Raw genomic sequence first — 72,089 nt, forward strand, 5'->3', positions numbered from 1 at the left:
TGAAAAACAAAGAATCAGATCTGGACAGTGTGACTTACACGGCAGTCGACACACAACCACAGAGTTAACGACCAACACAAGGTAGCACTTTATTTCTTTTCTTTTTTATATCTCTTTTCTTTAGAGATGAACTTTGGCATTTTTTACATGGTATAAAAGTTGTTTTTTTCACCATCTTCTCCTCTCCTTTCCTCTCTCAGATGGTCTGCTCTGATCTCGTCATGGATTTCAGATCATCTTAAACTTCACCCCTGAGCCACTGAGCTGATGTTCATCTCTGGAGCTTCATCACCATGTCAGGATCTTCTGATTTACTGCAGAACTCTCAGATCACACATCATGGACCATCAGTTACTCTTCTATCTAACCTGACTTGGTCTTGGTCATGTGATGTTACACTAAATAATGAACTGTGAACAGCAGGAATTTTTACATTTATATTTTTATTTGTTGTTTATTTTGATGTAGTTTGTTGTGTTTACATTGCAGCAGTAAACACAGTATGTACAATGGCTGAAGTCATGTGTAGGAACTTTATAGTTGTGGAGGAATCTGGGTTCAGTTCCTCAGTAATATCATGTACTGCTACTGAAGTTTTATTACAGGGGTGTTTCTTTACTAAATCTTTACTTTTTTAAAATATAATAATAAATAATTGTGTGCAAGAGTGTGTCTGTGTACTGCATAGGAGATATGTGCTAGTGGCTAACAGATTCATAAGATGAAGCTTTTATTTTTGTCACATCTACATTACAGGGAAATTATTTCTTCATATATTTTATTTTGTCCCATAACTTTGTTTGAGGTCAGCCAATATCATGGCATTCCCTATGTGGCGGTGTGTGTTAAGGGTTCTAGAACAATTATTACTAAAATACAAATTAGATATTAGTTTTGACTACGCCACTTTGGGAATTTCACCCAAAGAATTAGAGGGGGACACCTACAACTGGCATACACAAGTTTGTATCACCAATTAAAGTCAGAGACATAGGTAACAATACACAATTCTCTTTATTGACATCTTCATTAAAATAATATTAAAATAAATAAAGAAGCATTCTTCAACCAAACAAGCTACAGATCTCTTTCTTGAACAAGTTGAGGAACAGGGACTAGAGCTTACCAATACAGGAAGCAGATAAATCAGACCACACTCATTATAGGTGAATCACTGTACTTCACTGAGTACACCCACACACGCGCACACACACCCACACACGCGCACACACACAATGAGTGAGATGGTCACTGCACACTTGTGAGGAAATACCACCACCAAAAACCAGTCCTTCACCCCTGGTGCTCAGGCCCTACCAAGAAAAAGACGACACATCAACTACAGTCACCTGAGACTGAGTCAACTTAAAAAAACAAACAAAAAAAAAACAAGTAAATAATTAAATTCACAACTAATAAATAGTTGCTACAATAAATCAATTTCCACAAAATACAAGTTAAAATGTAAAAGAAAAAAAAGAATAGACTTTGTCAAATTATATAGATCAAAACTAAATCAAATACAATTGAAAAGAAAGGAAATTAAATAAGAAATCCAAAATCCAATTAACCATTCAAACCCCAGAAGCAATCGAAACCAAATGCAACTGAAGAATCAAAGCAAACTAAAGAATCAAATCAAAATTGCAAATAAATACTTCAAAAGTAAAAAGAACAAAACCATAAAAACAGCCACAAAAGAAGGAAAATAAACAAAAGGTGAACTTGAACACAGGTTTGGAAACCGGTATGGAAACAGGTCTGGAAACCGATTTAGGACCACATTTGGAAACAGGACAGCACTGCAGCCACACACAAACACGGAGAACGCCGACTGGAAAAATTACGGGCCGTCACAACACCTATAAACAAAGCGAGACTATTACTCTGTTAGATATATTCTCCCATTCTAATGCGTGTGTGTGCATAAATACCTACCAATCGCAGATATTAACGTTCTATAGAGAGCAAACGGAATCTTTTACCGCAAACGCCGGTACAAAACAGTGATCCAGCACTGTGTCAGGTTCTCACAGCTGCTTCAATATCTATGCCCAATTTATGTGACGATACTAAACAGACATTGCATCGCAACTCGTAGGGTCAAGGCAGAAGTGCTCTTCAAACAAATCGCCGTCTCTAAAACACATTAAAACAGTTCACCTCTTGTCATCAAACACATACAATAACAACCAACAGCACGTTGGTAAAAACAACCAACAGCACGTTCCCCTTACCGTCTCAAGCACTCATCCAGTTCCGGGAAGTGACAGAAACGTGTTAGCGACGCGGCCAGTAAATGTGCATGCTCCTGTTTTTATAGCTCCGTGGAGCTGCCAATAAGCTAATGCTGCACCTGCACGTAATCAAAATCGCTCCTCCTGTCACACCTAGACAAACTACTTATAGAGAGATGCCTCACTGCCACAGACTACTGAATCATTCTGGCAGACCAACACCACTTTGAGGCGTTTTACAGGAGCAGGTCAGGAAACTGCCACAAAAATAACTTGGCCACTGTTCTGATGGAGAAATGGCTCAAAATCCCTCTGGCTACTGTGCAGGACTTGTATCTGTCATTCACTGTTGTGAATTAGACTTGTTTTTTTAGACTTCTTGTGCACTCTTCCATGTGTGTTTGAATCCTTTCCATAAGATGAGTTATGTAAGTTTTCTATTGTACAGTATAGTTTTCTTGAATCCAATGGGTTGTATACTTGTCATTAGTAGGTTTACAGATACTATGTTTGACGTTGTATGACTTCCAGCTTTATTATTATTATTATTATTATTATTATTTGTGAGAGTGATTTCTCTGTTGTATTGTTTGTAGTGACCAGAACACCATCTTTACCATCCTGTGTATCCTAAGCTTCCCTTTCGATACTCCACTCATACTGCGTATGGGGAAAAGCTCCTTTTTTCCTCAATACTGAAGCCTTTTTCAATAACGCAGTGCAACTGCACTGCCATTGGTTTAATCTGTAAACTTTTTTAAAACCAATGACGGCGCTGCGTAGCTGCGCGAGCCTGTGGCGATACAGCGCGCCAAAGCCCGCTAAAAAGGGGAGGGGCGCATAGCTATATAAGCAGGCAAATCGCCAGAGGAAATCAGATCTTACTCCTTCAGTGACGACTTCACTTCGCTGAATTTCCTCTGAACGCCTTCGCTGGATTTTCGCCGTTGAATAGGCACCGCAGCGGACCAGCTGAGACCAGCTGAGCTTCTTGCGCCGTTCTCGGGCTGCCGGCTTCCTGCTTGCAGCCGCTTCTCAGCGATCTCCTGCCGCCATCCGGCGATCACAAAAAGAGCTTCCAGCGGTTTTCACCGCTCTAAAAGAGCATTTCCAAAAAAAGCGCCGCTTTAACGGCGGCAGCCATGCCGCATCACAACTGTGGCACATGCAGAGTCCCTCTGCATGACAATGACGGCCATGAGGAGTGTGTTTCCTGCCTGGGTAAATCCCACGCTGAAACTGCACTCACTGAGTCCTCATGCTGCTTCTGTGAGAGCATGAGTCTCGCCTCTCTGCGCTCGCGGATCGCTTTCTTTAATGGAAGTGACCCCGCTCCTCACGCCCCCCCGTCTTTTTCCTCCCGTGAGCCGACGCTCGCCCTCTCGCTCCTTCCTTCCTGAGGAGCCGACGCGCAGCAGGCTGGACGAGTGGTTCCTGCCGGGAAGCCGCCAGGCTCCCCGCCAGCGTTCTGCCCCGTTCTTCCCTGAGGTGTACGATGAGCTCACAAAGTCGTGGCGCGCCCCCTACTCGGCCCGCCTACGCACTTCCTCTGCAGCTCTCGGCGCAGTAGATGGCTCTCAGGAGAAGGGCTATGAGCAATTGCCGCCCCTGGACAAGGCCGTGGCTGCTCATCTCTGCCCCCCCGTGGCTGTGGGGTGGAAAAGCAAGAGAGCCCTTCCTTCAAAGCCCTGCAGGATGACATCTGCCATGGCTGGCAGAGCCTACACTTCTGCGGGCCAAGCCGCTTCAGCACTACACACCATGGCCATTCTACAGGTGTTCCAGGCAAAGCTTCTCCGTTCACTGGATGAGTCGAGCCCTAGTGAACCTGCTTTTTGCGACCTCCGCAGCGCCACAGATCTGGCCCTGCGCGCCACAAAAACCACGGCCCAAGCCATTGGACGATCCATGGCCAACCTGGTCGTGCTGGAGCGCCACCTCTGGCTTAACCTCACCGAGATTAAGGAGAGCGACAAGGTGGCCTTTCTAGATGCCTCAGTCTCTCCATCCGGTCTCTTCGGGCCGGCCGTAGAAGGGTTTACGGAGCGCTTCACCGCAGCACAGAAGTCGTCCCAGGCTATGCGGCACTTCCTGCCCAAGCGCTCCACCTCTGCCCCGAGTCGCCCCAGGACTGCGCCGACTCAGCGCCAGAGCAAACCTGTCCCTTCTGCCCCCCAGGTGGCGCCCCCTAAGGAGCAGCTCCCAGCTCGCCCCACTAAGCGCGCTAAACCGCCTGGACGTCAGGGCCCCCGGCAGAGGATTGTGCTGGACCCGACGCCCTCTAAATCCTCCTGATCGTTGGGGAAGGAAGAGGAAAGAGCAAAGTCCCGCCACGGCCGGACCACCCCAGAAGCTCTCTCGCCTGCCGGCTATGCGACCTGGGCCCACCGTCGTTGCGTCCACGCAAAGCGCTGTTGTTATGGCAAACACAATAAAGATTTCACATTTTCTTTTTTTTTTTTTTTTTTTTTTTTTTTTTTTTTTTTTTTTTTTTTTTTTATTATGCAAACAGACAATTACAATATTTACAGAAGAGAAATTAGATGCAAAATACGAATACAAAATACAATATACAAAATGTGTGTGTGTGTGTGTGTGACTGTAAGTGTAACTGGGTGTGGGAGTGGAGATATATGAATGAAGGAGCATGTAGGGAAGTACAACAGATATAAAATGTGACAGTATCAACAGTAATAGCAATAATAATAATAATAATAATAATAATGAAAAAACCCAATTAATAAGAAATAATAATATAGTATTAGCAGTAGTAGTAATGATAAACATATTTACAAATATACTCATGAAGGGGAGGTTAAAGGATCAGGAAGAGGACAAATAGAAATAGTAGTAGTAATAGCAATAATAATGCTGATACAGCCATTAATAGTAATGATAATAGTAGTACTTATAATAGCAACGATAATAATAATAATAATAATAATGGTAATATTGATACAGCTATTAATAATAAGGTATTATAAAGCTGCTTCTGATACCCCTCATGGCCCTGGCATAGTATAGACCCCCGCCAGCATCATATTACAATGGGCTATCAAGGTGAGGTGCTGCCGGGTCCAGGGTCCCAAAATCCATCCCCATCCCCAGCCGTCCCACACATGCCACGCTTACCCTGTTTGTGTGTTGTTTTTTTTTGTTGTTGTTGTTTTTTTTTTTTTGTTTGTTTTTTTTTTTTGTTTGTTTTTTTTTTTTTGTTTTTGGCTTTCATTGTTATAATCATGATATGTTTATGTCAACTAGTGTATAATGCATTAAAAAAGCATGGCGTGTAGCATGGAACCAGCCCAGTGCAAAGCCCAGGCCGCCATGCCCGCGCCACACTTACCCTATGTGTGTGCTTTTATATATAGATATTAGCTATTTATAAATATATAAAATACACACACATATATATATATATATTTTTTTTTGTGCTCCAAATGAATGTGTTCACACCTCATCTAATATGTGATGCATTAAAACAGCGAGACAAGTGATGGGCCAACCGGAGATAAGAAATCTCAGGCATAAGTACAAGCTGGAGGGCGAAAGCCCAATGCCCCCGGCCCCACATCACACCCACCCACAACTAATCAGAACTGCACATGGCATGGTATGCCACATAGTATGCCACATCCAACCAGGGTCCAGAAGCAGCGAAAAAGAGAGAGAGAGAGAGAGAGAGAGAGAGAGAGATTTAAATATAATCTTATAAGTATTTTATTTATATTTGATATTAGTCTGTGTAGCTGCCTCTTCCTGACCCCCCTCCTCCCAATCATGTGTGATTATTGATGGGATTATTGATGGTGTTTCATTGAGGATGGCTTCAGACAAAGAAGGTCAGTGGATTCATGACTGTTTGAAGTTAAAGAGAGATGACCAAGAAGGGTGTAATTCTGATGTACTATTTTGAATGGAGGTGGACAACTTTTCCATGGAGATGTACTCTATTAATAAATTTTTCCAAGTTATAATGTGTATGGTGTTCCTTGATTTCCAGTTCATGAGTATAGTTTTCTTGGCGATAGTTAGAGCCACTAGGAGTAATTGACTGTTTGTACTGTTTAAATTGATTATGGATACGTCACCTAATATACAGAGGGAGGGAGATAGCGGGATGCGACACCCCATAAGGTTGGATAGTGAGTCAATAACATTTTCCCAGAATTTTTTAACTGAGGTGCAAAGCCAAATAGCGTGTAAATAGGTGTCTGGGGTGTTTTGTGTGCAATGTGAGCATGTTTCTGAAGTAAAACCCATTTTAAATAATTTCTGTCCAGTTAGGTGAAATCTATGAAGTACTTTATACTGTATAAGTTGTAAGTTGGCATTTTTTGTCATGAAGTAGATATTTTTGCAGATTTGTGTCCAGAAAGCGGCATTGGGAGCAATGGATAAGTCTGATTCCCATTTAGCATTGGGTAGGCTTAATGTGTTGTCTGATTTGGATATTATTTTATATATTTGAGAGAGTAGTTTTTTTGGTGAGGTTATATTAATTAGTTCTGAAATTGGAGGCGAAAGGTCTAGATTAATTGTCTGAGTGTCGATTTTTGATTGAATAGATGATTTGATTTGTAAATATTCCAAAAAACAATTATTCCCAATGCCGTATTTCTGGACCAAGTGGGAAAATGGTGCCAAGTTGTTATTAAGGAGGATGTGTTGAAGTTGTGTGATGCCCTTATCTACCCATGTGCATAAGTTTAGTGGCTTCTTATTAACTATAAAATCTGGGTTATTCCAGATCGGGGTGTATTTAGATGGTGCAAGAGGGGTGTTTGTGATTTGATGAAATTTCCACCAGGCTGTCAGAGCTGTGGCTATTGTTGGTGATTTAAAACAGTGATGCTTTTTGATTGTCTGACTATAGAAAGGTAATTCTGAAATGTTCATCTCTTTGCAAATTGACTGTTCAACATCTTTCCATGTGCTTTCTCATGGGTTAGGATGAATCCATTTGTATATGTTTTGGAGCTGATTGGCCAAAAAGTAGTGGTAGAAATGTGGTGCTTCCAGTCCTCCTTGTGTTTTTGGTTTCTGTAGTGTAGTCAGTTTAATTCTTGGAGTCTTATTTTTCCAATAGAATTTAGTGACGATTGAATCTAGTGATTTAAACCAGGTGAGGGTGGGTAGTGCTGGAGTCATTGTAAATAAATAGTTTAATTTAGGAAGTATAGTCATTTTAATTACTGATATTCTGCCCATAATGGATAGTGGTAAATTCATCCAGCGATGAAGGTCATCATTTATTGTTTTAAGTAATGGAGTAAAGTTGAGTCCAAACAGCTCTGACAGCCTGGGGGAAACATTAATGCCCAAGTATGTGATATAGTTAGTGCACAAAGGAATAGGTGATGTCTGGGATGTCACATCCAAGCTGTTGAAATGTAATGAAAGTATGGCTGATTTACTCCAGTTGATCGAGTATTCAGAGATATTTGAGAATGAATCAATGAGTTTAATCGTTTCTTGTAATGAAGATGAGGGGTCTTGTAAATATAGTAATATATCATCAGCGTAAAGACTAATTTTGTGGTGCATGTTTAGTGTTTGAATTCCTTTAATGTAGCTATTTTGACGGATAGCTGCTGCTAGTGGCTCAATGAAAATGGTAAATAATGAAGGAGAGAGTGGGCATCCTTGTCTAGTCCCCCGTTGCAGTGTGAAGATATGTGATGTTAGTCCATTGGTGATGACAGTGGCTAAAGGTGATGTATACAGAATTTTGATCCAATTAATGAATGACTCCCCAAAACGAAACCTCTCTAATGTGGAAAACAGGAATTTCCAATTGACCCTATCAAAAGCTTTTTCTGCGTCAAGAGTAACTATGATGGTTTTGTTTTTTTGAGTTGATGAATAATGCATCAAGTTAAAAAGTCTGCGTGTGTTGTTGGATGAAAGTCTACCTTTGATGAAACCGGTTTGATCTGGATGGATTATAGATGGTGTGACTTTTTCTATTCTATGAGCTAGTGCTTTGGCGATGATTTTAACGTCTACATTGATTAGGGAAATCGGGCGATAACTTGATGGTAATGTTGGGTCTTTATTTGGTTTAAGAAGGAGTGAAATTGTGGCTGTGTTCATAGTATCTGGAAGTTTTGATTTTTGTTTTGATTCAGTAATCATACAGATAAAAAGTGGTGATAAAATGGACCAAAAGTGTTTGTAGAACTCAGCAGGGAATCCATCGGGGCCTGGTGCTTTGTTGTTTGGCATGAGTTTGAGGGCATTAAAAAGTTCATATTCTGATAAGGGAGATTCAAGAGTATGTATTTCATGTTTACTGAGTTGAGGCAGGTTGATATTGTTGAGGAATGAGTCAATGTCTTTCTGATCTGGGTCTTTATTGGAGGAATATAATTTACTATAAAAATTTTGAAAGATTTGATTTATTTCTTCTGGTGAGTTGGTGGATTTCCCTGATGTGTCTACAATCACTGGTATTGTAGCTTTTTCCTTATTTTGTTTGATTTGATTTGCCAAATATTTACCAGATTTGTTATTATGATGGAAGTTTTCTTGTCGTAGTCTATGAATTAGGAATTGTGTATGTTTATTGATTAATTCGTTCAATTTGAGTTTATATTTTCTTAATGAATCCTGTGTTTCTTCTGTTGGGTTATTTATGTTAATGTCTTCTAGTTGTTTAATTTTTTGTTCCAATTCTACTTGTTCATCCCTTTCTTTCCTTTTTTTGTAAACTGAGAATGAAATTATTTTTCCTCTTAGTACTGCTTTTCCTGTTTCCCACAGAAGAGATGGAGATGTTTCCGGGGAGTCATTCATCTCTAGAAAGCATGCCCACTCTCTTTTGAAATAGCTGTCAAAATCATGATCTTTCAGAAGGGATATGTTAAATCGCCATCTGGTGCTGGGTTTATGTTGACTGGTTGTGTTCCATTTTAATGTTACCGGGGCATGATCACTGATGGCTATTGGATGAATCTTTGATTCAGAAATATTTGATATGATAGAGTTACTGGTAAGAAAGAAGTCAATGCGGGAATATGAGTGGTGTACTGGTGAGAAAAATGAGTATTCTTTACTGTTAGGATGCTGTAGACGCCAAGACCAAAATCACTCATGAACTGTTTTATGGTTTCTGCAGATTTCCAAATGTGTTTATTGCCTAAACTATTACATCTATCTATTGTTGGATCTAGAAATGCAATTATAACTGGACAATTAGAACGATTTGAAATTGAAGAGAAAAAGGTCTGGAAAAAGGATGGGTCATGTGTGTTTGGGCCATACAAGTTGCCAATTGTGACCGGGCTATTATTAATGGAGATGTTTATAATAATGAAACGTCCTTCAGGGTCTGTAATAGTGGTGTTATGAACAAAAGAGATTTTTTTATTTATTAGAATGCATACTCCTCTTTGTTTTGTGTTGTAGTGAGCCGAGAATAAATGACTGTAATTTGATGATTTAATTTTGTTATAATCTGATTCTGATAGATGTGTTTCTTGCAGGAGACATATGTCGGCTTGTAATTTATTTAAATGATTAAAAACTTTGACCTTCTTTGTCTGAGAACCAAATCCACGAACGTTCCAGGTTACAAAAGTGATAGATGACATGTTTTAGTGATTATGGCAGTTATTGACTCAGGAATGAAAGTGACGTGTTCAGAAAAGCCAGGGAGTAATGTCCTTATCACGATATAGTTGTCCATCTATGTATAATTTGTCCACTGTAATGACTGCCTTTTTTCCTTCATTTATTTTTTGTCTTCATGTATTTTTTGTTTTCACATTTTCTAAAAGAGAGCAATTTTCCTCTTCCACACTCGTCAGTGTTCAGGCCCCTAATCAGTGGCCTGCCATCCGACACTATCCAGCCCCTTGTCACGCGGGCCGAGGCCTGGCAGGCCATCCCCGGAGTGTCCAAGTGGGTGTTGGGGATAATAAAATACGACTACTCACTGCAGTTCGCCCGGAGACCCCTGCGTTTTCGCGGGGTGATTCCCACTTTAGTAGAGCCAGACGACGCCCAGGTCCTCCGCACCGAAGTGCTGATGCTGTTGAGGAAGGGAGCCATAGAGATGGTTCCTCCCTCAGAAAGCGGGTCGGGGTTCTACAGCCGTTATTTCCTTGTCCCCAAGAAAGATGCCGGTCTCAGACCCATCTTAGACCTCAGACTCCTGAACCTCTCCCTCATGAAACGGAAGTTCAGTATGTTGACACTGAAGCAGATCCTCACGCAGATTTACCCCAGGGACTGGTTCTTCTCGCTGGATCTGAAAAACGCTTACTTTCACATCCAGATAGCCCCATATCACAGACGATTCTTGAGATTCGCGTTCGAGGGTGTGGCTTACCAATATGCAGTCCTTCCCTTTGGGCTGTCTCTAGCTCCACGCACTTTCACGAAGTGCATGAATGAGGCACTTTCCCCTCTGAGACAGATGGGAATCCGCATTCTGAACTATCTCGACGATTGGCTCATTCTAGCCCAGTCGCGAACCGAGCTAGACCACCACAGATCCCTGCTCCTGAGCCACTTAGAGTGCCTAGGACTCAGGGTCAATTTTGCCAAGAGCTCACTGCTCCCCAGCCAACGTATTATGTTCCTGAGAGTGGTTTTCGACTCAGTCCGCATGAGGGCGGTCATATCACGAGAGTGCGCTCTGGTACTTCAGCAGCTCGCGGCTTCTGTCAGGAACAAAGCCTGTTTCCCTCTGAAGTTCTTTCAGAGGATGCTAGGGCTGATGGCTTCCGCCTCTCCAGTTTTACAGCTTGGCCTCCTACGAATGCGGCCCCTGCAATACTGGCTGAAACTCCGGGTCCCACCTCACGCTTGGCGGCACGGCCACTTTCCCTGGAGCCTTGGATGAACCCTGTTTGGTTCAGCCGTGGAGTACCCCTACAGGCGGTTTCCAGAAGGACGGTGGTCTCAACAGATGCGTCCAACCTGGGTTGGGGCGCTCTGTGCGAGGGCAGACCAGCCTTCGGCTCGTGGTCGCACGAGGACAGCCATCTCCATATCAACTGCCTTGAGATGCTGGCGGTAGAACGAGCCCTTCGATCTTTTCAGGCGATCCTGGAAGGGCGCCATGTCCTAGTCCAGTCGGACAGCATGACAGTGGTGTCCTACATAAATCACCAAGGTGGCCTTTCGTCCAGCCGCCTCTACATGCTGGCAAAGCGCCTCTTGGAATGGGCATTACCCAGGTTGCAAACGCTCAGGGCGACACACATACCTGGCAAGTCGAATCTGGGAGCAGACATGCTTTCGCGGAGCAACGTCCCCTCGGACGAGTGGATGCTCCATCCCCAGACGGTTCTCAAAATCTGGGAGATTTTCGGGAAGGCAGAGGTCGACCTCTTCACCTCAGAAAGCAACTTTCATTGCCCAACTTATTTTTCAAAGGACACAGATGCGCTGGCCCACGACTGGCCCAGCCTCCTTCTTTATGCTTTTCCCCCGATCGCTCTGGTCCCTCAGGTCATCAGACGAGTCAGGGAAGACAGGCACAGAGTCCTCCTGGTGGCCCCACTCTGGAGGAGCCAAGTTTGGTCCTCGGAGCTATTCAGGCTTTCCATGAAAGCCCCATGGCCGATCCCCCTGGGGCGGTACCTTTTCTCTCAGGTGAACAGGACAATCTAGCACCCGCAGCCAGAACTCTGGGCTCTGCACGTATGGTTCCTCGATGGGAGCCTCTGAGCCTCCCCGAGGACGTGCTGCATACCATTGCTCAGGCGAGGGCCCCGTCTACGAGACGCCTCTACGCCCAGAAATGGTCAGTCTTCGTTGACTGGTCACTGGACACGGAACAAAGACCCTGTTGAGTGTGACGTATCTCTGATACTGTCATTTCTCCAAGAGCGTCTGGACAAAGGTCTCACCCCTTCCACGCTCAAGGTGTACGTAGCAGCCATCGCAGCATTTCATGCTCCTATTGCTGGCCAATCAGTGGGTCGAAACGGCCTCATTGTGCGTTTCCTGAGAGGTGCTAGGCGGTTGAAGCCCCCACGTCCTCTCACCGCTCCCACTTGGGACCTTCACACGGTCCTTGAAGCGCTCAAAGGACCTCCCTTTGAACCGCTGCGGTAAGCTGGCTTTCGGCCCCTAACGCTCAAAACCGCTCTGCTACTTGCTCTAGCATCAGTCAAGCGTGTTGGCGATTTGCAGGCCCTCTCGGTGAGGCCTGCATGCCTTGAGTTTGGGCCCAATGACTCAAAGGTCATTTTAAAACCCTGGCACGGCTACGTACCTAAAGTGCTCTCAACGCCATTTAGAGCGCAGGTAGTTTCTCTCTCGGCTCTGCCTCCATTGTCAGGTGAGCAAGAGCTGAATTTACTCTGCCCAGTGAGGGCTTTGAGGGTATACATTACATTTACAGCATTTGGCAGACGCCCTTATCCAGAGCGACGTACATAAGTGCTTAAATCTCTAACATTGAATACATTAATGCTGGCTCACTAAGTTACATACTTAAGATACCATGAGTTTAAAACATTTGTTCAAAGTTACAATGAAATTGTAAGTGTCAAAGTTTTTTTTTTTTTTTTTTTTAAATAATATGCAAAAGATAAGGAAAGAAGTGCTAGTTGAAGTGTTTCCTGAATAAGTAGGTCTTCAACCGCCGCTTGAAAATAGCCAGTGACTCAGCTGTCCGGACATCTAGGGGAAGTTCATTCCACCACCTTGGTGCCAGTACAGAGAAGAGTCTTGTAGTATACTTGCCTCTTACCCTGAGAGATGGTGGAACCAGTCGAGCAGTGCTGGTAGATCGGAGGGTGCGGGGTGCAGTGCGAGGAGTGATGAGGGCTTTGAGGTAAGAGGGAGCTGGTCCATTTTTGGGTTTGTAGGCCAGCATCAGTGTTTTGAATCTGATGCGTGCAGCTACCGGAAGCCAGTGGAGGGATCGCAGCAGCGGGGTGGTGTGAGAGAACTTTGGCAGGTTGAAAACAAGCCGGGCAGCTGCATTTTGGATCATTTGCAGAGGACGGATTGCGTTCATAGGTAGACTGCCAGCAGTGCATTGCAGTAATCCAGTCTAGAAATGACAAGAGACTGAACAAGTACCTGACCAGCCTGTGTGGACAGAAATGGCCGAATCCTTCTAATGTTGTAAAGAAGAAACCGACATGAGCGAGTCACATTAGCAACATGAGAGAATAAAGGACAGTTGATTGTCCATGGTTACCCCAAGGTTGCGAGCTGTGGCTGAAGGGGAGAGCAGATCGTTGTGCAAGGATATAGCAAGGTCATGACCTGGGGATGAATCACCTGATGATCAGCAGGTCAGTTTTGCTAGAATTGAGCTTTAACTGATGAAAAGTCATCCATGATGAAATTTCTGCCAGACATGCTGAGATCCGGTCAGAAGCTGTGGCATCTGAGGGTGGGAAAGAGAAGATAAGTTGTGTATCATCAGCATAGCAGTGGTAAGAGAACCCATGTGAGGAAATAACTTCCCCAAGAGAGTGAGTATACAGGGAGAAAAGAAGAGGACCAAGTACTGAGCCTTGTGGGACGCCAGTGGAGAGTCTGCGTGGAGCAGATGTCACTCCGCTCCATGTTACCTGATATGAGCGTCCTTCCAGGTAGGAAGCGAACCATTCCCAAGCTGATCCGCAAATCCCAAGACTCCTGAGGGTGGCTAAGAGAGTCTTATGGTTGACCGTATCAAACGCTGCTGAAAGGTCAAGGAGGATAAGGACGGATGAGAGATTGGCTGATCTAGCAGCATGTAGTTTCTCAGAGACATCTAAAAGGGCTGTCTCTGTGGAATGAGCTGCTTTAAAGCCAGACTGGTTGGGGTCTTGGAGGTTGTTCTGTGAGAGATAGACAGACAGTTGATTAAAGACAATGCGTTCAAGAATTTTTGAAAGAAACGAGAGAAGTGATACCGGTCTGTAGTTACTGAATACCTGCTATGGGTCTAACATTTAAGTATTTTTTGATGGTCCTCTTTCTAGAACAAAGAGTGTTAATATTATTAAAGAGTATGAATTTACCATCATGCATTATGCACCGCCTTCAGGTAGCTCATACATCAAATCAAATCAAATTTTATTTTTCACATACACATACATCAGAGTAAAAAGCCAAAAACACATCAGCTCCCTCTTACCTCAAAGCTCTTATCACTCTTCACACTTCACCTCACATCCTCAAACCTACCAGCACTTCTCCACTGGTCCCACCATCTCTCAGGGTAAGAGGTAAGTACACAACTAGTAGGTGGAGGTAGGTATTCCTCTCTGTTCTGGCATCAAGGTGGTGGAATTAACTTCCCCTAGATGTCTGAACAGCTGAGTTACTGGCTGTTGCCAAATTACAGGTGAAATCCTCCTTATGTAATTAAAATGAAAAGCTCCTAAAAAAGTTTTAGGCTGACGGTTTCCTAAGTCTGTGTCCTAGTGAACCAGTGTTTTTTGTTTCATTGATAGAGATTTCAAAGCACTTTTTTCAGTCGCTCTGGATAAGGACGTCTTCTGTGCTGTTAATGTAAAAACACTAACCACGGCTGTTTCTGAAAGGGAACAAACCAGAACTCATTATCCAAATCAATAGCTGAAAACAGCAGTGTGAGTTTGGAACGCTGCCAAAACACTGCTCAGGTCAGCTAGATGTAGTGGAATGCAATCAGTCATTATAGGTTGAATTTCCTCAATAGCTTCCAATGAAAATGTAGTGTTTTTACTGCTGATGTGTAGCGTGATGTTAGTGTAATGAGTCTGTCTGTGTTTTGTCCTGTTTCTTTCTGCTGTCTGCCTTGCTGTTAATTGTTTGCTCCGCCCAATCATTTGTTACCATGGACACTAATTGCACTCTATCTCCCCCCCAGGTGTATTGTCTTAGTCTCTGATTGTCTCTGCGTTGTGATTGGTTCCTGTTTGTTATATGTACTCTGTTTGTTCACTTCCCTGGTGTTGGTCTTTGTTGGATGTTTGTGTCTATGTTCCTGCTTCCTGTTTGCTGTGTTCTGCCCTGTTTTGCCTGCCTGTCTGTTTGCCTGTTTCTTGTTTTGGATGAATAAAAGACTGAACTGCATTTGGATCCTCACTTGCCTTTGTCTCACAGCGACAGTTAGAGTGAGTCTTCATCCAAGAGCCATGTAAGCTGATAACGTATTGAAATGGCTTCTGTAACAATAATACAATATTCATTATATGAGCTATATTTTTGGTTCTAGATGAGCGATTTTAAAATTTGTGCACTCATGAGGACTTTAACTAGACAAAAGTCAATCTTATCACCATTAGCTAGCAAGCTGTGAGCTACTCCAGGGAAATTCTGTGATATGCATCTGCTTTGACCTTACACTTAGACTAGACTGCTGTCCTTGTTCATATTTATCTATGCAACTGTTTTATTCTTCAAAAAAAAATTTGTAAATGAATGTCAAGTATTTAATGCAAATTAATTTAACATTTATGGCATTTGGCAGACTCCCTTATCCTGAGTGACTTACATTTTAATTTAATTTTATACAACTTATCAATTGAGGGTTAAGGGCCTTGCTCAGGGGCCCAGCAGTGGTGGCTTTGTGGTCCTGGGATTTGAACTCACAACCTATATCATAACTAAAAAGGAAAACCAAAAGGTGAGAGAGGCCACGCTTCAACTGATGCCTTCAGAACTTCAATATTTACTCTTTGTCTCATCACAACATCAATTGAGCACCATGAAAAACTAAAAGAATAAAATAAAATTGCAATCAAATTTGTGGTGAAGTGAATTCCATGACATTGTTTGATCAATCACATGGCCTATTAATTACAATTAGAATACCCAAGTAAACATTCAATTATTACACAACATTTGTACCAAACAAACAAAAAACTTTAAAAAGGTAACTGTTATGAATGAAGCACCTGCCTCGTCTCCTGACCGCCACCAGAGGGAACCTTCACCCGAGTTCTAACGACTCCCGAACTACATCTCCCACAAGCCATCGCTCCTGTCATTACTGCACCACCAGCTGATCCCAATCACAGGCGTCCTATAAAACAGGAACTTGAACTTCCCTTCTCTGCGAAGTCTCGATTCGCCTCTGCTATCGGTCTGAGCGTTTGTCTGTCAGTGTGTTCATGGTTTTGACTCTGTTTTGGTTTTTGCTCCCCTTTGTGATTGTCTGCCGCCTGCCCCGACCTTCTGCCTGTATTACCGTTTCTGATTTCTGCCTCACCTTAGATATTGTTATTGCCGATTCTGACCTACGCCTGTCTGTACCTCGAGCTTGTATTAAAAGTGTGCACATGGATCCTCAGTCTCACGACCTGTCATTACAGAAACACAAATATTCAGCATGAAATGTACTATCTGTTCCAGCTACACAATAATCCAACAATAATTTTAATTATTATTAAAATAATTAATTTTTTATTACAGAGACTTTATTGAGTTGCAGCTACAGCTCATACAGATATCTGTTCAAACGTTCTGGTACAGTTACAGATCAGCTCTGTGTTTAAATTAATCTTTTTTGTAATCTTCTGAAACATCTGAAAAGGTCTCTCACTCTCTCTGTCTCTCCCTCCCCTCCCCCTCCATCTCTCTCTCCCCTCCCCCTCCATCTCTCTCTCCCTCCCTCTCTCTCCCTCCCTCTGCCTGTTCTGTATGACGCTCCATTTCCTCTTTTAGAGATTTTACCATCTAGTCTATACTTTAACCGTGTTTCCGGAGAAAGAACAGCAAAATTAAATAAAATGTATTAGTAAATTAAGTGTGTAATAGATGTGTGTGTTGATCGTTCAGTAATTTGTTTTAGTAAAACAATTAGAAAAGTAAAGAAAATGTTTATTTCCTCTTTCTCTTGCCCCACTTCTCTAAAACTGCTCCTCTGTATCATTCTACACCTCTCTGTTTAATGTTGGAGATTCTACTGACAAGGAACTTTACAGAATCTTAAGTGTTCAGACTAAAATAAAGAGAATGTACAAGATTCCCACAGTCAGGATGTTGCTGTAATATGATACTAAACAGATGGCAACAGGACATTTCATTCATACTGAATCACAGGAAATGTTCTTCTGTCTCTGAGGTAGATACAGGGCTCTCAAGTATCACACACTGAGAGTGATTTTTCCCCATTTCAGTCTTTTGTCACACTCTCCCACCACATTTAAAATACGTCACTCTTGCCCGTCTTCAGAACTTGAGAGCCCTGTAAATACATTTGTGTGAGTATGAATAGTTCCAGAAACTCCTTGTTACAGATCTGCAGTGGAAATTTACTCATTTTCTGGTAAAGAACAGTTACCCCAGAACAAAGAGAAAATAAAAGCTAGCTGCAGTCAGTGTTTGTAACACGACACTGTTAACGTCGCTGGACAAAAGAACCTCATCAACTGTGATTTAAATCTTAATATTCAAGGAAATAATGATCTTCTATCTGTAAGGTAAAGCTGAGTTTTAAATTCTTCTCTTTGTTTATCTAAATCTGTGGTCTGTTCTGTCAGTAGTTTAATGTTCTAGACTCTGCTCTGTGTGATAAACACAATCACTGATCCTTTATTCACACTGATGGACCTTTTCTCTAAGAGCAGATCCTTTATTTCAGAGACACGATTACTTATTCAGAGGGAGGATTAATGTTAAGGTGATAAACATCCACCTAATAGTTTGCATCAGGATACTAGTATAACAATTATTATATGCTTTACTTTACAAAGACAACACAACAATGGGTTAGCGTTCATAAAAGGTTCTTAGAAAAAGGATCTATTTGTTTTATTCATGCCTCACAAATATTACCATAAATTACAAATAGTATCATCTTGATTTCAGTTCCTGATAAACATCATGTTTCCTGCTATAAAACTATATACCAACATTTTGCGATGTTGATCCTGGTTTGGTTTATAAATATCAAAGGGTGCATTAGACTAGTTCACAGATGGCAGCTAAGTGCATAAAATTTTACCTAGAAGCTTTAAATTTTTTCATTTGGAGACTTTGTGTAGTTCAACAATCAACGGCTTTTTTGAACGGAGCAGCTCGCTCAACCAAAATGTCATCATCACCTGGACTTCCTGCTACATGACATTAGCTTCCATTAACATCCTCATGCCATTGTGCCTTAGATTTTTCTGCCTTGTGAGTAGCCTACAGTCTCTGCTGTGTAGCCAAGTTGTCTTTGTTTCCACGAAAAGAAAAGTCACCACAACAGGACAGACAGTGAGTTTGTGTTCCTTTTATGGAAAGACATTGGGAATCATTACCATGGATACTATCTGTTTGTTGTCTCGCTTCATGTGCATTAATGTGTATGTGGTGAAAAGTGTGTGTGTGAGAAAGGTGTGTGGTTTCATCCACTATGCTGTTGGCTTTGCGGATGCAGTGTGTGGTGTAAATGTTCATGGTGTAGGTCAACCTCCTCTCTGTATGCTGACTTGTTCATTCTTGCTGATGAGACCCAGACCTTGTTCAGTCACTTGTCATTTCAAGACTGGACTTCTGTAGCTCTCTCTGTCAGGTTTATCTATGAACGCAATTTGTCCTCTACAAATGATCCAAAATGCAGCTGCATGACTTGTTTTCATTCAGCCTAAATTCTCACATATTACCTCACTACTGTGATCCCTCCACTGGCTTCCAATAGCTGCAGGCATCAGATTTAACACAATGATGCTCGCCTACAAAGCCATAAATTAACCAGCTCCCTCTTAGCTCAAAGCCCTCATCACTCCTCACACTGCACCTCACACCCTCAGATCTACTAGCACTCGACTGGTCCCACCATCACTCGGGGTAAGAGGGAGGTTTACAGCAAGACTCTTTTCTATCCTGACACTGAGGTGGTGGAATGAACTTCACCTAGATGTCCGAACAGCCGAGTCACTGATTATCTTCAAACATCTACAGGTGTAATGTAGTGACAGAGCAGGATTTTTAGCTCCTAGCATTATTTAGTGAAGGCTGATTGGATTTAGTTCTCAGCAGCAGTGTGGCAGGACGTCACAATTGCCTCCCAAAAAGGTGTCAAACTATCAAATTTATCAAACATGTGAGATTCACTTTAATTTATAAAATTGAATGAAAACCTTATGAATATATTATGTGTAATTACTGTGTATTTTTCCTGTACAAGCCTTAAACAAAACCAAATGGTCACCGCAAAAATAGGAATAAAAAGTTATTAACTCCATTATAATAGCTGTCAATAAATATGTGGTGATCAGTAATAGGCTTAATGCTAAATAATAAAAAACATTTATCAGTAACAAAGTAAGACATTATTACATTTTACTTTAGTGTAAAGATTTTTAGAAGTCATGTACACACACCACTTCCACCAGCAGGGGGCAGAGTGAGCCATGACTGATGTCACACTACTACAAACACGGTCATCATTATAACACTGATGTACAATTATTAATGTACATCCAAACCATCTGAATGGACAGATTACAAAAAATGAAAGTAATTTTCAGGCAAAATAAAGCAGTTATTAAAGAAGTTACACAAACTCTCTCCCTCAGCAGTTTTATTAAGATCTGTGTGTGACATCAGTCAGCTGTTCTGTCACTTTTATTTATAACGTGTCTCTGTTTGTTTGTTTCAGAAAATCTGCCAACACTCCACAAGAGTCTTCCAGACATCATGTCCCTCCTTTATATTTCCATCTTATGGGTCTGTGCCTGTGTGGGTGAGTGACCAGGTTCTACAACACCAACAAGACAGAAGTGTCCTTCTATTGAATCAAATATCACAACAATGTTTTGTCAAATGTTACAAATCCTGTAGATTGTAATGTTTCTCCCACAGACAGTGTAGAATCTCTGGTTACTGTATCAGCTCCAGTGGGTTCCACAGTCATCCTGCCGTGTAAACTGACTGAAGACTTCAAACAAACATCAGTTATTAGGTGGAAGATCAATAATAAGCTTGTGTTTGAGAGAAACAGTGATGGTCCATATTCAAGTTCAGGACATAAAGGACGTGTGGATGTTCCTGTGGACGAGCTGCGTAAAGGAAACTGTTCCCTGGAGTTGAAGAACGTCAGATTTACTGATGACCAAACCTTTATAATGGAATATGTGGACACTAACACTAAGGAAGTGAAAGAAATTAACAGAGTTTATCTCTCAGTCTATGGTGAGTAAAGTGTTCAGTGTAAAATATTGACTAATTATAGAAGTCACAGTGTCTCAGATAACAGAGCTGGAAATAAGGAACAATAACAACATCTATTATAGAGAGGAATCAATACTTTATTTAGAGTTAACAGATGATGTGTTAGAAAAATACACAAATACAGACATAAATAAGACACAGACAATATTTTATTTGTAGAAAGTTTGTCAGAAAGGTTCAGAGGTCATCAGGGTGAGATTAGAGATGTTCATCAGGACTGAGATCCTGCAGCAACAATTAAAACACTTTTACTTTCATGTGGACAAGAACAAGTGATCAGATATGAAGCTCACAGGACAACAAAAACAATCAGTTTCTATAAAAGAAATAAAAATATAAAGTTCCTAACATCAGATCATTTCCTAAAAGGTTTTTCTGTGTCTCTGAAGCTCTTCAGATATCAGCTCCAGTGGGTTCCACAGTTGTCCTGCCGTGTGATTGGAGTCATCTGTCCTTCAAAACACCTCACGTTAAGTGGTTTATCGATTCTGAGACTGTGTTTGAGCGAAAGGGTAAAGAGATAAATCAGAGTGAAAGATATGAGGGTCGTGTGGACGTTCCTGAGGACGAGCTGCTTAAAGGAAACTGTTCCCTGGTGATGAAGAACATCAGTGTTAGTGATACAAGAATCTACAGCAGCTCCATGTTAATTACAGACACACAGGAATCTGTCTTGGTCCAGAAGGTTAAACTGTCAGTTGTTGGTAAGTGGATTAATCTCAGACGATACTGAGTACGACACATATCAGTACACAAAGTTTAAAATGTCTGGAAAGTTACTGAGTGACTTGAGCAGCATGTTTCCTGTAGATGTCAGTGTTTTTCAGTCCTGGTTGAGAGAGAACTACACAGTTTAATGTTCCCACAGATCATTCTAAAGCTTTTCATGGCTGTGTTAGACTGAGTGAGGAGAACACACACCTCCTGTCCTGTATTTCACTACTGTTTCAGCACACACTCAGTCACTTCCTCTCAATAATCAACACTCAATCCTCATCTAAGAGCCTTGTGATCTGATAAAGTACTGAAATGGTTCTTAACCAATAACTCTGATCTGACATTGATAAAATATCTTCACTTTCCATTTCCAGTTGATTAAAACATTATAAATGTAGAATAAATGAAAGTGATCCAGTGTTTGTGATCCTTTCACTCTGAACAGGGTTTCATGGAAAAAGCAGTACATTAGGATGGAAAAAGGAACCTGGTTAGATTTTAATGACATGACAAGGGGGTGTGTCTAAAGTACAGGGCTTTTCTTAATCTGGTGTGAGCTCCAGTTCTAAACATCTCTTATTGTTCCTGGATAAACTTTAATAAAACACTTCATATTATTATAGCAGCACAACACTGATTATTATTTAAGGATCAGTGATGACATCATCTGCATGTATGGCTGAAAAACACTGAACAATATCAGTAAATGTAGTCTGATGTTTGATAGATTTTCTTCCAGGACACGTTTTCCTCAGCGCTGTACTGATATCTCTGTGTGGTTTAATGTGTGTTTTAGACCACAGTGTTAATGACAGAGGATCTTTATCTGAGGATTCAGACTCACACCAGACTGGAGGGAACAACTGGATTATTATATGTGTTGTGATCGTAATCTTCATCATCATCGTTTGTGTGTCTGTGTACTAAAGCAGGGTGAAAAGGTAAAACTGTAAAACTTAAAATTGTAGGTTTAATGTCTGAAAGAATCAGAGAGAATTTTTGTGGTAATTGTGTTTAACGTGTCTAAATTTATTGTCTAATATTATAATTGAAATATTTATCTTATGTTTCTGAAAACAGAAAATCATCACCTATCATCAGGTCTCAGACGCACAGGTACGAAAACATAAAAAAAAATGTAATTAAATTTTAACCACTTTTTTTGTTAAACAAAAGACATCATTGAATTTTGGTTGTATTCGGGTGGGGAGTTTACAGAAACATGGCAACCCTCCCTACTTTGGGTCATTGTCATTTTAAAGGTACATTAGACAAGATCAGAAACTTTGGTCAGAAGAAGCCTCAAAGTTTTTTTTATTAAACTTTATATTTCTGGTCATACTGTGGTACTTAAGTTTCTTGAGGCACTTGCTGCTTCATCATCTGAATCTGAATCTCTCTACAGAATGAAAATGTTCATTGTGACACTGAGCTGCATGACACTGAGCTGCATGACACTGAGCTGCATAACATAAGGGCCAGAAAATCCCCTATGAAAAACAAAGAATCAGATCTGGACAGTGTGTCGTACACAGCAGTCGACACACAACCACAGAGTTAATGACCAACACAAGGTGGCACTTTATTTATTTCTTCTTGTTTCTTTTTTATATCTCTTTTCTTGAGAGATGAACTTTGGCATTTTTTACATGGTATAAAGTTCACCATCTTCTCCTCTCCTTTCCTCTCTCAGATGATCTGCTCTGATCTCATCATGGATTTCAGATCATCTTAAACTTCATCCCTGAGCCACTGAGCTGATGTTCATCTCTGGAGCTTCATCACCATGTCAGGATCTTCTGATTTACTGCAGAACTCTCAGATCACACATCATGGACCATCAGTTACTCTTCTATCTAACCTGATTTGGTCTTGGTCATGTGATGTTACACTAAATAATGAACTGTGAACAGCAGGAATTTTTACACTTATTATTTGTTGTTTATTTTGATGCGGTTTGTTGTGTTTACATTGCAGCAGTAAACACAGTATGTACAATGGCTGAAGTCATGTGTAGGAACTTTATAGCTGAGGAGGAACCTGGGTTCAGTTCCTCAGTAGTATAAATTAATATAATGTACTGCTACTGAAGTTTTATTACAGGGGAGTTTCTTTTTACTAAATATTTACTTTTTAAGAATATAATAAGAAATAATTGTGTGCAAGAGTGTGTCTGTGTGTACTGCATAGGAGATATGTGCTAGTGGCTAACAGATTCATAAGATGAAGCTTTTATTTTTGTCACATCTACATTACAGCACAGGGAAATTATTTCTTCGTATATATTATTTTGTCCCATAAATTTGTTTGAGGTCAGCCAATATCATGGCATTCCCTATGTGGCGGTGTGTGTTATTAAGGGTTCTAGAACAATTACTAAAATACAAATTAGATAGATATTAGTTTTGACTACGCCACTTTGGGAATTTCACCCAAAGAATTAGAGGGGGACACCTACAACTGGCATACACAAGTTCGTATCACCAATTAAAGTCAGAGACATAGGTAACAATACACAATTCTCTTTGACATCTTCATTAAAATAATATTAAAATAAATAAAGAAGAATTCTTCAACCAAACAAGCTACAGATCTCTTTCTTGAACAAGTTGAGGAACAGGGACTAGAGCTTACCAATACAGGAAGCAGATAAATCAGACCACACTCATTATAGGTGAATCACTGTACTTCACTGGGTACACCCACATGCACACACACACACACACACAATGAGTGAGATGGTCACTGCACACTTGTGAGGAAATACCACCACCAAAAACCAGTCCTTCACCCCTGGTGCTCAGGCCCTACCAAGAAAAAGACGGCACATCAGCTACAGTCACCTAAGAGACTGAGTCAACTCAAAAAAAACAAGTAAATAATTAAATTCACAACCAATAAATAGTTGCTACAATAAAATCAATTTCCACAAAATACAAGTTAAAATGTAAAAGAAAAAAAGAAAATAGACTTTGTCAAATTATATAGATCAAAACTAAATCAAATACAATTGAAAAGAAAGGAAATTAAATAAGAAATCCAAAATCCAATTAACCATTCAAACCCCAGAAGCAATCGAAACCGAATGCAACTAAAGAATCAAATCAAAATTGTAAATAAATACTTCAAAAGTAAAAAGAACAAAACCATAAAAACAGCCACAAAAGAAGGAAAATAAACAAAAGGTGAACTTGAACACAGGTTTGGAAACCGGTATGGAAACAGGTCTGGAAACCGATTTAGGACCACATTTGGAAACAGGACAGCACTGCAGCCACACACAAACACGGAGAACGCCGACTGGAAAAATTACGGGCCGTCACAACACCTATAAACAAAGCGAGACTATTACTCTTAGATATATTCTCCCATTCTAATGCGTGTGTGTGCATAAATACCTACCAATCGCAGATATTAACGTTCTATAGAGAGCCAACGGAATCTTTTACCGCAAAAGCCGGTACAAAACAGTGATCCAGCACTGTGTCAGGTTCTCACAGCTACTTCAATATCTATGCCCAATTTATGTGACGATACTAAACAGACATTGCATCGCAACTCGTGGGGTCAAGGCAGAAGTGCTCTTCAAACAAATCGCCGTCTCTAAAACACATTAAAACAGTTCACCTCTTGTCATCAAACACATACAATAACCAAGAAAACAACCAACAGCACGTTCCCCTTACCGTCTCAAGCACTCATCCAGTTCCGGGAAGTGACAGAAGCGCGTTAGCGACGCGGCCAGTAACCAAGTGACGCATCCCAGGTAAACGTGCATGCTCTTGTTTTTATAGCTCCGTGGAGCTACCAATAAGCTAATGCTGCACCTGCACGTAATCAAAATCACTCCTCCTGCCACACCTAGACAAACTACTTATAGAGAGATGCCTCACTGCCACAGACTACTGAATCATTCTGGCAGACCAACACCACTTTAAGGCGTTTTACAGGAGCAGGTCAGGAAACTGCCACAAAAATAACTTGGCCACTGTTCTGATGGAGAAATGGCTCTAAATCCCTCTGACTACTGTGCAGGACTTGTATCAGTCATTCACTGTTGTGAATTAGACTTGTTTTTTTAGACTTCTTGTGCACTCTTCCATGTGTGTTTGAATCCTTTCCATAAGATGAGTTATGTAAGTTTTCTATTGTATAGTTTACTTGAATCTGATGGGTTGTATACTTGTCATTAGTAGGTTTACAGATACTATGTTTGACGTTGTATGACTTCCAGCTTTATTATTATTATTATTATTATTATTATTATTATTTGTGAGCCTGATTTCTCTGTTGTATTGTTTGTAGTAACCAGAACACCATCTTTACCATCCTGTGTATCCTAAGCATTCCGCTTATCCTGTGAAACCTGTGTACTGTGCATCCAGTTTTATTGTCAACAAGAATAAATGTGTTTAACAAGACACACCACCAAGTTCTACATGTCCACTGAACCTTGGATACTTTTAATATCTGTTATCCAACATTCACAACAGGAACTGATGCTGTTTTGGCCTGCAGGCGTTTGAAATGTGTTTATTTTACAGTGAAAAACGTATTTAAGAAATACTTGATGGGAGTAAAATCAGTCATATGGTTTTTAATATATTGATTTATATGAAGCCCCATTAAATGTAGAATTTATATGTAAATATTTACAGTAAACACAATATTTATTATTTTATCTATAAGAAATATTCGTACATTGACAAAGATACACTCCTTAATTTTACTTCTTCAGTGTAAATTGAACAGTAAATTCAAGGAAATGTGTTTATTCGTTAACATGAATGAAACAGATCCTCACTCACTCATCTTCTACCGCTTATCCGAACTACCTCGGGTCACAGGGAGCCTGTGCCTATCTCTGGCGTCATCGGGCATCAAGGCAGGATACACCCTGGACAGAGTGCCAACCCATCGCATGGCACACACACTCTCATTCACTCACACACTCACACACTACGGACAATTTTCCAGAGATGCCAATCAACCTACCATGCATGTCTTTGGACCGGGGGAGGAAACCGGTGTACCCGGAGGAAACCCCCGAGGCACGGGGAGAACATGCAAACTCCACACACACACAAGGCGGAGGCGGGAATCGAACCCCAACCCTAGAGGTGTGAGGCGAACGTGCTAACCACTAAGCCACCGTGACCCCCTGAAACAGATCCTGGATTATGAAAATAAATCAGCAGCAATAGTCTGAGCGTATGAGGCATCGGGCCGTGTCTACAACATTATAAATCAGTGGGACGAGGTTGGTTCACAAAGCTTGCAGTTATGAATGTCAGGTTCTGGAAGAGTAAAAAGGGGTAACTCACCTGCCCCTCTGACCAACACCTGCTATGGGTCAAACATTCAAGTATTTTTTGAAGGTCCTCTTTCTAGAACAAAGAGTGTTAATATTATTAAAGTTAAGAGTATTAATTTACCATCATGCATTATGCACTGCCTTCAGGTAGCTCATACATCAAATCAAATCAAATTTTATTTTTCACATACACATATCAGAGTATCACATACACATACATCAGAGTAAAAAGCCAAAAACACATCAGCTCCCTCTTACCTCAAAGCTCTTATCACTCCTCACACTTCACCTCACTCCCTCAAATCTACCAGGACTTCTCCACTGGTCCCACCATCTCTGTGTAAGAGGTAGGTACACACTTAGTAGGTGGAGGTAGGTATTCTTCTCTGTTCTGGCATCAAGGTGGTGGAATTAACTTCCCATAGATGTCTGAACAGCTGAGTTACTGGCTGTTGCCAAATTACAGGTGAAATCCTACATCTTATGTAATTAAAATAAAAAGCTCCGTAAAAAGTTTTAGGCTGACGGTTTCCTAAGTCTGTGTCCTAGTGAACCAGTGTTTTTTGTTTCATTGATAGAGATTTCAAAGCACTTTTTTCAGTCGCTCTGGATAAGGACGTCTTCTGTGCTGTTAATGTAGAAACACTAACCACGGCTGTCTCTGAAAGGGAACAAACCAGAACTCATTATCCACATCAATAGCTGAAAACAGCAGTGTGAGTTTGGAACGCTGTCAAAACACTGCTCAGGTCAGCTAGACGTAGTGGAATGCAATCAATATATGTATTAGTTACATGATAATAAACTGTAACTCCAGAGAGATTTTTGTGCACTTCCTGCTACAGGAGATGAGGAGCTGCAGGTTTTAACTACAACGTCTTGCTTGAAATCAGTCATTATAGGTTGAATTTCCTCAATAGCTTCCAATGAAAATGTAGTGTTTTTACTGCTGATGTGTAGCGTGATGTTAGTGTAATGAGTCTGTCTGTGTTTTGTCCTGTTTCTTTCTGCTGTCTGCCTTGCTGTTAATTGTTTGCTCCGCCCAATCATTTGTTACCATGGACACTAATTGCACTCTATCTCCCCCCCCAGGTGTATTGTCTTACACCTGATATAGTCTCTGATTGTCTCTGTGTTGTGATTGGTTCTCTGTTTGTTCACTTTCCCTGGTGTTGGTCTTTGTTGGATGTTTGTGTCTATGTTCCTGCTTCCTGTTTGCTGTGTTCTGCCCTGTTTTGCCTGCCCGTCTGTTTGCCTGTTTCTTGTTTTGGATGAATAAAAGACTGAACTGCATTTGGATCCTCACTCGCCTTTGTCTCACAGCGACAGTTAGAGTGAGTCTTCATCCAAGAGCCATGTAAGCTGATAACGTATTGAAATGGCTTCTGTAACAATAATAAAATATTCGTAGCTATATTTTTTGGTTCTAGATGAGCGATCTTAAAATTTGTGCACTCGTGAGGACTTTAACTAGACAAAAGTCAATCTTCTCACCATTAGCTAGCAAGCTGTGAGCTACTCCAGGGAAATTCTGTGATATACATGCATCTGCTTTGACCTTACACTAGACTAGACTGCTGTCCTTGTTTATATTTATCTATGCAACTGTTTTATTCTTTAAAAAAAAAATTGTAAATGAAGGTCAAGTATTTAATGCAAATTAATTTAACATTTATGGCATTTGGCAGACTCCCTTATCCTGAGTGACTTAGATTTTATTTAAATTTTATACAACTTATCAATTGAGGGTTAAGGGCCTTGCTCAGGGGCCCAGCAGTGGTGGCTTTGTGGTCCTGGGATTTGAACTCACAACTTATCATAACTAAAAAGGTAACCAAAAGGTGAGAGAGGCCACGCTTCAACTGATGCCTTCAGAACTTCAATATTTACTCTTTGTCTCATCACAACATCAACTGAGCACCATGAAAAACTAAAAGAATAAAATAAAATTGCAATCAAATTTGTGGTGAAGTGAATTCCATGACATTGTTTGATCAATCACATGGCCTATTAATTACAATTAGAATACCCAAGTAAACATTCAATTATTACACAACATTTGTACCAAACAAACAAAAAACTTTAAAAAGGTAACACAAATATTCAGCATGAAATGTACTATCTGTTCCAGCTACACAATAATCCAACAATAATTTTAATTATTAAAATAATTAAATCTTTATTAGAGACTTTATTGAGTTGCAGCTACAGGTCATACAGATCTGTTCAAACGTTCTGGTACAGTTACAGATCAGCTCTGTGTTTAAATTAATCTTTTTTGTAATCTTCTGAAACATCTGAAAAGGTCTCTCACTCTCTCTGTCTCTCCCTCCCCTCCCCCTCCATCTCTCTCTCCCCTCCCCCTCCATCTCTCTCTCCCTCCCTCTCTCTCCCTCCCTCTGCCTGTTCTGTATGACGCTCCATTTCCTCTTTTAGAGATTTTACCATCTAGTCTGTACTTTAACCGTGTTTCTGGAAAGAACAGCAAAATTAAATAAAATGTATTAGTAAATTAAGTGTGTAATAGATGTGTGTTGATCGTTCAGTAATTTGTTTTAGTAAAACAATTAGAAAAGTAAAGAAAATGTTTATTTCCTCTTTCTCTTGCCCCACTTCTCTAAAACTGCCCCTCTGTATCATTCTACACCTCCCTGTTTAATGTTGGAGATTCTACTGACAAGAAACTTTACAGAATCTTAAGTGTTCAGACTAAAATAAAGAGAATGTACAAGATTCCCACAGTCAGGATGTTGCTGTAATATGACACTAAACAGATGGCAACAGGACATTTCATTCATACTGAATCACAGGAAATGTTCTTCTGTCTCTGAGGTAGATACACAGCTCTCAAGTATCACACACTGAGAGTGATTTTTCCCCATTTCAGTCTTTTGTCACACTCTCCCACCACATTTAAAATACGTCACTCTTGCCCGTCTTCAGAACTTGAGAGCCCTGTAAATACATTTGTGTGAGTATGAATAGTTCTAGAAACTCCTTGTTACAGATCTGCAGTGGAAATTTACTCATTTTCTGGTAAAGAACAGTTACCCCAGAACAAAGAGAAAATAAAAGCTAGCTGCAGTCAGTGTTTGTAACACGACACTGTTAACGTCGCTGGACAAAAGAACCTCATCAACTGTGATTTAAATCTTAATATTCAAGGAAATAATGATCTTCTATCTGTAAGGTAAAGCTGAGTTTTAAATTCTTCTCTTTGTTTATCTAAATCTGTGGTCTGTTCTGTCAGTAGTTTAATGTTCTAGACTCTGCTCTGTGTGATAAACACAATCACTGATCCTTTATTCACACTGATGGACCTTTTCTCTAAGAGCAGATCCTTTATTTCAGAGACACGATTACTTATTCAGAGGGAGGATTAATGTTAAGGTGATAAACATCCACCTAATAGTTTGCATCAGGATACTAGTATAACAATTATTATATGCTTTACTTTACAAAGACAACACAACAATGGGTTAGCGTTCATAAAAGGTTCTTAGAAAAAGGATCTATTTGTTTTATTCATTCCTCACAAATATTACCATAAATTACAAATAGTATCATTTTGATTTCAGTTCCTATAAAATACGGGGCATGACCCACTTTACCCTCATGCATTTCTTTCATTGTCTGATAAACATCATGTTTCCTGCTAAAAACTGTGTACCAACATTTTGCGATGTTGATCCTGGTTTGGTTTATAAACCTCAAAGGGTGCATTAGACTAGTTCACAGATGGCAGCTAAGTGCATAAAATTTTACCTAGAAGCTTTAAATTTATTCATATGGAGACTTTGTGTAGTTCAACAATCAACGGCTTTTTTGAACTGAGCAGCTCGCTCAACCAAAATGTCATCATCACCTGGACTTCCTGCTACGTGACATTAGCCTCCATTAACATCTGCCTTGTGAGTAGCCTACAGTCTCTGCTGTGTAGCTAAGTTGTCTTTGTTTCCACCAAAAGCCAAGAGTGTGTGTGTGTGTGTGAGAAGGGTGTGTGGTTTTGTCCACTATGCTGTTGGCTTTGTGGATGCAGTGTGTGGTGTAAATGTTCATGGTGTAGGTCAACCTCCTCTCTGTATGCTGACTTGTTCATTCTTGCTGATGAGACCCAGACCTTGTTCAGTCACTTGTCATTTCAAGACTGGACTTCTGTAGCTCTCTCTGTCAGGTTTATCTATGAACGCAATTTGTCCTCTACAAATGATCCAAAATGCAGCTGGATGACTTGTTTTCATTCAGCCTAAATTCTCACATATTACCTCACTACTGTGATCCCTCCACTGGCTTCCAATAGCTGCAGGCATCAGATTTAACACAATGATGTTTACCTACAAAGCCAAAAATGGACCAGCTCCCTCTTAGCTCAAAGCCCTCATCACTCCTCACACTGCACCTCACACCCTCAGATCTACTAGCACTCGACTGGTCCCACCATCACTCAGGGTAAGAGGGAGGTTTACAGCAAGACTCTTTTCTATCCTGACACTGAGGTGGTGGATTGAACTTCACCTAGATGTCCGAACAGCTGAGTCACTGATTATCTTCAAACATCTACAGGTGTAATGTAGTGATAGAGCAGGATTTTTAGCTCCTAGCATTATTTAGTAAAGGCTGATTGGATTTAGTTCTCAGCAGCAGTGTGGCAGGACGTCACAATTGCCTAACAAAAAGGTGTCAAACTATCAAATTTATCAAACATGTGAGATTCACTTTAATTTATAAAATTGAATGAAAACCTTATAAATGTATTATGTGTAATTACTGTGTATTTTTACTGTACAAGCCTTAAACAAAACCAAATGGTCACCGCAAAAATAGAAATGAATGAATAAAAAGTTATTAACTCCATTATAATAGCTGTCAATAAATATGTGGTGATCAGTAATAGGCTTAATGCTAAATAAAAAAAACATTTATCAGTAACAAAGTAAGACATTACATTTTACTTAGTGTAAAGATTTTTAGAAGTCATGTACAGACACCACTTCCACCAGCAGGGGGCAGAGTGAGCCATGACTGATGTCACACTACTACAAACACGGTCATCATTATAACACTGATGTACAATTATTAATGTACATCCAAACCATCTGAATGGACAGATTACAAAAAATGAAAGTAATTTTTCAGGCAAAATAAAGCAGTTATTAAAGAAGTTACACAAACTCTCTCCCTCAGCAGTTTTATTAAGATCTGTGTGTGACATCAGTCAGCTGTTCTGTCACTTTTATTTATAACGTGTCTCTGTTTGTTTGTTTCAGAAAATCTGCCAACACTCCACAAGAGTCTTCCAGACATCATGTCCCTCCTTTATATTTCCATCTTATGGGTCTGTGCCTGTGTGGGTGAGTGACCAGGTTCTACAACACCAACAAGACAGAAGTGTCCTTCTATTGAATCAAATATCACAACAATGTTTTGTCAAATGTTACAAATCCTGTAGATTGTAATGTTTCTCCCACAGACAGTGCAGAATCTCTGGTTACTGTATCAGCTCCAGTGGGTTCCACAGTCATCCTGCCGTGTAACCTGACTGAAGAGTTCAAACAATCATCAGTTATTAAGTGGTACATCAATAATGACTTTGTGTTTGAGAGAAGCGGTGATGGTCCATATTCAGGTGAAGGATATAAAGGACGTGTGGATGTTCCTTTGGACGAGCTGCGTAAAGGAAACTGTTCCCTGGTGTTGAAGAACGTCAAATTTACTGATGGCGGTTTATACAAAACCTTTACAATGGTACATGTGGACACTAACACTGAAATGAAAGAAATTAACAGCGTTAAGCTCTCAGTCGATGGTGAGTAAAGTGTTCAGTGTAAAATATTGCCTAATTATAGAAGTCACAGTGTCTCAGATAACAGAGCTGGAAATAAGGAACAATAACAACATCTATTATAGAGAGGAATCAATACTTTATTTAGTGTTAACAGATGATGTGTTAGAAAAATACACAAATACAGACATAAATAAGACACAGACAATATTTTATTTGTAGAAAGTTTGTCAGAAAGGTTCAGAGGTCATCTGGGTGAGATTAGAGATGTTCATCAGGACTGAGATCCTGCAGCAACAATTAAAAAACTTTTACTTTCATGTGGACAAGAACAAGTGATCAGATATGAAGCTCACAGGACAACAAAAACAATCAGTTTCTATAAAAGAGATAAAAATATAAAGTTCCTAATGTAACCGGTCATGTTCGGTTCTGACCGGTGCTCGTGTTCTCTGCCTGGAATGACTAGTCTTTACAATTTTGCTGCAGCAGTACTGGAGAGTTTATTGTCACCAACACTCAACAATTCTGGATGGAATACAGAAAGAAACAAAATAAACGTGGCTGCTTGCTCAGCTTTACCAGCTGCACAAATCAAATTGCAGCCATTAACTCACTAGCATCACTAAGCCTAGCCAATGCACATGCTTATTTGCTCGCTGTACTTATTGAATAAGACGCTTAATCCTCCCCATCCATCCATCCATCCATCCATCCATCCATCCACAAATCACCTTACATATCACATATTACATTAATAACACTTAACAATAATATATGAACATGTTATGGGTGAAATTCAAATGTGTAAAACTCAATTTTGCAAGTAATCCCGGGAGCCGCACCGCTAACAGTTATCTCTCCTCAGTATGCACAAAGTAAACTGAGGAGCAGCGCGCACTTCCCGAATGACGTCATGACATAGCACAGCTTAATCGCAAAAGAAAACACTTCCTCCAAAATAGAACTAATTAATTTAAACATGACATAAAACATATTAAACAAATTAAAACAAATAAAACAATTAGGAAGGATTTTTAGTGAAATGCATATATTTACATTGTAAATATACATACATGAAAATTAACATCAGTCACACTAACATCAGATCATTTCCTTAAAGGTTTTTCTGTGTCTCTGAAGCTCTTCAGATATCAGCTCCAGTGGGTTCCAAAGCTGTCCTGCCGTGTAATTGGAGTCATCTGTCCATCAAAACTCCTCACGTTCAGTGGTTTATCGATACTGAGACTGTGTTTGAGCGAAAGGGTAAAGATTCATATCCAGGTGAAGGATATGAGGGTCGTGTGGACGTTCCTGAGGACGAGCTGCTTAAAGGAAACTGTTCCCTGGTGATGAAGAACATCAGTGTTAGTGATACAAGAATCTACAGCAGCTCCATGTTAATTACGTACACACAGGAATCTGTCTTGGTCCAGAAGGTTAAACTGTCAGTTGTTGGTAAGTGGATTAATCTCAGACGATACTGAGTACGACACATATCAGTACACAAAGTTTAAAATGTCTGGAAAGTTACTGAGTGACTTGAGCAGCATGTTTCCTGTAGATGTCAGTGTTTTTCAGTCCTGGTTGAGAGAGAACTACACAGTTTAATGTTCCCACAGATCATTCTAAAGCTTTTCATGGCTGTGTTAGACTGAGTGAGGAGAACACACACCTCCTGTCCTGTATTTCACTACTGTTTCAGCACACACTCAGTCACTTCCTCTCAATAATCAACACTCAATCCTCATCTAAGAGCCTTGTGATCTGATAAAGTACTGAAATGGTTCTTAACCAATAACTCTGATCTGACATTGATAAAATATCTTCACTTTCTATTTCCAGTTGATTAAAACATTATAAATGTAGAATAAATGAAAGTGATCCAGTGTTTGTGATCCTTTCACTCTGAACAAATCTTTAATCTTTATATTATTTTTTATATTAACCTTTTGTTCTATGTTTATGACAATGTCAATTATAAAAAGCGCTATACAAATAAACTTGAATTGAATTGAGGGTTTCATGAAAAAAGCAGTACATTAGGATGGAAAAGGAAATTAGTTAGATTTTAATGACATCAAGTCAAGTCAAGAAGCGTAATTGTCATTACATCCATATATAACTGTTGCAGTACACAGTGAAATGAGACAACATTTCTCCAGGATCAGGGTGCTACATAAAACAAAGACAGAGCTAATGACTTAAGTAAGTAGTCCTAGCCACATAAAGTGCATCTGTGCAACCTGGTGTACACCGTGTAAGACAAAAGACAAAAAGACAATGTAGGACAGAAGACAGTGCAGGACAAAAAATACAAGACATTACACAAAAGAAAATACACAAAAGAGGCACCAAACAGTGTAAATACTGTATGTTCAATATTGTGTGTGCAGAAATACTGGAATGAACACATTAGTATTATAGCAGCAGTTACATGAGGTAATGTAAAGTATTGCGCAAAACAGCAATCAACTGAAATGTGAGACATCATGTGTAAAAAGCATGTAAACAGTTTGATAGATATATATTGTAAGAGTGTGTATATGGTGTAGGTCTGCGCAGTCCATTCAGATTTGTTAATATATGGATTATATGTTGCTTCACTAAATGTTGTATTTACACATTTTACATAATACTTTATATTTGTGGTCATGAAGTAAATGTTTATATCTGTAGAGAAGTGAAGAAGTGAACGTGTCTAAAATTCTTCTTTTAATTTTTCCTCCAAAGCAAAACCCCAAAAAAAGGAAGACGTAAAACCAGCTCCCTCAGGTGAGGAAATATCTATACCAATTTAAATTAATTAGAAATCCTGAGGATCGTCATTTATCTTTGACTTTTTTCAGATAAAAGGTTTATCATGTTTTTACCCAGACTTATTAAGATTTTCTATAATAATATTAAGAATAAATAATGTGTCTGTTTCCAGGTGAAGCAGGAATAAATTGCCCTCAGCCTCTGATCCTCATCATGTTCCTCATGTTTTTACTTTTCTCACGCTGAGGAAACTTCAGTGTGATCACGAGTACAGAACCTTCTGTGAGCCGAGAGATTTGCCTTATAAAGTACAGAATCTATTTTACAAAGAGAAAAGCAACAAGGATCATTTCAATGTTCTTCAACTGTGAGGAGAACATTTCAGTTTGATGCCCAGAATAAGCTGTGATGCTGATGTAATCCACCCGCCAGCAATGGTGAAAGATGCGCTGCATGTTTTTGGCAGCTGCTCAACTTAATCCATCTTCGCAAATCTGTCTAAATACATGTCTGAACTGTTTCATTGCTTTAGGTTTGCAGCATGTGTTCTATGAACTGGGACTGTTTCATCGCAGTGTGACTGTTATGGATTCGGGTCGATAAGGACGCGATACTGTGGAATCTATACTGATGGACTGCACCCTCACAGGACTGTAACTACAGTTTGTTTCTTCAACGTTAGGATTACCTCAATTGGGAACTTTGGTACTTCTACATTTGGTTATGTACTGTTTGGGATATATACCGTATGTGTAAATGTGTATCTATTTTCTGTTGTTACTGTGATTGTTGAATAGCATCTGTTATTGTTCAGTGGGTAAATTGTGCTCAATGAAAAAAATGTTTCTCTTTGTTAAATGTGAACAGAAAAAGAAAGTTGCAGAAATTTGCAATACAGTTTAAAAGTAAAAAGAAAGAGTTTTAATACATTATTCACTCAGGTTAATTTCTGTGTTGGTGCCTTTATTCAAGCAGTTATACTAAATAAGATTAGATTTCATATAAGTGCAGACACACTATTCTTAAACATTTTTTTTTTTTGGTGTGAGACCCCGAACTCGGGACTGCAGACATTAAATTATTTATAAATTGTTATTTTAAGTGTTTGGTGATCTCAGACCCAGTAGATATTTTCCTCCTTTTCTTTAATGTGAATCCAACATATGGGTTACACTGAAACACCACAAGATCAGCAGACCAGAAAGATTCAGCATTACTGAGAACGTGATACACGATTTACCAATTTTTTTTACATTATAATTTTTACTGAAGATGAGATTCATTGTTTGATTTCACTGATTGTCTCTGAGACTCTCAGCCTTCCTTCACTGACCCAAAGACACTCCTTATTTTTACTGCTTTACTGTAAACTACAGTAAAGTTCATCTGTAACTGTGGAACTGAACCTGAATTATGATAAGATGTGATAAGTGATAAAAGTACTCTGATCATATGAGTTAGTGTGTTTTAACTTGGGCAGAGGCACAGACAAACCAAACCAAAAGAAAAACAGATTTCAGCTTTTATTTCCTGACGTTTACGTGTAGATGTAAACCAAATGTGACCACTGAAGATTCAGGAGACCAGGAATGTTCTGAAGGAATAGAAACAGTCGTCATTTTGTACTGATGTGTACGTGCAAAGTACTCACAGATAAGAGAAAAGTGTCAAATCAAGAATGAGGATAAAAACAATATGACCTAAAAAAACAGACACATTATGAGTGAGTGAATGATCAGGATTAAGGAAAAACCTCTGTGCTATTCAGGCATCTACATCTCTACACATAAGGACAGGACATACTTAAGGAGAGGACATATGAATATCATATTAAATGTAGGCTTTAGGCCTGACAGGAGTCAATGTAAAAGTTTCTTCTACCTGAGATTGTTTCAGAAACACAAATACAGCAACAGTGAATCGTGACATAAGCTAACAGGAGGACGGCAAAGAAAACCTTCAAACACAGTACAATCCTTTTCTTTGCACAATGGTCCATGCAGACTGGTCAGTGCTGATGTTGTGTCTTGTAGTGTTTTGTTTTGTCTGCACTGACTTTTGTCTCACACTGTTTACACCAGGTTACACAGATACACTTCATGTGTCTAGGACTAACTTATTCTCAGTCCTTAGCTCTGTGTTGTTCTATGTAGCTCCATGGTCCTGTAGATCGTTGTCCTATTTCACTGTGTACTGTGTCAGATATTTATGGATCAAATGACTATAAAAGCTTGTGTAAAATGTAAATAAAGACAATCACACTCTTGCAAATCATTTAAATGTTATGTTTGATTGGAAGTCATAAAGACGACAAATCAAATGTTGACTTTGTTTTAGTGATTTAAGTTGGGGGAAAAAAGACTGGATAAATTGTGTACTGCTAAATAAAACTTGTGATCTCACAAATAATTAGGTTAATTGGCAACAGATCAATAACATGATTGAGTATAAAAAGATCATGTCAGAGTCTCAGAGTCTTTCAGAAGTAAAGATGTTAAGGGACTCTGTGGAAAATTGCATGGGCATATACTGTAGTTCATTCCCACTTTGGAGATTTCAGCATCTAATGAACACAATCCACAAAGCACAAAGCCGAGTATGAGACCGCATGGTGGTGATCTGTGGTCCCTCAGGTGGCACTGTGTTAAACTCAGAAGTATACTGTAGTGAAAATCACTGCATGGGCTCAGGAACACAAAACCAGTAAACCCAATCTGATGCTGCATCCACAAGTTAAAACAAGTTAAAACTTTACCCTGAAAATGTAGCAGATTACTGCTCTATTTCTCCATCTCATTTTTTACTAAAGTTGATTGGCAGTGGCCAAGTACATGGGTGGTGCTTATAGTATATTACGGTTAGCCGGAAGGAACAAATTCCTACCGTATTATATCCCTTCCAGTTTATTTGGCACTTATGCTTGTGGCGTGGACATCACATGGATGGTGGAGTTGGCCCAGGTGTGGAAGATAAACAGTGAAACTTTTGGCTAAAGAGGCAGACAACTGTACGTTTCCCTCTGTAGAACACCGTTGGTCTGCTTATTTGTACTTTGTTTTCTTAGCGGTCTTTCCTCGTGTGGCTGTGAACACGTGAGCTTAATAGCTCCGAATCAACATTCAAAGTATCTTCCTGGTTAGAAAGTAAGCCTTCTAAATATTTGTTATGAATATCTTTGTCTTCTCCTTTTGTATTTAGTTTTGTAGTTGATAAATGTAATTGTTCTATCTTCAGTTATTTGTTAAGCCAGACTGAGTGGCCGTCTTTACAGTGGTGAAGTTTCCCTCATTTATCACGTAAAGACTTGTCTACTGTTCGTAATTATCTACACATCTAAGATTAGTAGGTTATTATTATTATTAGGGCCTGAGCACCGAATGGTGCGAAGCCCTATTGTTTTTCCTCGGGAGTATTGGCCAATTGGGGTCCCTTAACATGCTCGAAAACTCTTGAAATTTGGCACACACATCAGAATCGTGCGACACTAGGATTGGACAAAGGATGGAATACGGGCGTGGCAGGGGGGCTCTGTAGCGCCCCCTGTAATGCAAAAACAAACATTGGTGCACAGATCGGGCAATTATGTACGCACATGTACGAGAGTTGGTACGCATATAGATCTCATCGACCCGAACAACTTTCGCGCTTTAAACTATGAGCTCCACCCAACAGGAAGTCGGCCATTTTGGATTGTTTTATAAGTGCATGCTGTGAACTTTTAAATACTCCTCCTAGGGAATTCATGCGATTGACATCAAACGTCAAACTTTACTTTCTTTTTCAGGCATATTTAAGGCTTTTGGTGTGCTTAGATTAACTTGAAATTTGACACATACATCACATTTGTTGGCTGTTAAGTGTGGACAAAAAGGTCAGACAAAGGTGTGTCTCTTAAGTGGCTCACTAGCGCCCCCATTTGTCTAAAATGTGGGGTTTCATTTACCTACAGTCCCCAAATGGGTCAGTAACAACATAAAATAGTCCAGTGATATTTACCCACTTGATGCACTTGCCCACCGTGCATTGTTTTCTGGAAGGCACCGTATAGCGATGAACAAACGTGCGAAGGCCCGCCATCGCTGCTTGCAGCTATATTTATTATTATTATTACAGAAACTTTATATTATTTATGAGGTGCTTCAGCTCGGTCAGATATCTGTAGACTCCTTAACAAGGCAGTGAATGATTTATTGTACATAATTTCTGGACATTGTGTAATTATAGACATTGTACAGATAGTGTGTTAGAGTGAAAACACAAAAACCCTGTAGAACCTGAGGGACAAATAGAATCTGAAATGTAAATATATTGCACTGTTCATCCAGCTTCTTCAAATCAACTTTCTCTCATTGAGTAAATCTGTTTGTGTGAGTATGAAAAGTTTAAACATAAACTCTAGGCAGGTTTTACTGGTATAGTGAGATACGTGTTATTCCAGATCTGCAGTGGAAATTTACTTCTATTTCCAGTAAAGAACAATCCATCCTTCTTTCTATTACCCCATGAAAAAAGAAAGTAAAAGCTAGCTGCAGTCAGTGTTTGTAACACCACACTGTTAACGTCGCTGGACAAAAGAACCTCATCAACTGTGATTTAAATCTTAATATTCAAGGAAATAATGATCTTCTATCTGTAAGGTAAAGCTGAGTTTTAAATTCTTCTCTTTGTTTATCTAAATCTGTGGTCTGTTCTGTCAGTAGTTTAATGTTCTAGACTCTGCTCTGTGTGATAAACACAATCACTGATCCTTTATTCACACTGATGGACCTTTTCTCTAAGAGCAGATCCTTTATTTCAGAGACACGATTACTTATTCAGAGGGAGGATTAATGTTAAGGTGATAAACATCCACCTAATAGTTTCCATCAGGATACTAGTATAACAATTATTATATGCTTTACTTTACAAAGACAACACAACAATGGGTTAGCGTTCATAAAAGGTTCTTAGAAAAACGATCTATTTGTTTTGTTCATTCCTCACAAATGTTACCATAAATTACAAATAGTATCATCTTGATTTCAGTTCCTATAAAATATGGGGCATGACCCACTTTACCCTCATGCATGTCTTTCATTGTCTGATAAACATCATGTTTCCTGCTAAAAAACTGTGTACCAACATTTTGCGATGTTGATCCTGGTTTGGTTTATAAGCATCGAAGCCTAAGTGCATAAAATTTTACCTAAAAGCTTTAAATTTATTAATTTGGAGACTTTGTGTAGTTCAACAATCAACGGCTTTTTTGAACTGAGCAGCTCGCTCAACCAAAATGTCATCATCACCTGGACTTCCTGCTACATGGCATTAGCCTCCATTAACATCATCATGCCATTGTGCTTTGGATTTTTCTGCCTTGTGAGTAGCCTACAGTCTCTGCTGTGTAGCTAAGTTGTCTTTGTTTCCATGGTCTTTGTTTCCATGTCCATGGTGTAGGTCAACCTCCTCTCTGTATGCTGACTTGTTCATTCTTGCTGATGAGACCCAGACCTTGTTCAGTCACTTGTCATTTCAAAACTGGACTTCTGTCGCTCTCTCTGTCAGGTCTACCTATGAACGCAATTTGTCCTCTACAAATGATCCAAAATGCAGCTGCATGACTTGTTTTCATTCAGTCTAAATTCTCACATATGCGATCCCTCCACTGGCTTCCAATAGCTGCAGGCATCAGATTTAACACAATGATGCTTGCCTACAAAGCCAAAAATGGACCAGCTCCCTCTTAGCTCAAAGCCCTCATCACTCCTCACACTGCACCTCACACCCTCAGATCTACTAGCACTCGACTGGTCCCACCATCACTCGGGGTAAGAGGGAGGTTTACAGCAAGACTCTTTTCTATCCTGACACTGAGGTGGTGGAATGAACTTCACCTAGATGTCCGAACAGCCGAGTCACTGATTATCTTCAAACATCTACAGGTGTAATGTAGTGATAGAGCAGGATTTTTAGCTCCTAGCATTATTTAGTGAAGGCTGATTGGATTTAGTTCTCAGCAGCAGTGTGGCAGGACGTCACAATTGCCTCCCAAAAAGGTGTCAAACTATCAAATTTATCAAACATAAGTGAGATTCCACTTTAATTTATGAAATTGAATGAAAACCTTATGAATATATTATGTGTAATTACTGTGTATTTTTACTGTACAAGCCTTAAACAAAACCAAATGGTCACCGCAAAAATAGTAATAAAAAGTTATTAACTCCATTATAATAGCTGTCAATAAATATGTGGTGATCAGTAATAGGCTTAATGCTAAATAATAAAAATTAAAAAAAACATTTATCAGTAACAAAGTAAGACATTATTACATTTTACTTAGTGTAAAGATTTTTAGAAGTCATGTACACACACCACTTCCACCAGCAGGGGGCAGAGTGAGCCATGACTGATGTCACACTACTACAAACACGGTCATCATTATAACACTGATGTACAATTATTAATGTACATCCAAACCATCTGAATGGACAGATTACAAAAAATGAAAGTAAGTTTTCAGGCAAAATAAAGCAGTTATTAAAGAAGTTACACAAACTCTCTCCCTCAGCAGTTTTATTAAGATCTGTGTGTGACATCAGTCAGCTGTTCTGTCACTTTTATTTATAACGTGTCTCTGTTTGTTTGTTTCAGAAAATCTGCCAACACTCCACAAGAGTCTTCCAGACATCATGTCCCTCCTTTATATTTCCATCTTATGGGTCTGTGCCTGTGTGGGTGAGTGACCAGGTTCTACAACACCAACAAGACAGAAGTGTCCTTCTATTGAATCAAATATCACAACAATGTTTTGTCAAATGTTACAAATCCTGTAGATTGTAATGTTTCTCCCACAGACAGTGCAGAATCTCTGGTTACTGTATCAGCTCCAGTGGGTTCCACAGTCATCCTGCCGTGTAACCTGACTGAAGAGTTCAAACCAACATCAGTTATTACGTGGAAGATCAATAATAAGCTTGTGTTTGTGAGAAGCAGTGATGGTACATATCAGGGTAAAGGATATGAGGGTCGTGTGGACGTTCCTGAGGACGAGCTGCTTAAAGGAAACTGTTCCCTGGTGATGAAGAACATCAGATTTAGTGATAAAAGAATCTACAGCAGCTCCATGATTAAAGACATACAGGAATCTGTCTTGGTCCAGAAGGTTAAACTGTCAGTTGTTGGTAAGTGGATTAATCTCAGACGATACTGAGTACGACACATATCAGTACACAAAGTTTAAAATGTCTGTAAAGTTACTGAGTGACTTGAGCAGCATGTTTCCTGTAGATGTCAGTGTTTTTCAGTCCTGGTTGAGAGAGAACTACACAGTTTAATGTTCCCACAGATCATTCTAAAGCTTTTCATGGCTGTGTTAGACTGAGTGAGGAGAACACACACCTCCTGTCCTGTATTTCACTACTGTTTCAGCACACACTCAGTCACTTCCTCTCAATAATCAACACTCAATCCTCATCTAAGAGCCTTGTGATCTGATAAAGTACTGAAATGGTTCTTAACCAATAACTCTGATCTGACATTGATAAAATATCTTCACTTTCCATTTCCAGTTGATTAAAACATTATAAATGTAGAATAAATGAAAGTGATCCAGTGTTTGTGATCCTTTCACTCTGAACAGGGTTTCATGGAAAAAGCAGTACATTAGGATGGAAAAAGGAACCTGGTTAGATTTTAATGACATGACAAGGGGGTGTGTCTAAAGTACAGGGCTTTTCTTAATCTGGTGTGAGCTCCAGTTCTAAACATCTCTTATTGTTCCTGGATAAACTTTAATAAAACACTTCATATTATTATAGCAGCACAACACTGATTATTATTTAAGGATCAGTGATGACATCATCTGCATGTATGGCTGAAAAACACTGAACAATATCAGTAAATGTAGTCTGATGTTTGATAGATTTTCTTCGAGGACACGTTTTCCTCAGCGCTGTACTGATATCTGTGTGTGGTTTAATGTGTGTTTTAGAGGTCAGTGTTAATGAGAGAGGATCTTCATCAAAGGGTTCAGACTCACACCAGACTGGAGGGAACAAGTGGATTATTTCATGTGTTGTGATCGTAATCTTCATCATCATCATCATCATCATCTGTGTGTCTGTGTACTGCTGCTGTGTGAAAGGTAAAACTGGTTAAAATTGTAGGTTTAATGTCTGAAAGAAATTTTTGAGAGAATTTTTGTGGTAATTGTGTTTAACATGTGTCTAAATTTATTGTCTAATATTATACTTTTTAAATATTTATCTTATGTTTCTGAAAACGGAAAATCATCACCTATCATCAGGTTTCAGTTGTGTCACCACCTCCACTGAACAGGTACGAAAACATTCAAAGAAAAAAAATAAAATAATTGTAATCACTTTTTTGTTGTTAAAAAAATAATTGGATTTTGGTTGTAGTTCAGGTGGGGAGTTTACAGAAACTTTGGGTCACTTTAATCATTTTAAAGGCACATTAGACAAGATCAGAAACTTTGGTCAGAAGAAGCCTCAAAGTTTTTTTTAAACTTTATACTTCTGGTGTCTCATTTATAAAACTGTGCGTAGGATCCCTACTAAAAGTTTACGTACGCCCAAAAGCCAAAAATGGCTTATGCCAAAAAAAATTTCGATTTATAAAACCGTGCGTACGCACTCCTCTAAGCAATGTTCCCTTTATAAATCACAGATCACCCACAGATGTGCGTACGTGAAATCCCACCCTGTACACTGTCAATGCAAATCACTGCGCGGGCACGAGAGTGGACCTCGTTATAATGAGTTTCCTCTGCGCTCTGTGGGTTTAAAAATGGGTTGAGGAGTCAGCGTCTCAGGGGGTAGCCACTGTCGCCTGCAGGTTATAATTATATTAAAAACAACATTGTTACAGTTTCTACTTTTTAATATTGTTAAACTCACTAAGAAGCCAGCCATCACATACTGCGCCTGCATTTAGTCTGTTCCCTACACTGTTATGTGTCAAGATAAAGGAATCGTGTTGAACCAGGCCAGCATGCCACAATATTTGTGAGGGTCATGTTGGAGAAAACTTGACATTGCTGCAAATTGCATTTTAATTTCGGCCTGTTCTCGCACAGTGTAGGGGAACCTGATGTATCGACTACCCATATTAAGTATACCATTCAAAACGACAGATATTATGGCACTCAGGGACGGCTGTGATATACCAGACCTATAGGGTGAGATGATAGATTCCAATAGAATTATTTCATATACAAAAAGGTCTTAGAGACAAAGTTGAGGATTACTAACCCTAACCCTAGTTTTTTTATATAAATAATTTACCTGTCTGCCAATTCCCGCTGGAAACAGCCGGTTGCCAAGAACCCCAGAGTGGTGAGGACTTGTATTTGGACTGGGATGGCATGGTTCCGGCGTGCTGCCCTCTCTAATACTGGACCCAATTCAGCACATAGATCTAAGAGCACAGCTCTAGGGAATCTAAATCGGCTTATTAGCCAGTCATCATAATGGGCCAGGAAATCATCATGGTCCCTGAAACTCGTTCTCTCCTTATTCTGCCATTGGCGTAATCCTCCAACAGTGAAAGTGAAAGTGACATGACATACGGCTAAGTACAGTGACCCATACTCAGAATTCGTTCTCTGCAGTTAACCCATCCAAAGTGCACACACACACAGCAGTGAACACACGCACACCGTGAACACACACCCGGAGCAGTGGGCAGCCATTTATGCTGCGGCGCCCGGGGAGCAGTTGGGGGGTTTGGTGCCTTGCTCAAGGGCACCTCAGTCGTGGCTGGCCCGAGACTCGAACCCACAACCTTAGGATTACGAGTCAGACTCTCTAACCATTCTCTAACCACAACTTGCCCAGTGCCAGCAGTGCCATCATGAAGCATTACATACCCGGGTCACCGGAGGATTTATATGTTTCTAGCAATTAGACTGATCGTTAACACCTTGACAAAATCACAGAATTAATTTGTGGGCGAAAATTTAAGACGAAAATGTTATAGTGAACACATGCTTCTTCATGGCGTTTTTGTAATGAACACCGTAATAGTTAGGATCGATGATGAGTAGCGATTGTGCTTCATGACTGTATTTGCAGACTTTGACATTTTATGATAGCTATATGTACATTAAGGAAAATATTTCGTTTTTACACTGTGTTCTGCAGTTCTCTAAGAAAAGGGTATTTCATGCTATTCTGTATCACATGTAGTCGCGCCATCTCCTCCTGCGCTCCCGTTGTGGACAATGTGACTGTAAGGCAGCGCTGATTATTCATTCATTCATTCATTCTTATCTGAACTACCTCGGGTCACGGGGAGCCTGTGCCTATCTCAGGCGTCATCGGGCATCAAGGCAGGATACACCCTGGACGGAGTGCCAACCCATCACAGGGCACACACACACACTCATTCACTCACGCAATCACACACTAGGGACAATTTTCCAGAGATGCCAATCAACCTACCATGTATGTCTTTGGACCGGGGGAGGAAACTGGAGTACCCGGAGGAAACCCCCGAGGCACGGGGAGAACATGCAAACTCCACACACACAAGGTGGAGGCGGGACTCGAACCCCGACCCTGGAGGTGTGAGGCGAACGTGCTAACCACTAAGCCACCGTGCCCCCGCTGATTATTATTCTTATTATTATTATTATTTTATTTTTAATACAATTTGAATTACGTTTGGATTTTACTACATATATATAGCCTAAAACAATCGGCACAAATAACACTGTTGGATTTAATCTTCATGATAATGTGGATATAACGTATGAAATGGAGTGAAAATTAAATGTCATTAATTCTTAGAATCGTTCTTCTCACATGTATTTTCTACAATCTAACTTCAGTTCACGACCTCACCATCTGTGTCGCCAATTCCCTTTGTCTCCATAATGTGCGTACGCAGGTCTCACCCCTGATCATTCTGTGTTACTTTATTTTCTGTGTTATTTTTATTTCCTTTTCATGGAGCAGTTTTTTTGAGCACAGAGAATGATCTTGATGTGCAGGTGAAAGTTCAGACTGAGATGGAGGGAAGGGGCTCCGTGGGATTTCTATAAATGACTGAGACGAGATTCAAACACAAACAAACCTGTTTCAGTCACATAATACACTCGTGTTGAGGTCATGACTTACATCAGTATTATTTATTCACTATGTTCCAGGTTCTATGTGTTAGGAACAAAGAGAAAAAACTGGACTTTTACATTAAAGTAAAAACATTGTCCTGTTTTTTTCAGTCACCATCACACACTCAGTCTGAAGTGTTCTGACTCTTACACTAATATTATTTATTTATAGGATTTATTATCAGTTATTAATCTAATATGAAGCCACAATAATAAGCCAAGTGTTTAAGGGGATTAAATTAGAAATGTGACAAGAAAAGTGTGAAATATTCTAATAAATGTAAGTGAACAATGTCCGACAGTGTGACGTACACAACAGTCAACACACAAACACAGAGTTAATGACCAACACAAGGTGGCACCAATTATTTATTTCTTTTCTTTTTTATATTTCTTTTCTTTAGAGATGAACTTTGGCATTTTTACATGGTATAAAGTTGTTATTTTCACCACCTTCTCCTGTCCTTTCCTCTCTCAGATGATCTGCTCTGATCTCATCATGGATTTCATCTTAAACTTCATCACTGCACCACTGAGCTGATGTTCATCTCTGGAGCTTCATCACCATGTCAGGATCTTCTGATTTACTGCAGAACTCTCAGATCACACATCATGGACCATCAGTTACTCTTCTATCTAACCTGACTTGGTCTTGGTCATGTGATGTTACACTAAATAATGAACTGTGAACAGCTTTAATTTTTACTTTTATATTTTTATTTGTTGTTTTATTTTCATGTAGTTTGTTGTGTTTACATTGCAGCAGTGGACACAGTATGTACAATGGCTGAAGTCATGTGTAGGAACTTTATAGTTGAGGAGGAATCTGGGTTCAGCTCCTCTCAGTAATATAAATTAATATAATGTACTGCTACTGAAGTTTTATTACAGGGGAGTTTCTTTTTACTAAATATTTACTTTTTAAGAATATAATAAGAAGAAATAATTGTGTGCAAGTGTGTGTCTGTGTGTGTACTGCATAGGAGATATGTGCTAGTGGCTAACAGATTCATAAGATGAAGTTTTTATTTTTGTCACATCTACATTACAGCACAGTGAAATTATTTCTTCATATATATTATTTTGTCCCATAACTTTGTTTGAGGTCAGCCAATATCATGGCATTCCCTAAACAAACTACTTATAGAGAGATGCCTCACTGCCACAGACTACTGAATCATTCTGGCAGACCAACACCACTTTGAGGCGTTTTACAGGAGCAGGTCAGGAAACTGCCACAAAAATAACTTGGCCACTGTTCTGATGGAGAAATGGCTCAAAATCCCTCTGGCTACTGTGCAGGATTTGTATCTGTCATTCACTGTTGTGAATTAGACTTGTTTTTTTAGACTTGTTGTGCACTCATCCATGTGTGTTTGAATCCTTTCCATAAGATGAGTTATGTAAGTTTTCTATTGTATAGTTTATTGAATCTGATGGGTTGTATACTTGTCATTAGTAGGTTTACAGATACTATGTTTGACGTTGTATGACTTCCAGCTTTATTATTATTATTATTGTTATTTGTGAGCCTGATTTCTCTGTTGTATTGTTTGTAGTGACCAGAACACCATCTTTACCATCCTATGTATCCTAAGCATTCCGCTTATCCTGTGAAACCTGTGTACTGTGCATCCAGTTTTATTGTCAACAAGAATAAATGAGAGTAAGTGGATTAAGTTGTTCTGTGTTTTAACAAGACACACCACCATGTTCTACATGTCCACTGAACCTTGGATACTTTTAACATCTGTTATCCAACATTCACAACAGGAACTGATGCTGTTTTGGCCTGCAGGCGTTTGAAATGTGTTTATTTTACAGTGAAAAACGTATTTAAGAAATACTTGATGGGAGTAAAATCAATCAAATGTTTTTTTAATATATTGATTATATGAAGCCCCATTAAATGTAGAATTTATATGTAAATATTTACAGTAAACACAATATTTACTATTTTATTATGCATGGTAAGAGATGATTCCTGGAGAGAACCACGGATTATATCCTGGGATACAGCCTGCGCTCCACATAACCAGCCCTCCGAAGCCCTGCTTCCACTATACTCCGCAACCACCGCGCCGGCCACTCCCGTCAACCTCGACCTCCCGGCCGAATATCACGACCTCATAGAGGCTTTTAGCAAGGTCAAGGTCACCAGGCTTCCTCCTCACCGTCCCGGCGACTGCAGCATCGAGCTACTTCCCAATGCCACGCCCCCGAGAGGCAGAATCTTCCCGCTCTCTCAGCCGGAGACCGAGGCCATGAATACTTATATCGAGGAGGAACTGAAAAAAGGGTTCATCCGGCACTCCGTGTCACCAGCATCATCCGGCTTCTTCTTCGTAAAGAAGAAGGACGGGGGCCTCCGCCCGTGCATAGACTATCGAGCTCTGAATGACATAACCGTCAAATTCCGCTACCCGCTCCCCCTGGTCCCCTCAGCCCTGGAACAGCTGCGCCGGGCCAGGTTCTTCACTAAACTGGATTTACGCAGTGCTTATAACTTGATCCGCATCAGAGAGGGACACGAATGGAAGACCGCCTTCTCCACCCAGTCTGGCCATTATGAATACTTGGTCATGCCGTTCGGCCTAGCTAACAGTCTGTCCGTGTTCCAATCCTTTATCAATGATGTGTTCCGAGACATGCTAGATCGATGGGTAATCATTTCCATTGACGACATACTAGTATACTCTGAAACCATGGAGGCTCACGTCCAGCACGTACGTGCAGTGCTGAAAAGACTGATTCAACATCAGCTCTATGCTAAAGCCGAGAAATGCGAGTTCCACCAAACCTCTACGTCATTCCTGGGTTACATCATCTCTGCTGGAGGGGTCGCCATGGACGAGTCCAAGGTGGAGGCAGTGTTAAAATGGCCCCGGCCCCAGACTGTCAAGGAATTACAACGCTTTCTCGGCTTCGCAAATTTCTATCGCCGCTTCATTCGTGGATTCAGCACCGTCGCGGCGCCACTCACGTCTATGAAGAAAAAGACCTCATCCCGTCTGTCATGGTCACCTGAAGCAATCCGAGTGTTTCACCTGCTGAAAGAGCGCTTCACAACTGCTCCCATCCTGCATCACCTTGATCCGGCTCGGCCGTTCGTAGTAGAGGTAGACGCATCCAGCACAGGCATCGGAGCGGTGCTCTCTCAACGACAAGGCCTGGCTAACAAGTTGTTCCCATGTGCTTACTATTCTAAGAAACTATCTACCACGGAACGCAATTATGACGTGGGGGATCGTGAGTTACTGGCCATGAAGGCGGCCTTCGAGGAGTGGAGACACTGACTAGAGGGCGCTCAACAGCCATTCACGGTTATTACAGACCATAAGAACCTCGAATACATACGCGCGGCCAAGCGGATGAATCCCCGTCAAGCACATTGGGCCATGTTCTTCACACGATTCAATTTCACAGTAACCTACAGACCCGGTTCAAAAAATATCAAAGCCGACGCACTTTCCCGCCTGAGTAATGAACCTGACCAGCCCTCTCGGACAGAGACCATTATTCCCGAGACTCGAATTATCGCTCCCATCCAATGGGACATCATGACCCAGATCTCCCAGGCCAACGCGCTTTCACCACCTCCAAACGATTGTCCCGCTACCAAAACCTACGTGCCCGAAACCTTACGCTCCGCCCTGTTACATCTGTTGCACACTACACCCAGCTCCGGTCATCCCAGCATCTCAGCCATGCTCCATCTGGTACGTAACACTTTCTGGTGGCCCTCTCTGTTCCAGGACACCCAGGAGTTTATAAGGAGGTGTGCCGTGTGCAACACGTCCAAGTCATCACATCAGCTCCCGGCAGAGGAGCTACCCATCCCTCAACGACCCTGGTCCCATATCGCCATCGATTTTATTACCGACCTGCCCAAGTCCGATAACTGCACCGTCATCCTCACAGTCGTAAGTCGTAGACTGGTTCTCCAATGCGTACCCAAGCTACCCACGGCATTCGAGACAGCTGAAACCTTGTGCAGTTATGTGTTCCGGTTCTACGGCATCCCCGAGGACATCGTCTCGGACAGGGGCCCACAATTCACTTCCCGAGTGTGGGCAGCTTTCTTCAAAAGACTGAATATCAACGTCAGCCTTACCTCGGGATACCATCCAAAATCCAATGGGCTAACCGAACGTCTCAACCAGGAGCTCACTCGCTTTCTCCGTTCCTACTGTCACGATCACCAGACTGACTGGAGCAAATATCTAATGTGGGCAGAATACGCACAGAACTGGTCTCACGCCCTTTCAATGTGTCCTCGGATACCAGCCTCCCCTGTTCCCCTGGTCCGGTGAACCCTCTGGTCTACCTGCCGTAGATGATTGGTTCCGTAAGAGCGAGGAAACCTGGAGCGTGGCACACCGCCAGTTACAGAGAGCCATGCCGACAGACGGCGTAGACCACATCCTGAATATCAGCCGGGGCAATGGGTATGGCTCTCCACCCGCGACATACGACTCCGTCTCCCCTGCAGGAAACTCAGCCCCAGGTTCGTGGGTCCTTTTAAGGTGCTCAGACAGGTGAATCCTGTTTCCTACCGCCTGGCACTGCCACCAGGCTACCGCATTTCTCCCACGTTTCATGTTTCACTCCTTAAGCCTGCCGACGGTCCTGCCGAAACTGCCGAGCCACCAGCGCCACCGCCCTTGCTGATCGGGGACGAGGTAGCGTACCAGGTTCGCAGTGTCTTTGACTCCAGGTACCTGGTCGATTGGGAGGGATACGGCCTGGAGGAACGGTCATGGGTGAGAGCATGAGACGTCCTAGACCCCTCACTTACTGCTGAGTTTCACCAGTCCCATCCAGACAAGCCAGCCCCTCGACCTCGCGGGCGGCCCCGACGGCGCGCTCATCCTCGCTTCGGGAGCCGCTCGTGGGGGGGGGGCTCTGTTATGAATGAAGCACCTGCCTCGTCTCCTGACCGCCACCAGAGGGAACCTTCACCCGAGTTCTAACGACTCCCAAACTACATCTCCCACAAGCCACCGCTCCTGTCATTACTGCACCACCAGCTGATCCCAATCACAGGCGTCCTATAAAACAGGAACTTGAACTTCCCTTCTCTGCGAAGTCTCGATTTGCCTCTGCTATCGGTCTGAGCGTTTGTCTGTCGGTGTGTTCATGGTGTTGACTCTGTTTTGGTTTTTGCTCCACTTTGTGATTGTCTGCCGCCTGCCCCGACCTTCTGCCTGTATTACCGTTTCTGATTTCTGCCTCACCTTTGATATTGTTATTGCCGATTCTGACCTACGCCTGTCTGTACCTCGAGCTTGTATTAAAAGCTTGCACATGGATCCTCAGTCTCACGACCTGTCATTACAGAAACACAAATATTCAGCATGAAATGTACTATCTGTTACAGCTACACAATAATCCAACAATAATTTTAATTATTATTAAAATAATAAAATTTTTATTACAGAGACTTTACTGAGTTGCAGCTACAGCTCATACAGATATCTGTTCAAACGTTATTTTTTTCTGTTCAAACGTTCTGGTACAGTTACAGATCAGCTCTGTGTTTAAATTAATCTTTTTTGTAATCTTCTGAAACATCTGAAAAGGTCTCTCACTCTCTCTCTCTCCCTCCCCTTCCCCTCCATCTCTCGCTCTCCCTCCCTCCCCCTGCATCCCCCCCCTCCCTCCCTCTGCCTGTTGTTCTGTATGACGCTCCATTTCCTCTTTTAGAGATTTTACCATCTAGTCTGTATTTTAACTGTGTTTCCGGAGAAAGAACAGCAAAATTAAATAAAATGTATTAGTAAATTAAGTGTGTAATAGATATGTGTTGATCGTTCAGTAATTTGTTTTAGTAAAACAATTAGAAAAGTAAAGTATCATTCTACACCTCTCTGTTTAATGTTGGAGATTCTACTGACAAGAAACTTTACAGAATCTTAAGTGTTCAGACTAAAATAAAGAGAATGTACAAGATTCCCACAGTCAGGATGTTGCTGTAATATGACACTAAACAGATGGCAACAGGACATTTCTCATTCATACTGAATCACAGGAAATGTTCTTCTGTCTCTGAGGTAGATACAGGGCTCTCAAGTATCACACATTGAGAGTGATTTTTTCCCCCATTTCTGTCTTTTGTCTTTTGTCTCCTATTTCTGGTAAAGAACAATCCATCCTTCTTTCTATTACCCCATGAAAAGAGAAAGTAAAAGCTAGCTGCAGTCAGTGTTTGTAACACGACACTGTTAACGTCGCTGGACGAAAGAACCTCATGAACTGTGGTTTAAATCTTAATATTCAAGGAAATGGATACTATCTATTTGTTGTTGTCTCGCTTCATGTGCATTAATGTGTATGTGGTGAAAAGTGTGTGTGTGTGTGTGTGTGTGTGTGAAGGGTGTGTGGTTTCATCCACTATGCTGTTGGCTTTGCGGATGCAGTGTGTGGTGTAAATGTTCATGGTGTAGGTCAACCTCCTCTCTGTATGCTGACTTGTTCATTCTTGCTGATGAGACCCAGACCTTGTTCAGTCACTTGTCATTTCAAGACTGGACTTCTGCAGCTCTCTCTGTCAGGTTTACCTATAAATGCAATTTGTCCTCTACAAATGATCCAAAATGCAGCTGCATGACTTGTTTTCATTCAGTCTAAATTCTCACATATTACCTCACTGCTGCGATCTCTCCACTGGCTTCCAATAGCTGCAGGCATCAGATTTAAAACAATGATGCTCGCCTACAAAGCCAAAAACGGACCAGCTCCCTCTTAGCTCAAAGCCCTCATCACTCCTCACACTGCACCTCACACCCTCAGATCTACCAACACTGCTCCACTGGTTCCACCATCACTCGGGGTAAGAGGGAGGTTTACAGCAAGACTCTTTTCTTTCCTGACACTGAGGTGGTAGAATGAACTTCACCTAGATGTCCGAACAGCCGAGTTACTGGTTATCTTCAAACATGTACAGGTGTAATGTAGTGATAGAGCAGGATCTTTAGCTCCTTGCATTATTTAGTGAAGGCTGATTGGATTTACAGTAGTTCTCAGCAGCAGTGTGGCAGGATGTCACAATTGCCTCCCAAAAAGGTGTCAAACTAATTTATGAAATTGAATGAAAACCTTTGGGGGCCGGAGGGAGTCTGGTTTGGGGACCACAGGATTTCGTCTCTGCTTTTTGCAGATGATGTTGTCCTGTTGGCTTCTTCAAATCAGGACCTTCAGCGTGCACTGGGACGGTTTGCAGCCGAGTGTGAAGCGGCGGGGATGAGAATCAGCACCTCCAAGTCCGAGGCCATGGTTCTCAGCCGGATAAGGGTGGCTTGCCCCCTTCAGGTTGGTGGAAATCTCCTGCCTCAAGTGGAGGAGTTTAAGTATCTTGGGGTCTTGTTCACGAATGAGGGAAGGATGGAGCGGGAGATCGACAGGCGGATCGCTGTATCTTCTGCAGTGATGCGGTCGATATATCGGTCTGTTGTGGTGAAGAAAGAGCTGAGCCGCAAGGCGAAGCTCTCTATTTACCAGTCGATCTATGTTCCTACCCTCACCTATGGTCATGAGCTTTGGGTCATGACCGAAAGGACAAGATCCCAGATACAGGCGGCCGAAATGAGTTTCCTCCGGAGGGTGGCTGGGCGCTCCCTTAGAGAGAGGGTGAGGAGCTCGGTCACTCGGGAGGAGCTCAGAGTAGAGCCGCTGCTCCTCCACATCGAGAGGAGTCAGCTGAGGTGGCTCGGGCATCTGTTCCGGATGCCTCCTGGACGCCTCCCTGGGGAGGTGTTCCGGGCATGTCCAACCGGGAGGAGGCCCCAGGGAAGACCTAGTCCCTCCAGCATGTCCTATGTCTCTTGGCTGGCCTGGGAACGCCTCGGGATTCCCCCGGAGGAGCTGGAGGAAGTGTCTGGGGAGAGGGAAGTCTGGGTGTCCCTGCTCAGACTGCTGCCCCCGCGACCCGGCCCCGGATAAGCAGTAGAAGATGGATGGATGGATGAATGAAAACCTTATTAATATATTATGTGTAATTACTGTGTATTTTTACTGAACAAGCCTTAAACAAAACCAAATGGTCACCACAATAATAGCAATAAATAGTTATTAACTCCATTATAATAGTTAAAAAATGTTTTTTTTTTTGGTGTGGTGTCATCATTATAACACTGATGTACAATTATTAATGTACATCCAAACCATCTGAATGGACAGATTACAGATTATGGTTTGAAAGTAAGTTTTCAGGCAAAATAAAGCAGTTATTAAAGAAGTTACACAAACTCTCTCCCTCAGCAGTTTTATTAAGATCTGTGTGTGACATCAGTCAGCTGTTCTGTCACTTTTATTTATAACGTGTCTCTGTTTGTTTGTTTCAGAAAATCTGCCAACACTCCACAAGAGTCTTCCAGACATCATGTCCCTCCTTTATATTTCCATCTTATGGGTCTGTGCCTGTGTGGGTGAGTGACCAGGTTCTACAACACCAACCAGACAGAAGTGTCCTTCTATTGAATCAAATATCACAACAATGTTTTGTCAAATGTTACAAATCCTGTAGATTGTAATGTTTCTCCCACAGACAGTGCAGAACCTCTGGTTACTGTATCAGCTCCAGTGGGTTCCACAGTCATCCTGCCGTGTAACCTGACTGAAGACTTCAAACCAACTTCAGTTATTACGTGGAAGATCAACAAAATATACCTTGTGTTTGAGAGAAGCATTAATAATTACAGTTCAGGTAAAGAATATGAAGGACGTGTGGATGTTCCTGTGGACGAGCTGCATAAAGGAACCTGTTCCCTGGTGTTGAAGAACGTCAGAGTTACTGATGACCAAATCTACAATTCCTTTACAATGGAACATGTGGATATTAATAACCCTGTGGAAATGAAAGAAATTAACAGAGTTTATCTCTCAGTCGATGGTGAGTAAACTGTTCAGTGTAAAATATTGACTAATTATAGAAGTCACAGTGTCTCAGATAACAGAGCTGGAAATAAGGAACAATAACAACATCTATTATAGAGAGTTCTATAAAGTTCTATAAAGTTCCTAACATCAGATCATTTCCTAAAAGGTTTTTCTGTGTCTCTGAAACTCTTCAGATATCAGCTCCAGTGGGTTCCACAGTTGTCCTGCCGTGTGATTGGAGTCATCTGTCCATCAAGACTCCTTACGTTAAGTGGTTTATCGAAACAAAGACTATGTTTAAGCAAAAGGCTAAAGATTATATCAGAGTGAAAGATATGAGGGCCGTGTGGACGTTCCTGAGGACGAGCTGCTTAAAGGAAACTGTTCCCTGGTGATGAAGAACATCAGTGTTAATGATACAGAAATCTACAGCAGCTCCATGTTAATTACATACACACAGGAACCTGTCTTGGTCCAGAAGGTTAAACTGTCAGTTGTTGGTAAGTGGATTAATCTCAGACGATACTGAGTACGACACATATCAGTACACAAAGTTTAAAATGTCTGGAAAGTTACTGAGTGACTTGAGCAGCATGTTTCCTGTAGATGTCAGTGTTTTTCAGTCCTGGTTGAGAGAGAACTACACAGTTTAATGTTCCCACAGATCATTCTAAAGCTTTTCATGGCTGTGTTAGACTGAGTGAGGAGAACACACACCTCCTGTCCTGTATTTCACTACTGTTTCAGCACACACTCAGTCACTTCCTGTCTAAAGTACAGGGCTTTTCTTAATCTGTTGTGAGCTCCAGTTCAAAACATCTCTTATTGTTCCTGGATAAACTTTAATAAAACACTTCATATTATTATAGCAGCACAACACTGATTATTATTTAAGGATCAGTGATGACATCATCTGCATGTATGGCTGAAAAACACTGAACAATATCAGTAAATGTAGTCTGATGTTTGATAGATTTTCTTCGAGGACACGTTTTCCTCAGCGCTGTACTGATATCTCTGTGTGGTTTAATGTGTGTTTTAGAGGACAGTGTTAATGAGAGAGGATCTTCATCTGAGGATTCAGACTCACACCAGACTGGAGGGAACAACTGGATTATTTTATATGTTGGGATCGTAATCTTCATCATCATCTGTGTGTCTGTGTACTACAGCAGGGTGAAAGGTAAAACTGGTTAAAATTGTAGGTTTAATGTCTGAAAGAATCAGAGAGAATTTTTGTGGTAATTGTGTTTAACATGTGTCTAAAATTATTGTCTAATATTATAATTTAAATATTTATCTTGTTTCTGAAAACAGAAAATCATCACCTATCATCAGGTCTCAGACGTGCCACCAACTCTGAACAGGTACGAAAACATTCAAATAAAAGAAATAAATATTGGGTTTTGGTTTGTAGTTCAGGTGGGGAGTTTACAGAAACATGGCAACCCTCCCTGCCTACTTTCTGTCACTATCATTTTAAATGTACATTAGACAAGATCATAAAATTTGGTCAGAAGAACATTTTTTTAAATGTTATACTTCTGGTCATACTGTGGTACTTTTATTTGTTTCTTGAGGCACTTGCTGCTTCATCATCTGAATCTGAATCTCTCTACAGAATGAAAACGTTCATCATAACACTGAGCTGTACAACCTAAGGCCCAGAAAATCCCCTAAGAAAAACAAAGAATCAGCAGTCGACACACAACCACAGAGTTAATGACCAACACAAGGTGGCACCAATTATTTATTTATTTCTTTTCTGTTTTTATATCTCTTTTCTTTAGAGATGAACTTTGGCATTTTTTACATGGTATAAAGTTGTTTTTTTCACCACCTTCTCCTCTCCTTTCCTCTCTCAGATGGTCTGCTCTGATCTCATCATGGATTTCAGATCATCTTAAACTTCATCCCTGCACCACTGAGCTGATGTTCATCTCTGGAGCTTCATCACCATGTCAGGATCTTCTGATTTACTGCAGAACTCTCAGATCACACATCATGGACCATCAGTTACTCTTCTATCTAACCTGACTTGGTCTTGGTCATGTGATGTTACACTAAATAATGAACTGTGAACAGCAGTAATTTTTACTTTTATATTTTTATTTGTTGTTTATTTTGATGCGGTTTGTTGTGTTTACATTGCAGCAGTAAACACAGTATGTACAATGGCTGAAGTCATGTGTAGGAACTTTATAGTTGAGGAGGAACCTGGGTTCAGTAATATAAATTAATATCATTATGTACTGTTACTTATGTTTTATTAGTGGGGTGTTTCTTTTTACTAAATATTTACTTTTTTAAATATAATAATAAGAAATAATAGTGTGTGTGTGTGTGCGCGCGTGCGAGCACTGCATAGGAGATATGTGCTAGTGGCTAACAGATTTATAAGATGAAGCTTTTATTTTTGTCACATCTACATTACAGCACAGTGAAATTATTTCTTTATATATTTTATTTTGTCCCATAACTTTGTTTGAGGTCAGCCAATATCATGGCATTCCCTAAACAAACTACTTATAGAGGGATGCCTCACTGCCACAAACTACTGAATCATTCTGGCACTTTGATTATTATTATTAAATTAGCACTTTGAGGTGTTTTCTAGGAGCAGGTCAGGAAACCTCCATAAAAATAACTTGGCCACTGTTCTGATGGAGAAATGGCTCAAAATCCCTCTGGTCACTGTGCAGGACTTGTATCTGTCATTCACTGTTGTGAATTAGACTTGTTTTTCCCTTTTCCCTTATACTACATTTCCCACAACCCTCTGCAGATTGCATCACCATTTTTCAGTGCACTTCATTACCCATAATTCTCAGTTGAGGTCTATAAATAGACCTCATTTCCTTTCTTGGTTCTTTTTTCTTTACTTGAATCTGAGGGGTTGTATACTTGTCATTAGTAGGTTTATTGATATTATGTTTGATGTTGTATGACTTACATCCTTAATATTATTTGTGAGCCTGATTTCTCTGTTGTATTGTTTGTAGTGACCAGAACACCATCTTTACCATCCTGTGTATCCTAAGCATTCCATTTATCCTGTGAAACTTGTGTACTGTGCATCCAGTTTTATTGTCAATGTGGGGCTTATGTAATCCGATGTTTCTCTATTTGAAGGAAATAATGCCCCCCAGATGTTTTTTTTTTTTGTTTTGCATTATGTAGTTCATTTTGATGTTTGTGTTTTGGATTTATGATGGGTTTAATGCATAAAGTCTGATCTGGAGAAATGTTTGTGTAAATGCATGAAACTGCTCAAACTGCTGTGATGAATGCTCAAGAAGGCATGTTGTGCTAGCAATCTAACTGTAGGGGACTCTAGCAGGAAAAAAGGTGCAAGCGAGGACTGAAAACAAAGAGTTAATAAGAAAAGACGGAGAGTTTTTGGTGTGTGAAAAAGCTTGGAATTAGCGCTTCCTTTTGTAAGCAGAGAGAGAAAATAAAATACAATAAACGAACCCATCAAATCATGCACGTCTGGAACTTCATTTATTTCAGCATGCAACAAACTTGGAGGCACCGCTGGGATTTATAAGAAGTGCGAGTTTAAGGGATCACCCGAGTAGGAACGGAGCGAGTGAATTGAGGAGCGGAGATTCACGGTCGAGTAAACAAGCATACCGGATCGCGATGGATCTGGCTAGCCGAACGCGTGACAGAAAGGTTGTGGTTGTTGCGGCTAGACCAGGTGAAGGAGGTATGTGAGTGTAACAAAATCCCTACCGGGCATGTCAGTATTAAACGCGCACTTATTAATATAGTCACAGAGTCTGTCGATGCTATAATGGATAGCGAGGAAGAAGATGTAGCAAAGCGCTATATGTGTTCAATGCTAACTTTTGTGGAGGCGCAGCTAGACGGGGAGAAAGTGGAAAATGGCGCCAACGATAAAACCGTGACAGATATCTCTCCGACCCCAAACGATTTACCGAATGAGGTGGATTTGCATTCTGGAAATACAGTGATGGGAAAAATTAAAGTAAAAGAGGATGGAGCAGGACGGAGTAGACCCATTGAACAGCAATCATTTATTGGTCTTGCCCCTGAAGTCACTGTGAGGAGAGATTTCAAAATCTGCGGACAGATCGGAGAGGTCGGACAAAAGGACAAACTGTCATTCACTAATTTAATGTGGATAAAGGATTGAGAAGGGGCCATGATGAAGCAGAAATTATTGAAGCTGTAATAAAAGGCATTAGCCCAGGACTAAGCTTACGCAATATGCTTGAAATCAATAGAGATCTCTCACTCTCACAGCTGAAAGTAATATTGAAGGGACATTTCAAGGAGGATAGTTCTACTGACTTGTACTACAAACTGATGAACATTACACAAAATGCAAACGAGTCTCCACAAGCCTTCCTATTTAGAGTGATTGAGTTAAAAGAGAGGTTGCTGCGCACGTGTGAAGAAGGTGGTGAATATTTTAGTACAGAGCATATTCAGAAAAAGTTCTTGCGCTCAGTGGGCACAGGTTTGAGCAGTGATCATATAAAATTTCAGCTGAGGCCGTTGTTGGAACTTAGAGTCCGTCTCCAGGTCGGCACATATCAGGGTGAATTATACTGATATAATTTATAATACTTTTATACTATATAATTGTTACTAAAACTTAATTTACTGATAGCACTAACATTAATACGAATTAAAACAATGGGAAAGCTCCCCAGACCTGGATGAGAATGAGCAAACTTCTTTATTGTGGTCAATCAGCCAACAATTCTCTAAGAGAAATTGCCAATTTGAAAGTAACAAAAGAAATCCCAAAAACCCAAAAGAAAAAGCATCTTCATGAAGAGCATCGGCATGCAAAAACAAAAACCCTCCGGACGGTCCTGCAAAGTAACGGGATTTTTACGCATACACATTTGGCCCCAAAAATTCTCCTCTATATATACGCTTCCACGCGCCTCCTTATCGGTCCCCCCCTCACAGACCGGTTTTCATATCACCTTTTCATTATGTCATCTTATTTACCGGAATCATCTCATATGTTTTTGTAACGTCCTGTTCCTTGCAGTCCCCTTGTTTTTCCTTCACCTTTTGCCCATATGCCCATTTATGGATTTTCCTCCCCTTAGTTCCCCGGGACCCAGGTCCGGGAGCCCAGGCCTGTGACCCTGGGTCTTCTTCATTCGCCATAACAATTATGTCTAAACAGCAATTTTTGTTATTAAAAAGTGTGCTCAAAAAAGAGCTTCACTCCCTGGTCAAAGTTACATTTGCCTCTCAGTTGTTTCCCCTGCCAGACGTCCTGAAGATTTAATCCTTCATTCAACTACAATGGGTAAGGTTCTCCTTTGCTATTTTCTTCTATACATGATTTTTAATAATTATAAGTCACTCTATGAGTCTGATTTATGTCAAAAGTTATTATGTTAAAAGAAAGCTCTTATCTAAATTATTTCTCATAAAAGAAAGCTCTTATCTATTTGTCATCTTATATTGTCACTATTGCTAAACTCCTGCTAAACTCTTACTGCTATACTGTTGTCATTATTGTTAAGCTATTGCTACTATAATGTTACTTGTGTACAAAAACAATGGAGTTCTTTGATGACTCCTCTAATCTGTTAACTGCTTGAATTTTGATATGATCTCATTCTATGATCTCATGCTATGATCTCAGCCTGTCCTTGCTCAGGCTGGGCTTGTTTACACTTATCTCAAGCTTCCGTTCATCTATCTCCTCTAACTCCTCTTATCTCCCCTCAGATCCTTCGCGTCAGCCAGCTAGTCGCCCTATCAGGTCCACACCTCCCCATCCTCGTCCGTCTCCCTACCTAAAGGCCAATGGCCGCTGATGTCATGGAAAGCTATCGCCGCTTCCAGCTACTTCATATCACCCATGAGCTCGTTACGTGTCTGGAACAGCTCTGTTCTCCTGACCTCCCCGAGCATCCTCATCTGCTGTTCCATATTGTGAGGGGGCGTCTTACTGGCACTTCCTCGACTCAAACCCCTCTGCCTAACCTCGTGGACCAGAGAACCCAAACTGATGGCTGTCCTCATGTTGAGCTTTGCAACCCTGAGCTCGGGACTCCCGCTTCTCCTCCTCATCCCCCAGTGCCTCATGCCTATATCCGTCCTCTCAGTCCTGCCTTGGCATCTCCTCCCTCTGATTCCGGCCCTGGAACCCCAGATTACATTCCTTCTTCTCCCTCTGATTATGGCCCTGGATCTCCAGACTATTCCCCTACTTCGCCCTCCGATTACTGAGAATGTTTATACTAACCAATAAACCTATAACCATTCCCTCTGACTCCAATGTGGTTCTTATATATATATATATATATATATATATATATATATATATATATATCTCATATATATATATATATATATATATATATATATATATATATATATATATATATATATATATATTATCTTCAATTAATCATTACACCACGTCTTAATAATAATAATAATTATATATATATATATATATATATATATATATATATATATATATATATATATATATATATATATATATGTAATAATAATAATAATATTATAATGTAATGTGTATTCTCCTAAGGTTCAAGGATTTTTCACAACACCGTATCTGGATGATTCAGAGATCTCGGATGAAATGCTGATAAACAAAACAAATGAAGCAGCTGGTGATGAGACAGAGAGACTAAATAAACAAAAGAAGAACACAGGGAGTAAAGTGGCAAAAGTACACCAGCTGTGTTCAGAAATGCAGTCCCATTCTGGCAAGCAGGCTGAAATGACCACCAAAGAGTTGGTTAATAAGCAGCCAAGTGACATCTTCAGGCAAAGAGGCAAAGAGGCATCAGCAATGGAGGGACAGAAAGAATCAGAGCTATATGAGATGGTTAAACTCCTGAGACAGGAAGTTGCAGAACTCAGGAAGATTCAAAACCACCCTCCCGAGCGTATAACCAAGGGAAGATCCAGCTACCGGAGAGGGTGCAGAGCTTGTCAGGAGAAAGATGAGGAGGATCTATGTGAGTACTGCTTCAGATGTGGAGTTGTGGGACATGCTGCCTGTGGTTGTAGAGCAATAAAGAATCCAGCCGAGGGGAGGAGCGATGTAAAGATATCTGTCCATTCAATGAAACCAGAAAGCTCCACCCCATTCTGAACTACATTGATCCACAAGAGAAAACCCAAGAGCTCCTACGGCAAAGAATTAAACAACTGGAAGCAGAACTTGAACAAAAAGGAAAGGCTGAGCATGCCAGAGCTACCACCTACATCAGCCACATTCCTTTACAGCGCCAAGCTAAACTGGATAAACTCATTGGTCCAAGATGTATGGTTGACTGCTTCTTTGAAGGTGTGCCGGTGAAGGCGCTCTGGGACACTGGATTGCAGGTGACCATCATCAATGACGAGTGGAAAAATACCTGCTTCCCCATCTACAGACACGGAGCCTGAGTGAACTATTGAGTGAAGGTGAAACCCTCATTGGTCAAGCAGCAAACCAAACAGACATTCCCTTCTCTGGATGGGTGGAGCTGAAACTCCAACTAGGGCCAAAAAGAGGGGCTCAGGTAGAACTGCTGGTGCCAGTGCTTGTCTCAAAGGAGCAAGGCATGGGGCAGCCTCCAATCATTGGCTACAATGTGATACAGCATCTGGTGTCAAAGGGAATGGAGCAGCACCCTGATGTTGTCCCAGAGGTGGTAAGGGAAGCTTTCTCATTCAACTGCAGAAAATCTGTTGCACTGATCCAAATAATGCAGAACGGGGACCAAGCAGAAAGAGAGGGAATAGTAAAGGTGGGAAGGATTAATATAATAGTGGCAGCAGGACAGATGACAACAGTAAGTTGTAATGTTAGGACTGGTCAGCTTGCTGCAAAACAGGAAGTCCTGTTTGAACCAGAAGATATCCCACAGTGGCCTGAGGGGCTAAATGTAGCCAGGATGGTAGTTAGTCTTCAGAAGGGGAACTTAACAAAAGTACAGATCCCAGTTACCAACAGCAGCAATAGAGATATTACTCTCACTCCTCGTACGGTCCTGGGACGAGTACAGCAAGTCAGAGCCATATATCCAGCAGACACCCAACCCGTCGTTGTGACATCAGACTGGAATGTCAGTAGTGGTGATGGGATGGCACAAGTAGCAGTCACAGAAAGTAGAGAGGGTACAGGTGTACACCGCGTTGTCAACACGGTCCAAGAGGTTAACAAAGAGCTGTGGGACCCACTGGTGTCGATAGATCACCTGACACCCGAACAACAAAGGAAAGTTCAGCAAATGCTGAGAGAAGAATGTGAAGCATTTGCAAAGGATGAGGCTGAAAATCAGGCTGAGTGACACGTCTCCAGTAAAACGTACGTATGTCTCTGTGCCAAAACCACTACACAATGAAGTAAAAGCATGTCTGGAAGACCTCTTAAATAAGAAATGGATTCAGAAGTCTCACTCTCCGCATGCATCCCCAGTAGTCTGCGTGCGAAAGAAGGATGGCAGTCTTCGCCTCTGTATAGACTACCGGGAGCTTAATCACAAATCCATCCCAGACCGTCATCCCATTCCTAGGGTGCAAGACATGCTGAACAGTTTAAGTGGGAGTACATGGTTCTCAGTCCTGGATCAGGGGAAGGCGTATCATCAGGGGTTTGTGGAAGAGGGCAGCCGCCCCTTACAGCTTTCATAACACCTTGGGGCCTTTATGAATGGGTCCGGATCCCATTTGGCTTGTCCTCGGCTCCTGCTGAGTTTCAGTGCAGTATGGAGGAATGTTTGCTGGGACTCAGAGACAACACCTGTCTTCCATACTTAGATGATAACCTTGTACACAGTAAGACATTCGAGGAGCATCTCAATGATGTCAGAGAAGTACTACACCGTTACCAGAGTCATGGGGTAAAGCTTACAGCTAAAAAGTGCGAGCTTTTTAAGTCTGAGGTAAAGTTCTTGGGAAAAATAGTGTCAAAAGGGGGCTACACAATGGTCTCCAAAGAGATTGCACCTGTGCAAGCACTAAGGGACCGTAAACCCAAAACGGTGGGTGACCTAAGACAACTGCTGGGGTTTCTGTCTTACTACCGCACATATATTCCTGGATTCTCTCAGATTGCCAAACCTCTGTATGAACTCTTGTCAGTGAGAAAGCTTTCAGAAAATAGTGCAAGCCGAAAAAGCCAGGGTAGTAAAAAGGAAGGAGGAAAAGGGCGAAGAACAGCTCAACTTCATGCCAGTCAGCCGATATCATGGACAGAACACCACCAAACTGTCCTCAACCAACTTCTTGAGTTCTTGCTAAACCCTCCAATATTAGGCTACCCTGATTTTGAACAGCCCTTCATATTGCATTGTGATGCATCACAAGACGGACTTGGTGCTGTACTGTATCAAAGGCAGCAAGGGAAACTGATAGTCATTGGCTATGGGTCACGGACATTAACGGCTCCAGAAAAGAATTATCATTTACATTCTGGGAAACTGGAATTCCTGGCATTGAAATGGGCCATTTGTGAGCGGTTCCGTGAATATCTATATTACTGTATGCCACCTCCTTTGTGGTCTATACAGACAATAACCCGTTGACATATGTTTTGTCCACGGCCAAGCTCAATGCCACCACTCACCGATGGATAGCAGAGTTAGCTGACTACAATTTTACCATCAAATATAGACCAGGTCGCATACACCAAGATGCTGATGTGCTGTCAAGGATGCCTCTGGATATGGAAAGTTATATGCAGGCCTGTTCACAGGAGACCAGTCCAAGAGTTGTAGCTGCTGTCACAGATGGTCTTCTTATGATCGTCTTCCGTGCGTTGAAATTTTTGGACCTCCACTGAGACAAGGCTGACTCTGTGAGAACCCTGAGACATCTACAGATCTACCGGCTCCAGTTGGACTCTGTGATACTTGTATATTTGTAACCACACCATCTAGTGTCACACATATGAGGATGGGTTCCCCTTGAGTCTGGTTCCTCTCGAGGTTTCTTCCTTTACCAATCTAAGGGAGTTTTTCCTTGCCACTGTTGCCTGAGTCACCTCAGACTTGCTCATTGGGGACAAATACATATACACACATACATACATACATACATACATACATACATACATACATACATACATACACAGTGTGAACTGTATATATCTTGAATTTTTATTATATTAATTCTTTATACTTCTCCTTATGTTTATCTTTTGTTCTATGTTTATGTTCTGTGAAGCTGCTTTGTGACAATGTCCATTGTAAAAAGCGCTATACAAATAAACTTGAATTGAATTGAATTGAATCTTATGAAGTCAGAGGAAGAGGGGCCCTGGATGTGCCCTATCGCCCTAGCGAAAGTTTGTTCTTTAGTAGATCAGGAACAAGGGGAAGAACAGATGGCTAAAGTGACAACTGAGGAACTGAAAGAGGCCCAAGAAAAAGATCCAGTGCTAAAAAGGGTACGAGAGTATGTGATGACAGACCACTGGCCAAAGTTGATGAGACGTGACCGTGCCAATGAGGTGACTGTACTGTACAGACAGAGAAGCAAGTTATACCTGGATGAGGAAGGAATACTATGTAGGCACTCAGCAGGGCGAACTCAGATAGTGCTGCCTAGCAAATACCTCCAGTTTGTGCTTAAGGAGCTTCATGAGGAAATGGGACACCAAGGGGTGGAGCGCACACTGAGTCTCATCCGAGAAAGATTTTATTGGCCTCACATGCGGGGTTATGTGGAACATTATGTTACCAAAGTGTGTAGCTGTTTGAAACGGAAACGTCCAAACAAGATGACGAGAGCACCATTGGTAAATATAGTAACTACTTACCCTTTTGAACTGGTGTCTGTAGATTTTCTGCATTTAGAGGGCTGTAAGGGTGGCTACGAATACATCCTTGTGTTAATGGACCACTTCACATGCTATGCCCAAGCATACGTCTGTAAAAATAAGTCAGCAAAAACTGCAGCAGAAAAGATCTTTGGCGATTTTGTTCTCAGGCATGGATTTCCCACCAAACTTCACCATGATCAGGGGAAGGAATTTGGGAACAAGTTGTTCGCCCAGATGAAGGAATTTTGTGGTATCCAACACTCCCACACAACCCCATACCACCCTGCTGGAAATGGACAGGTCGAAAGGTTCAATCGAACATTGCTGTCAATGCTCAGATCCCTGCCGAGTCAAGCAAAGTCTGATTGGAAGAGCTCCTTAAACAAGGTAGTCCATGCATATAACTGCACACGAAGCGAAGTAACTGGGTATGCTCCATACTACCTTCTGTATGGGAGAAACCCAAGGCTGCCCATTGATTTAATGTTTGGCCGGAAGCCAGGAGAGTGTGGAACTTCACATGATGATTATGTCGCCAAGTGGAAAAAGCGCATGGAGGAAGCGTATGAATTGGCATCAAGAACAGTCCAAAAAGAACAGAGTAGAGCAAAGCACGGCTATGATAAGAAAATACATGGAGCAGATCTCCAGCCCGGAAACAGAGTACTGGTGAGAAATTGTGGAGAAAGGGGTGGGCCGGGAAAACTCCGTTCTTACTGGGAGGATCAAGTTTATGTTGTGACAGAAAGAAAGTATGAAGAGCCCAGTGTATGTAGTGAAGCCAGAGCGTGGCTCAGGGGTAGCAAGAGTGCTGCATAGAAACTTGTTGCTGCCCTGTGATTTCCTACCCATAGACAATAGCGACCAGAAGGAAAACAAATTGCAACCAAAGAGGAAAAGGCACACACGTCAAGTGAATATGGTGGCTGAAGAGGATACAGGGGATGAGAATGACTGGAGATGCTTAAGGACACTGTCGACAAAGCAGCTTGCAGAGAGCACAAGCCGGTTGGGTTCAGAGGAGGAGGAGCTCCAGTTAACAGATATGGGTGGAGAGCTAGACCAGGAGCTAGATAATGAGCAGGCACTGCCCATAGAGGAGGAATGTGATGAAGGGAAAAGAAACTCAGGAATAGTTGCAGATGTAATGGGGAATGTAAATGAGATGACAGAAGCGGGAGAGGAGACATCATCGGACGAGGTAGACGAGGGTGGCCCAGCTGTAACTCATCTGTCACAGAGAAAGTATCCTTTCAGGCAAAGACATCCACCCACGATATTTACATATGATACATTAGGCAAACCTTCTATTGCACAGAGTTATTTAACTTCATAGTTGTTGTATGAAGTATTATTGGCACAGTTCATTGTTCTAAAGTAAGAAACAGTTCATGGAGAAAGGGGTTATAGACTTATGTTTTAGTTAATGCACATATAGTACCAGTAAACAGACATTGACACATAGACTGCTAAAATTTGATGAAACATGCAAAAAGCTATATGTGGGTCTGTATATAGAGCATAGAGCATGTTGCAGGTGACAACCCCTCAGTACTTGATGCGTGACCCGTCTTATGATGAGGTAATCCTTAAGACATCATGTGGCCAGTGGTGTCTATGCCAGCGGATGACATTAAATGGGAGATAGGTGTCATACTAAGGTAGTTGCAAGACAAATTAGCATTGAGTATAATAACTGACTCCCGTGTGTGCTATCTTGCTCTAATGTTCACACATTGTTACTGGGAACTAGATGATGTCGAGTCGACATTCATTTTGGAGGGGAGAGTGTGGGGCTTATGTAATTGAAGGAAATAATGCCCCCCCCCCCATGTTTTTTTTTGTTTTGCATTATGTAGTTCATTTTGATGTTTGTGTTTTGGATTTATGATGGGTTTAATGCAAGTCTGATCTGGAGAAATGTTTGTGTAAATGCATGAAACTGCTCAAACTGCTGTGATGAATGCTCAAGAAGGCATGTTGTGCTAGCAATCTAACTGTATGGGGCTCTATAGGGGGAAAAAAAGGTGCAAGCGAGGACTGAAAACAAAGAGTTAATAAGAAAAGACGGAGAGTTTTTGGTGTGTGAAAAAGCTTGGAATTAGCGCTTCATTTGTAAGCAGAGAGAGAAAATAAAATACAATAAACGAACCCATCAAATCATGCACGTCTGGAACTTCATTTATTTCAGCATGCAACATCAACAAGAATAAATGAGAGTAAAGGGATTAAGTTGTTCTGTGTTTAACAAGACACACCACCAAGTTCTACATGTCCACTGAACCTTGGATACTTTTAACATCTGTTATCCAACATTCACAAAAGGAACTGATGCTGTTTTGGCCTGCAGGCATTTGAAATGTGTTTATTTTACAGTGAAAAACATATTTAAGAAATACTTGATGGGAGTAAAATCAGTCATATGGTTTTTAATATATTGATTATATGAAGCCCCATTAAATGTAGAATTTATATGTAAATATTTACAGTAAACACACTATTTATTATTGTATCAATAAGAAATATAATTACATTGACACAGACTTCTCTTCTTCTTCTTTCGGCTTTTCCCTTCAGGGGTCGCCACAGCGAATCATCTCTCTCCACCTATCCCTATCTTCTGCATCCTCAACACTTGCACCCACTAACTTCAAATCCTCATTAATTACATCCATATACCTCCTCTTTGGCCTTTCTCTTTGCCTCCTGCCTGGCAGCTCCATGTCCAACATTCTCCTACCAATATACTCACTCTCCCTCCTCTGAACATGTCCAAACCATCTTAATCTTGCCTCCCTAACTTTGTCCCCCAAACGTCCAACATGGGCTGTCCCTCTGATGTACTCGTTCCTAATCCTGTCCAATCTTGTCACTCCCAAAGAGAACCTCAACATCTTCAGTTCGGCTACCTCTAGCTTCGACTCCTGTCTCTTCTTCGGTGACACTGTCTCTAAACCATACAGCATGGCCGGTCTCACCACTGTCCTGTACACCTTCCCCTTGATTCTTGCTGATATTTTCCTATCACACAGAACTCCGGACACCTTTCTCCACCCACTCCAACCTGCCTGCACTCGCTTCTTTACTTCTTTCCCACTCTCTCCATTACTCTGGACTGTTGACCCCAAGTACTTAAACTCCTGTACCTTCTTCACCTCTTCACCCTGTAACCTTACTGTTCCACTTCCCTCCCTTTCATTCACACACATGTACTCAGTCTTACTACGACTGACTTTCATTCCTCTTCTCTCCAGCGCAAACCTCCACCTCTCCAGGTTTTCTTCCACCTGCTCCCTGCTCTCACTACAGATCACAATGTCATCTGCAAACATCATCGTCCAAGGAGACTCCTGTCTGACCTCCTCTGACAACTGGTCCATCACTATAGCAAACAGGAAGGGGCTCAGAGCCGATCCCTGATGCAGTCCCACCTCCACTGTGAACTCCTCTGTCTGACCTACAGCACACCTCACCACTGTCCTGCTCCTCTCATACATGTCCTGCACCATTCTGACATACTTCTCTGCTACTCCTGACTTCCTCATACAGTACCACAGCTCTTTTCTTGGCACCCTGTCATACGCTTTCTCTAAGTCTACAAACACACAGTGCAACTCCCTCTGACCATCCCTATACTTCTCCATCAACATTCTCAGAGCAAAAATTGCATCTGTTGTGCTCTTTCTGGGCATGAAGCCATACTGCTGCTCACAAATTTCCACCACCTTCCTTAACCTAGCTTCCACTACTCTTTCCCACAACTTCATTGTATGGCTCATCAACTTTATCCCCCTATAGTTGCTGCAACTCTGCAGGTCACCCTTATTCTTAAAGATCAGCACTAACACACTCCTTCTCCATTCCTCAGGCATCCTCTCACTTTCTAAAACCCTGTTGAACAAACTAGTTAAAAATTCCACTGCTGCCTCTCCTACACTTCCAGACCTCTACCGGGATGTCGTCAGGACCAACTGCCTTTCCACTTTTCATCCTCTTCAAAGCCTTCCTGACTTCATCCTTTCTAATCTTATCTACTTCCTGTTCCACAGAGTTCACCCCTTCTACTCTTTTTTCCCTCTGATTTTCCTCATTCATCAGCTCCTCAAAGTATTCCTTCCATCTCCTCTGTACACTCTCCTCACTTGTGAGCACCCTTCCATCTCTATCCTTAATAATTCTAACTTGCTGCACATCCTTCCCATCTCGATCCCTCTGCCTAGCTAACCTGTACAAGTCCTTCTCTCCTTCTCTAGTGTCTAACCTAGTGTACAACTCGTCATATGCCTTCTGCTTGGCCTTAGACACCTCCCTCTTCACTCTGCGCTGTAACTCCTTGTAGTCCTGTCTATTCTCTTCAGTCCTGTCCATATCCCACTTCTTCTTGGCTAATCTCTTCCTCTGGATACTATACTGAACTTCCTCATTCCACCACCAAGTCTCCTTATCTTCTTTCCTCCTTCCAGATGACACACCCAGCACCTTTCACCCTGTCTCCCTGATCACTTCTGCTGTAGTTTCCCAGTCATCTGGCAGCACTACCTGACCACCCAGAGCCTGCCTAAATTCTTCTGTCTAAATTCCTCACAACATTCCTCCTTTTTCAGCTTCCACCACTTAGTTTTCTTCTCTATCTTTGACCTCTTCCTCTTACAGACCATCAGAGTCATCCTACACACCACCATCCTATGCTGTCTGGCTACACTCTCTCCCACTACCACTTTACAGTCACTAATTCTTTCAGATTGCCTCTTCTACAAAGGATGTAGTCTACCTGTGTTCTCCTACCTCCACTCTTGTAAGTCACTTTATGTTCCTCCCTCTTCTGAAAATAAGTGTTAACCACAGCCAAGTCCATGCTCTTAGCAAAGTCTACTACCATCTGTCCTTCAAGGTTCCTTTCCTTAACTCCAAACTTGCCCATCACCTCCTCATCACCTGTGTTCCCCTCACCAACATGTCCATTAAAATCCGCTCCTATCACCACTCTCTCACCCTTGGGAATACTCTCCATCACCTCATCGAATTCACACCAGAATCTCTCTTTCTCCTCTAACTCACAACCTACCTGCGGGGCATAACCACTAACAACATTCAACATCACCCCTTCAATCTCTAACTTCAGACTCATCACCCTGTCTGACACTCTCTTCACCTCCAGAACATTCCTCACAAACTCCTCCTTCAGGACCACACCTACCCCATTTCTCTTACTATCCACACCATAATAAAACAGCTTGAATCCTGCTCCTATACTACGAGCCTTGCTACCCTTCCACTTGGTCTCCTGTACACACAGTATATCCACCTTCCTTCTCTCCATCATATCAGCCAGCTCTCTACCTTTCCCTGTCATAGTACCAACATTCAGAGTTCCTATTCCCAGTCCTACACTCTTACCTTTCCTCTTCTCTCTCTGTCTGTGCACTCTCCTCCCTCCTCTACTTCTTCGACCAACAGTAGCCCAATTTCCACCGGCGCCCTGTAGGTCAACGGCGCCGATGGCGGTCGTTGTTAACCCGAGCCTCGACCGATCCGGTATGAAATTCGTACTGACAATTCGCATGGTTAGATTTGGCAATGTTTTACGCCGGATGCCCTTCCTGACGCAACCCTCTCTATTTATCCGGCCTTGGGACCGGCACAGAAGTCACTGGACTGTGACCCCCATGGCTAGATTAATTACACTGACACAGACACACTCCTTAATTTTACTTCTTCAGTGTAAATTGAACAGTAAACTCCAGGAAATGTGTTTATTCATAACATGAATGAAACAGATCCTGGATTATGAAAATAAATCTGCAGCAATAATCTGAGTGTATGAGGCATCAGGTGGTGTTTACAACATTATAAATCAGTGGGACGAGATTGGTTCACAAAGATTGCAGTTATGAATTCACTGAATTTTCTTTCTGACCTATTGGTTAGCTTTGATAAAGCGTTAATTGTAGGAGATTTTAACATTCATGTTGACGACACAAACGATGCGTTAGGACTCACATTCATGGACTTACTAAACTCACTTGGGCTTCAACAAAACATCACTAGAGCAACTCACCATCGTAACCATACACTAGATTTAATAATATCACAGAATAGATGTCACTGATATAGATATCATTCCTCAAAGTGATGACATCACAGACCATTACCTCATAATGTACACACTACCTGTAGAACAGACTAACTGTGTCTCACCACGTTATCGACTCGGTAGAACTATTACTCCAACCACTAAAGACAAATTCACAAATAACCTGCCTGATCTGTCTGGACTTCTTACTGTACCCTTAAACACAGGCGATCTAGATGAAATCACTAACAGCATAGGCGCTATATTCACTCACACATTAGACACTGTTGCCCCAATCAGATTACAGAAGGTTAGA

General features: G+C 41.1%; 3 protein-coding genes and 2 long non-coding RNA genes across 5 annotated transcripts in view; all 5 read left to right on the forward strand.

Annotated features, from left to right (window-relative positions):
- Positions 1-656, forward strand: part of LOC132857294 (uncharacterized) — a 2,035-nt gene extending 1,379 nt beyond the window's left edge. The window contains exons 3-4 of the long non-coding RNA XR_009649531.1: positions 1-81; positions 201-656. The exon at positions 1-81 is cut by the window's left edge and continues 73 nt beyond it. This is a non-coding gene — a long non-coding RNA (uncharacterized LOC132857294). The remainder of the gene's footprint in view (positions 82-200) is intronic.
- A 13,755-nt stretch (positions 657-14,411) lies between these two features.
- LOC132857247 (uncharacterized) lies at positions 14,412-36,543 on the forward strand. The gene is made up of 6 exons (XM_060887263.1): positions 14,412-14,425; positions 19,774-19,857; positions 19,977-20,306; positions 20,735-21,049; positions 34,892-34,933; positions 35,091-36,543. Exons 2-6 carry the CDS (start codon positions 19,812-19,814, stop codon positions 35,162-35,164), a joined length of 807 nt encoding a protein of 268 aa, XP_060743246.1. The 5' UTR covers positions 14,412-14,425; positions 19,774-19,811; the 3' UTR covers positions 35,165-36,543.
- LOC132857253 (uncharacterized) lies at positions 29,333-34,111 on the forward strand. The gene is made up of 4 exons (XM_060887268.1): positions 29,333-29,566; positions 31,644-31,727; positions 31,847-32,182; positions 33,302-34,111. Exons 2-4 carry the CDS (start codon positions 31,682-31,684, stop codon positions 33,643-33,645), a joined length of 726 nt encoding a protein of 241 aa, XP_060743251.1. The 5' UTR covers positions 29,333-29,566; positions 31,644-31,681; the 3' UTR covers positions 33,646-34,111.
- A 2,885-nt stretch (positions 36,544-39,428) lies between the features above and the next one.
- LOC132857255 (uncharacterized) lies at positions 39,429-47,727 on the forward strand. The gene is made up of 6 exons (XM_060887270.1): positions 39,429-39,555; positions 41,552-41,635; positions 41,755-42,081; positions 42,891-43,043; positions 43,206-43,237; positions 46,513-47,727. The coding sequence occupies exons 2-6, from the start codon at positions 41,590-41,592 to the stop codon at positions 46,573-46,575; spliced, it is 621 nt and encodes a 206-aa protein (XP_060743253.1). The 5' UTR covers positions 39,429-39,555; positions 41,552-41,589; the 3' UTR covers positions 46,576-47,727.
- Positions 47,728-52,043: 4,316 nt separating this feature from the next.
- LOC132857296 (uncharacterized) lies at positions 52,044-54,667 on the forward strand. The gene is made up of 3 exons (XR_009649532.1): positions 52,044-52,087; positions 54,377-54,460; positions 54,580-54,667. It is a non-coding gene; the product is annotated as an uncharacterized LOC132857296 (long non-coding RNA).
- Positions 54,668-72,089: the final 17,422 nt, after the last annotated feature.

The sequence above is a fragment of the Tachysurus vachellii genome, chromosome 14 (assembly GCF_030014155.1).
Source record: "Tachysurus vachellii isolate PV-2020 chromosome 14, HZAU_Pvac_v1, whole genome shotgun sequence".
Taxonomy (NCBI): Eukaryota; Metazoa; Chordata; class Actinopteri; order Siluriformes; family Bagridae; genus Tachysurus; species Tachysurus vachellii.

Excerpts from the sequence above, each read along its gene's own strand:
- LOC132857255 (XM_060887270.1), top strand. The coding sequence starts at position 41,590 with ATGTCCCTCCTTTATATTTCCATCTTATGGGTCTGTGCCTGTGTGG. Across the intron at positions 41,636-41,754 it reads ATGGGTCTGTGCCTGTGTGG|ACAGTGCAGAATCTCTGGTT; the intron begins GTGAGTGACCAG and ends TTTCTCCCACAG. Across the intron at positions 42,082-42,890 it reads GGTTAAACTGTCAGTTGTTG|AGGTCAGTGTTAATGAGAGA; the intron begins GTAAGTGGATTA and ends TGTGTGTTTTAG.
- LOC132857253 (XM_060887268.1), top strand. The coding sequence starts at position 31,682 with ATGTCCCTCCTTTATATTTCCATCTTATGGGTCTGTGCCTGTGTGG. Across the intron at positions 31,728-31,846 it reads ATGGGTCTGTGCCTGTGTGG|ACAGTGCAGAATCTCTGGTT; the intron begins GTGAGTGACCAG and ends TTTCTCCCACAG. Across the intron at positions 32,183-33,301 it reads CGTTAAGCTCTCAGTCGATG|CTCTTCAGATATCAGCTCCA; the intron begins GTGAGTAAAGTG and ends GTGTCTCTGAAG.
- LOC132857247 (XM_060887263.1), top strand. The coding sequence starts at position 19,812 with ATGTCCCTCCTTTATATTTCCATCTTATGGGTCTGTGCCTGTGTGG. Across the intron at positions 19,858-19,976 it reads ATGGGTCTGTGCCTGTGTGG|ACAGTGTAGAATCTCTGGTT; the intron begins GTGAGTGACCAG and ends TTTCTCCCACAG. Across the intron at positions 21,050-34,891 it reads GGTTAAACTGTCAGTTGTTG|CAAAACCCCAAAAAAAGGAA; the intron begins GTAAGTGGATTA and ends TTTCCTCCAAAG.